Source organism: Lathyrus oleraceus, chromosome 7, assembly GCF_024323335.1.
Source record: "Lathyrus oleraceus cultivar Zhongwan6 chromosome 7, CAAS_Psat_ZW6_1.0, whole genome shotgun sequence".
In the NCBI taxonomy this organism is placed as follows: Eukaryota; Viridiplantae; Streptophyta; class Magnoliopsida; order Fabales; family Fabaceae; genus Lathyrus; species Lathyrus oleraceus.
Genome location: NC_066585.1, coordinates 131,185,833 through 131,257,921, shown reverse-complemented (window position 1 = coordinate 131,257,921; position 72,089 = coordinate 131,185,833). Strand labels below are relative to the sequence as shown.

At 36.4% G+C, this 72,089-nt stretch overlaps 2 protein-coding genes across 3 annotated transcripts; one reads left to right on the top strand and one right to left on the bottom strand.

Annotated features, from left to right (window-relative positions):
* Nucleotides 1–37,387: 37,387 nt before the first annotated feature.
* LOC127106392 (uncharacterized) lies at nt 37,388–40,567 on the bottom strand. Of its 2 annotated transcripts, none has more exons than XM_051043687.1 (2): nt 40,257–40,567; nt 37,388–38,913 (listed from the first exon to the last, which is right to left on the bottom strand). In XM_051043687.1, exon 2 carries the CDS (start codon nt 38,899–38,901, stop codon nt 37,609–37,611), a length of 1,293 nt encoding a protein of 430 aa, XP_050899644.1. In that variant the 5' UTR covers nt 38,902–38,913; nt 40,257–40,567; the 3' UTR covers nt 37,388–37,608. The 2 variants fall into 2 exon arrangements, with proteins under 2 accessions (XP_050899644.1, XP_050899645.1); XM_051043688.1 differs by lacking the exon at nt 40,257–40,567 and adding an exon at nt 39,083–40,210.
* A 15,970-nt stretch (nt 40,568–56,537) lies between these two features.
* LOC127101915 (protein TIC 22-like, chloroplastic) lies at nt 56,538–62,371 on the top strand. The gene is made up of 7 exons (XM_051039340.1): nt 56,538–56,978; nt 57,063–57,137; nt 59,490–59,546; nt 61,413–61,472; nt 61,567–61,647; nt 61,733–61,768; nt 61,920–62,371. Exons 1-7 carry the CDS (start codon nt 56,616–56,618, stop codon nt 62,004–62,006), a joined length of 759 nt encoding a protein of 252 aa, XP_050895297.1. The 5' UTR covers nt 56,538–56,615; the 3' UTR covers nt 62,007–62,371.
* The last annotated feature ends 9,718 nt before the right edge of the window (nt 62,372–72,089 follow it).

Sequence of the window (72,089 nt, the reverse complement as noted above, 5' to 3'; positions counted from 1 at the left end):
CAATTGTTCCCGTTGAATGTTTTATCTTAATTTCTTTTACTTTTGAGTTATCATTTTACGTTGTCTTTTACGCTGTCGACACTGATTCTATTAGGATAATAGAGTTCACCAAAAGTGTGTTCGTAGTATACATCTTTTGAATGTTATAACGCTGTCGGTCACGAGTCACCTGCAGGCGATAACATTGTCTAAAACCGTTCGTGTGGAAAAACCCTACGCTTGTTCAACACTTTGTTGGGAGCCGTTCCTCACAAAGTCATTCCGTCGAAGGTTGGACAAGTCTCACTTGCACTAGCACATGTCCTAGGATCAACTGGTCGATCCTGCAAGTAACCCTTCGTTTTAAAGCCTAGGGAGGACCAGCGGTTGTTTACCAATTTCCACAGTAAACAAAATGGCATGCCCAATGGGACAATACTAGAGCAGTTGCGAAATTGCATGAAACTTAGAAGTGGCCAGCTATATAGTAAGCCACGAAGTAGTGCGAAAATGTCAGAAACTAACACTGATGAAGTTCCACGAGGGACTTTATCCAATATGGAAACAATAGTTTCACAGGTTGTCACTTTGCCGCCGATGTCAAGTGCAGCCCTAACCATGTCGACTACGGGTGCGGTTGGAACATCAATTCCTCAGCCTCAACCGGGGGGTTCAGGATCAACGATAACGACGTTCAGACCTTATGTGCCTCGCTTTGGCACCACATATCCACTTTATGGAATGTTGTATCCCTTAATGCCAGGATATCAGTCGACATCCAGTGCAACACTGTTTACAGATACAAATCCTCCCTTGCAAGGATCAGCACAAGGGGGCAACATAAGGAACACTACTCCGAACAGAACCATGTCGATGTCGAACACTTCAGTAGCGGTGTTGAGATAGCAAATGGACGATAGTAACCATGAATTGGTTAACATGTTGACCAACCAGATGGGCACAATCTTCAATCCACTAATACAAGAATCTGTTGAAACAAACACATAGGTGGCGAACCAATTGACGCGTTTATGCAATTTTCTGGGGGCACCGGCCCGACAGATGACGCCAATGATTAGACCGAATGTTCCTGTGCAGATAGAGATAGCGGAGGAGGAGACAGTCCACGAAGGAAAAATCATTAGACCCCTTCAACATCAAGGCATCGAATCAGGAGTTGCGGGACGTAACCAGATGGTAGTGGTTAACCGACACCAGGATGCTGATCAAATCGTCGACCAACACCGACAAGAAGACTTGGCGGTGGAAAATAATTTGACAACTATTGTCGAAAGGATTATGGCTAGAAATGGCATGGGTGCTACATTACAAAGGCCATTATACGCTTCCCCGTTAGCTGAATTTATTCTCCAAGCCGAGGCACCTAGGGGGATAAAAGTGCCTAAGTACACTAAATTTGGGGGAGAGTCTGGTGAATCGACAATAGAGCACGTCGCCAGATACTTAACAGAGTCAGGGGATCTAGCTCATAATGAATGTTTAAGAGTAAAAAACTTCCCCTCCTCTCTGACCAAGGCTGCCTTCACATGGTTTACTTCGTTGGCCCCAGGTTCAATCGACTCGTGGGCCAAATTAAAAAAGAAGTTCCATGAACAGTTTTACGAAGGGCACTCCAAAATTAGTTTGGCAGAATTGTCTAGCATTAAGAGAAGGTTTTCTGAAAGTATAGATGACTATCTGAATCGTTTCAGGGCCTTAAAAGCTAGGTGTTTTACGCAAGTGCCAGAACACGAACTAGTTCAAATGGCCGCAGGAGGTTTAGATTATTCCATTAGGAAGAAGATAGATCCGACTTTTGTGAAAAACATGTCACAACTGGCTGACAGAGTCCGACATCTAGAACGATTAAGGCTAGAAAAAGTTAGGCACAATAAGTCTAAGAAAGAAAAGGTAGCGTTTGTCGAGTACGACGCGGCAGACCTAATACGTGAGGCCGATTATGCTTCATCGACCGAATTAGAAATCGATGTGGCTGAACTAAATTCAGGGTCCGCCTATGAGTGTTGCTCATTGATGCCTGCGCAAGGAAAGAATCCTGTCGAAAACAACCCAAAATTCCCTTCGAAAACTTATACTTTCGACGTGTCGAAGTGTGAGGAAATTTTTGACTTATTGGTCAAAGATGGGCAGATGGTGGTACCTCCTAGTACTAAAATACCACTGTTGGAACAAAGACAGAAAAGAGGGTTTTGTAAATATCACAACTATCTTGGTCATAACACCTCTAATTGTTACCTTTTTAGGGATTTGGTTCAGAAAGCGATTCAAGAAGGCAGGCTGAAATTTGTTGGTCGCAGGATGAAGATCGACACCGATCCTCTTCACCAGGAGGAAGCCCTGTTCGTAGAGCCAGTCGAGATCAATATGGTCGAGATCAACATGGTCGAGATCAGCGAATATGATGAGGCTAACATGCTGGAGCAAACTGGGGAAAGCCCAGATGTTGATATAGCTGAAGTTTACCCAAAGGCTGATGAAGACTTGGTGGATTTTCTGTATCGCTGCAAAAACAAGGGTTCACAGGTGTGTCTGTGCCCAAGGTGTGGAGTTGTCACCGACAAAATAGCAGCAGAGAATTTCCAGAAGCTGGAACTGGGTAAAAGCAAAAGGAATGTGCCAACCAGGGGTTACCAGAATGAAAGAGGCTCAAAAAGGTTGTGGGGAATAACTCAACAAGGCCCACAAGCTTCGTGTCGTCGGCAAGTACTCCTCGAGGTACTTGGATCAAACCTCAGGGAAGACAAGACACCCCACAAGGGGTTGCTGCTGATGCTAGAGGAGGTCTAGTAGTCAACTACAAGCATGAATTTAAGTCTGAAAAGAGGACTCATATCTCTGAAAACTATTTGGGAAAGAATCCCATGACGAGGACTCAATGGAGACGTTTTCAGAGACGAAAACAAGCAGAAAGAGACGCTGCAAGAGGCATGACCAGTGAGGCGAATACTGGGAAGAAAATGGTTGTGAAAGTCGACACAGCGGCGAAGGAACGAATAAGAGAGTACGTCCGTCGACCAGCTGAAAAATGTTCTGATGAAGTGACTGATGACTTCAATTCAGAATCTAAAGCAAGCCTCGACATCCTGGTCAACGTGGTGTCAATCCTACCACAAGAATACAAGTGCGTGACTGAAGTCGAAGGGTCAGTGGACAATGTTGACGCTGAAGAAATGACTTTGCACCAACCAAGATGCTATTTTATGCTGAACGATGGTTCTGCTGAAAGCCAAGAGGCAGTGTTCGAAAGACCAACGATGAGCATGAAAAACCATTTGAAACCACTGCTGATCAGGGCAAAAGTGGAAGGAGTGACTGTCAACAAAATTTTGGTCGATTGTGGTGCCACAGTCAACATCATGCCACACCATATTCTGAGGAAGATTGGCAAATATGATACCGATATCAGGTCTAATAACGTGGTCTTGTCGGACTATAGAGGAAAGACGAAGAGCACCATGAGAGTGATTATGGTGAGTGTCACAGTAGGTTCAGTGACCAGGTCGACACTATTCATGGTGATAGACGCTAAGCCAAGTTACAACTTGCTACTTGGAAGAGAGTGGTTACATGGCGTCGGAGTTGTACCATCTTCAGCACACCAAAGGCTGGTGATTTTGAGAGACGATGGGGTGGCCGAAAATATCGAGGCCGACCAAGGATATTTTATGGCCGATGTGAATAATGTTGGCAAGAAGGAGTTTGAAAGAAAGCTGGCCAACATCTCTCCTTGCTTCCCAGCTGAGGATGTATATGCGAATCTAAGTGAAGCTTTCGTCTCTCTAACTCTACATGAGACTCACGGCTTCATTTGGGACGTGGAACGCCTAGATGATCCATCATACACAGGTATCCGGACGACAGGCTGGAGGGACGTCAGTGATGATGTCTGAGTTAGAAGCTCTAAGAAAGATTTTGGCCTACGTTGCCGAGAACAAAATAAAGTTAGCTTTAGAGGCTGAAGAAAACATGGTTGCTGAAGCTTGTATGTTGAATAAAGAGGGGCATATGGCTATTGGGCCAAAAACCCCAGACAAACCAACTTTGGACAAAAGGAAGGTCGACATGCAGCGTCTGGACTACATTTACGACAGTGAACCTTTAGGGTTCGAAAAAGACCCAAAGGCACCAGAGAAGATTCGACCAAAAGACCCCTTGGAAGAAGTCGACCTTGGCGAGAACGGCGAGAAAAGGCCAACATATATAAGCGCCAACATCGACAATGAACTAAAATCTGAGGTAATATCCATACTTAAAGAATTTAAAGATTGTTTTTCCTGGGATTATAATGAAATGCCTGGTTTAAGTAGAGATTTGGTCGAGTTAAAGTTGCCCATAAAAGCTGGAAGAAAGGCAGTGAAGCAGACGCCCAGGCGTTTCGCCCCAGAGATTATGGCAAAGATCAAAGCAGAAGTAGAAAGACTCCTGAAAAGCAAGTTTATTCAAATGGCAAGGTATGTCGAATGGTTGGCTAATATTGTGCCATACATAAAGAAAAATGGGTCTTTGAGAGTATGCATTGATTTTAGAGATCTAAATGCTGCCACCCCAAAAGATGAATATGTCATGCTCGTGGCTGAGATATTACCAAATTTTTATTGCAGAAGAAGATGTGCCGAAGACGGCGTTTCGATGTCCAGGAGCCTTAGGGACATATGAGTGGGTTGTCATGCCATTCGGTCTGAAAAATGTCAGAGCAATGTACCAGAGGGTAATGAACTCAATGTTCCACGACTTCATTGAAGATTTCATGCAAGTCTACATTGATGACATTGTGATAAAATCCAATGGTCAGCATACTCACGTCGACCATCTCCGAAAAGCCTTCCTGAGAATGAGGAAATGTGGATTAAAAATGAATCCATTAAAATGCGCTTTTTGTGTGCAGGCAGGCGACTTCCTTGGTTTTGTGGTGCATAAAAAGGGTATTGAAGTAAACCAAAGCAAAACAAAATCCATTATGGACGTCAAGCCTCCGTCGACCAAAAAGGAGCTGCAATCTTTTTTGGGAAAAATAAATTTTCTTAGAAGATTCATATCAAATCTAAGTGGCAAAACAAAAGCGTTCTCCCCACTACTGCGACTGAAGAACAAAAATTTCAAATGGCAAGATGAACACTAAGAGACTTTCGACAAAATCAAAGAGTATTTGACTAGACCTCCAGTATTGGCCTCTCACGTTAGGCAAAGGCCAATGAGAATGTATATTGCAGCCTCTGAATCGACTATAGGAAGTTGTAAGAACAAAAATGTTCTACAACAGATTCCTTGATTTTGATGATAACAAAGGATGAAACCAAAAATGGCACCCTAACGAAAAGTTTCTAAGTGTGCAGGGTTCTAAAGAAAGAAGTAATAAATCTGATGATGTCATCAGATGCACAACAAGATCAGATACAAATTCTCAAGTATCAGAAGCATCTGAAGTGGAATCTCGTTCAAGAAAGTCTGACTCTGGACAAAACTACAAAGTTTCAGAAGCATCTGAACATGAAGTAAAGTCTAGAAGCTCTGACTCTGAACAACGCCCTCTGAAGAATCTATTTAGATCAACATCAGAAGCAAGATTCCTAGTTTCTCCAGAAACACAAATACTCTGATTATGGATTTGCTAATCATGAAAGAGTAACGTTGAAGACAAGTAAAGATTTTCAATTGGATTTCCTTATTAAGAAAGAGACGTTAATCTCCACTTCCAAGAGAAAAGATACTACTTGTGGTAAGTAGTCACTTCAAAGATAAAAAGTTAAACTGCAGAAGCTATTTAAGTGATGGAGTAAACTCAGTTTAATATCCACCAGATTCAACTCTACTCCAACTCTTATATAAATAGAGATGCAATCAACATTCAGTAAGCAAGAAATCAACTAGCCAAAACTATACTGAATTATTTCACGCTCAAGAAAATCATCTTTGCTCTCAAAGAATTTCACTAAGCTTTTGCTTATTAAGTGAAAAATCTGTTCTTAAGTTTGTAATACTTGCTTTCTTAGAAGCACTCTAGATTACATATCTTGTATCTTTTATTTGTTTGATTTCCTCAAGTGACTCTGTGTAGTCTGTAGACTTGAGAAGACTAAGAGATTTTCTTCTCTCTTAGGTGTTGTTTGTAATCTTTCAAGATTAGTGGATTAAGTCCTTGTTGAAGGCGAAATCACCTTGGCCGGGTGGACTGGAGTAGCTTTGTGTTATAAGCGAACCAGTATAAAATCCTGTGTGATTTTCATTTTGGAAAAGCGCTTATTTTTAAAACAATTCAAACCCCCCCTTTCTTGTTTTTCTCACCTTCAATTGGTATCAGAGCTCCGGCTCTGTTATTGATTTTCAAATCAAACACTTAACCGTGTAGAGAGATCCAGTGCGAGAAAAACAAATGGCTCACTCAAATGAAAGAGATTCTTACAATGCTAAACCTCCTGTTTTTGATGGAGAAAAGTTTGATTACTGGAAAGACAGAATCGAAAGTTTCTTTCTGGGTTATGATGCTGACCTCTGGGACATTGTCACAGATGGATATACTCCTCCAGTCTTAAATGGAGCTGAAGTTCCCAGAAATAAAATGACAGAAGATCAGAAGCGGATTTTCAAGAATCACCACAAGGCCAGAACAATACTTCTAAATGCTATATCATACAACGAATACGAAAAGATCACCAACAGAGAGACGGCTAAAGATATACTTGACTCTCTGAAGATGACCCATGAAGGAAACTCCCAAGTCAAGGAGACGAAGGCTCTGGCGCTGATCCAGAAATATGAAGCCTTCAAGATGGAAGATGACGAAGCTATAGAAGCTATGTTTTCCAGATTCCAAACTCTTATTGCAGGTCTTAAAGTGCTAGACAAAGGATACACGACTGCAGATCATGTTAAGAAGATTGTCAGAAGTCTGCCAAAGAAATGGAGACCAATGGTTACTGCTCTGAAGTTATCAAAGGATCTGAACAATATCAGCCTTGAAGAACTTGTTAGTTCTCTCAGAAGCCATGAGATAGAACTAGAGGAGGATGAGCCTCAGAAAAAGAACAAGTCAGTGGCGCTGAAGTCCAGACCTGAAAGACGGAAGTCAGACAGAACCAAAGCCCTTCAAGCAGAAACTGCAGACACTGATGATTCTGAACCTGAAGACTCTGATGATGAAGAAGAACTGTCCCTACTAACCAGAAGAGTTAAGCAACTCTGGAAAAAGAGGAACAACAACAACTTCAGAAGATCAAGACCCAGAGGGGATCGATCAGAGTCAACTTCAAAAGGTAAACCTAACAAAGATATTACCTGTTTTGAATGTAAAGAAACAGGTCATTACAGAAATGAATGCCCCAAGCTGAAGAAAGATAACTCTAAGAAAGAAATCTTCAAGAAAAATACCTTCAGAACAAAGAAGGGATTAATGGCCACCTGGGACGATAGTGAATCCGAATCATCAGAATCGGACTCTGATGAACAGGCCAACGTAGCTCTTATGGCTACCACATCCAGCAGCTCAGATGAAGAATCTGAAGAGGTATTTTCTGAACTTTCTAGATCTGACTTAGAATCATGTTTATCAGAAACTCTTACCTCTCTTCAGAAATTAAAACAAAAAGTTAAAGACCTTAAAGGCCTTCTTAAAGCAAAATCTGAAGTATGTAGTAGACTTGAGACAACAATTCTAGCACGAGATGATACTATCAGATCTCTAACGATAGAAAGAGATGGAGCTAAAACAAAAAGCTTAGAATTAGAAGAAATGTTGTCTCAAGCACCACAAACTTCAAATAAAATTATTTATAAATATGAAGAAGCCTTTCAACAATTTCTGAAGAATGGGATAGATAGGAGTATTATGGCATCCATGATTTATGGAGTAAGTCAGAATAATAAAAGGGGAATTGGGTATGATTCTGAGGAAAATAAAACCTCTACCAGTAACCAGCTTAAATCTCCGTTTTCATATCATTACACACACACACAAGAACAAAAATTCAAGAATGCTAGAAGACCCAAAGTTATAAGAAACTCTGGGAAGACTAATCTAAAAGGACCCAAGAGATTCTGGGTACCGAAAGATAAGATTATCTATGTTGCAGATATCCTATGCAGCAAAGTTCAGACACCAGTCATGGTACCTGGACTCTGGATGCTCGCGACATATGACGGGAAGAAAGTCTATGTTCCAAAGCCTGGAACTTAAAGACGCTGGATTTGTAGGCTTCGGAGGAGATCAAAAAGGAAGGATCAGAGGCTCCGGAACTATTGGTAATGGTACTCTTCCCTCTATATCTGATGTTCTTTATGTAGAAGGATTAATGCATAACTTGTTATCCATAAGTCAATTAAGTGATAACGGTTATGATGTAATCTTTAATCAAAAAACATGTAAAGCCATAAATCAGAACGATGGCTCTGTCCTTTTTACAGGCAAGAGGAAAAACAACATTTATAAAATAAATCTTTCTGATTTAAAAGATCAAAATGTTAAATGTTTAATGTCAGTTCACGAAGAGCAATGGGTATGGCATAGACGCTTAGGCCACATTAGCATGAGAAAACTTTCTCAGCTAACTAAACTTGAGTTAGTCAGAGGCTTACCTAAATTGAAGTTTTCTTCAGATGCTCTGTGTGAAGCTTGTCAGAAAGGAAAGTTTTCAAAAACATCTTTTAAAAAGAAAAATGTTGTTTCTACCTCTAAGCCTCTGGAGCTTCTTCACATTGACTTATTTGGCCCTGTGAAAACAGCATCAGTCAATGGAAAGAAGTATGGACTAGTAATCGTTGATGATTACAGCCGCTGGACATGGGTAAAATTCCTAAAGCACAAGAGTGAGTCTCACTCTGTATTCACCAGTTTCTGTTCTAAAGTGCAAAAAGAATTTGACTCTAAAATTGTTAGAGTCAGAAGTGATCATGGTGGAGAATTTGAAAATAAAGATTTTGAAGAATTATTTGACTCTAATGGAATATCCCATGATTTCTCCTGCCCTAGAACTCCACAACAAAATGGAGTTGTAGAGAGGAAGAATAGGACACTCCAAGAGATGGCCAGAACCATGATCAATGAAACCAATGTAGCAAAGCACTTTTGGGCAGAAGCTGTAAATACAGCGTGTTACATTCAGAATAGAATCTCTATTAGACCTATTCTGGAAAAGACTCCCTATGAACTGTGTGAGGGAAGAAAACCCAACATTTCATATTTTCATCCTTTTGGATGCATTTGTTTTATATTAAATACTAAAGAACATCTGAACAAGTTTGATTCCAAAGCACAGAAAGGTATTATGTTAGGATACTCAGAACGCTCTAAAGGCTACAGAGTATACAACACAGAAACCAAAATTGTGGAGGAATCAATTCATGTTAGATTTGATGATAAGCTTGACCCTGAAAAGTCAAAGCTAGTTGAAAAGTTTCCAGATTTAGAGATCACTCTGGTAGAATCTGAGAAAACTCCAGAAGCAACTGTCACTCAAGACTCTGAAGAAATTAAATCTCCAGAAATTCCGAGGAAAGTCAAAAGTCGCATTAACGTATCTGAAGATTTGATTTTGGGAAACAAAGACGAACCTGTTAGAACCAGATCTACTTTCAGAACTTCTGAAGATATTCCTCTGGGACTAGTGTCTCTGATTGAGCCTACGTCATGTGATGAAGCTCTTCAAGATAACGATTGGGTGGCAGCTATGCAAGAAGAGTTAGATCAATTCTCCAAGAATGATGTCTGGGATCTCGTTCCTAAACCCAGAGGCACTCATGTCATTGGAACCAGATGGGTTTTCAGAAACAAGCTAAACGAGAAAGGAGAAGTTGTCAGAAACAAGGCTCGACTGGTAGCTCAAGGTTATAGTCAACAAGAAGGTATTGATTATAATGAAACTTTTGCTCCAGTCGCGAGGTTAGAATCTATTCGTCTTCTTGTATCTTTTGCTATTAATCATTCTATCAAATTATACCAAATGGATGTCAAGAGTGCATTTCTTAATGGTTATATTTCAGAAGAAGTGTATGTCAATCAACCTCCAGGTTTTGAAAATTCAAACTTTCCAGAACATGTTTTTAAACTTAAGAAATCCTTATATGGACTTAAACAAGCTCCCAGAGCTTGGTATGAACGCTTAAGCAATTTTCTTCTGGAACAAAATTTTATCAGAGGGAAAGTTGATTCTACACTCTTCTGTAAAAACCTTAATAATAATCTCATGATATGCCAAATTTATGTTGATGATATTATTTTTGGTTCTGCTAATATCTCTGTTTGCCAAGAATTTTCTAAGTTAATGCAGGCAGAATTTGAAATGAGTCTAATGCAAGAACTAAAGTTCTTTCTGGGAATTCAAATCAATCAAACTCCAGAAGTCACGTACATTCATCAAAGCAAGTACATTAAAGATGTTCTGAAGAAGTTTGACATGACTGAATGCAACTCTGCAAAAACTCCTATGCACCCAACTTGCATTCTGGAAAAGGAAGAGGTAAGCAACAAGGTTTGTCAGAAGCTCTATCGAGGTATGATAGGCTCTCTTCTCTATCTGACTGCTACTCGTCCTGATATTCTCTTTAGCGTATGTCTCTGTGCCAGATTCCAATCAGATCCTAGAGAATCTCATTTAACAGCTGTTAAGAGAATTCTTAAGTATCTGAAAGGAACTCCTAACCTGGGCCTGATGTATGAGAAAACATCAGAGTATAGGCTTTCTGGTTATTGTGATGCAGATTATGCAGGAGATAGAATAGAACGAAAAAGCACTTCTGGAAATTGCCAGCTTCTGGGAAACAATCTAATCTCCTGGGCTAGCAAAAGACAGTCAACAATTGCTCTATCAACTGCAGAAGCAGAATATATCTCAGCATCACTGTGCACAACTCAGATGCTCTAGATGAAGCATCAGCTAGAAGATCTTCAGATATCTGAGAGTAACATTCCTATCTTTTGTGATAATACTGCTGCTATTTGTTTAAGTAAGAATCCTATTCTACATTCCAGAGCCAAACACATAGAAATAAAACATCATTTTATCAGAGACTATGTTCAGAAAGGAATAGTAACATTAAAGTTCATTGATACAGAACATCAATGGGCAGATATCTTTACTAAGCCTCTAGCTGAAGATAGATTTCTTTTTATATTAGAAAATCTGAACATTAAAAATTGCCCTGAATAATTTGGCTCTGAACATGTAAAATGAGACTCTGATAAAAACAAATACACTTCTGCCTCTGACTCTGATACTTCTACAAGTTAAGAAGATATCTGAGTTAGAAATCTTCAGAAACCAATCCTTTGGTATTCCTGAAGATCAGATACATCAACACGTGGAGCATTAAACGTCTAACCCTAGAACTTCTAGACAGCTGTCAATAGAAATCAAAGGTCAGAACGTTTGAAATCTCCTAGAGCAGTGTGCGTACTGTTGGGATTAGACATTCATTTATTAGCTGTAATCATTTTTCCCCCCAAGCGTGCTTTTTGAGTGTTGTGTCTAACGCTGGAATGTGTGTCGTTTTTGCATGTGTTTTACTTAAAGTATATAAACACTTTCTCTCACTTTTCACACTTATCACTCTCACTCACTCTAAAACCCTAAACCCTCTCTCAAAGCATTCTCTGCAAGTTCTTCAATCTTCATCTTTTTCTTCTTCATGGATGCTCAACAACAAGCAGTTTTTAACTTCTCCCAACAGATGGAATCCAGTTCTAATCCCCAAACCTCAAACACTCAAACTCCTACTGTTACCGGCGTCACCATAACCCCTGTTTATCAAGAACCCCACATTCTTGACCGAGAACGCCACATAAACCTTTCAACTCCCTTTGAAGGTTTGGATGTTTTGTGTGAATCTTTGGTTGATTTTGACAACCTAAAAAGAAATGACGTTGATCTAACTGGAGAACTACGTCAACAAGGGTGGGAGAACTATTTTCAAAGGTTGTATGGTCCAATCTACCCTCTTTTGGTCAAAGAATTCTGGAGACATGCTGATGCAGATGACCAATTCATTGTCTCATTTGTTCTGGGAGTGAAGATAGTTATCACAGAAGCGTCTATTGCTTCCCTGTTGAATATGGAGCAAACAGGAGGAAAAAGGATTTACAACATCCCTCCTAGGTCTAAACGCATCACTGAAGTTATCAACCCAACAATTTTCAAACCAAATGTTGAAGGAAACCCCTCTAAGAACAAAGAGCTACACCAGAACCTCCGAGTGTGGCTAAAAATCATTCTGGGTACTATTCACCATCGCCCAGCCTCCAACTCCTCTGATTACATAAATGCTGATCAGAAATGCATTTTATACTGTATTCAGAAGGGTATCCAGATCAACCTCCCTGTTCTCCTCTTCAGATATCTGAGGGATTCTGTCAAAGAAACCAGAAACAATATGAAGCCAAGGTCTTACATCCCTCTGGGAAGGTTGCTTTCTGATGTCTTCATTGAGCATGGTTTGGTTGACCAACTGGAGAAGGCGAAGCTGATGAATGATCTGGCTATAGAAACTGGGAAGCCTTTAAATGCCAGAAACCTCAAAAGCATGGGAATCATCAAAGAGATTAGAGTCAAGCCCACTCTGGATACATCCTGGGAGTCTCTAAAAGATCAGAGGAAGATGCCTCATGGTCTTGCCAGGTTCTTCAAGAATGAACCCAAGAGTGCCATTGCTATCTACCTTCAGGATCGTCTGGATGAGGGTGTTGATATTTCTGATTTCAGTCTCGACGACTGTCTGGATTCAGTAGAAGATCTAGTCAGATACAAGAGAGGTGTCTCTGAGAAACAGATAGCTGCTGAGGCAAGGAAAGCAAAGAAAGCCAGACTTGGAGAATCTTCTGGAACCAAATCTCCTGCTCCTTTGCAAACTTCTTCTTCTGGTATGTCTATTCCTCTTGCTACTTCTGTACCTATGATGGCTTCTTCTCATCCTCTCACAACAACTCCCTTATATACTACCTCTGAAATCCCACCCTCAATTACCAAAACCTCCAAACCTACACCAGTTCTAAACATAGCCAGAACCTTCATTCCTCCCTCTATACCTGCACAAACTCACCAAAGCAAAAAGACTAGAGGAAGAAAGACTGGCAAAAGAAGCAGAAATCCTAAGACAACAAGAAGCTGAAGCTAAGGCTCTGGCAGATGCAGAAGCTCAAGCTGCTGCAGAAGTTGAAGCCCAGCAGGCTCTGACTCAGGGGGAGTCTTCAACTGCTGTTCCCATGATCCTTCAGACTCTGAAGGACCTTAAGGAAGATCAGAACATCCTCCGAGACAGAATGGACAAGCAAGATACGGTCAATGAGAATATCCAGAAGATGCTTGCCATGATCTTGCAGAAATTGCCTCAGAACCCTTAGGCACTTAGGCTTTTATGTTTTGCTTGCCTTCTTGTTTTTGCTTTCTTGTTTTGCTGACTCTGATGTCTGTGTTCTCTTGTTTTTCGTTTTTGCTATATTTTAATACAATGTTTTGTTTTTTCTCTTCAATTATTTATTTTCTATGTCTTTTTGATTCTGACAAAAAGGGGGAGAAATCATTAAATAGCTCTGATGAAAATTGTCTAAAAACCTTAAGCACTCTGCAACAATTGTAGAAATAGCTCTGATAAAAATAACTCTGGTTAAATAGCTCTAACATTAAAATTAAGAAATTGCAGAAAGTTTTCAGAAATCTCATTACTTGGAAAGCTCTGGTAAGAACTTCTGAACTCCCTAGCACTAACTCAGGGGGAGCTTCTGTCTATCTGATCTTATTTTATTCATGTTTCATCTGCTATTTTAAGTTGTTTTGTCATCATCAAAAAGGGGGAGATTGTAAGAACAAAAATGTTCTACAACAGATTCCTTGATTTTGATGATAACAAAGGATGAAACCAAAAATGGCACCCTAACGAAAAGTTTCTAAGTGTGCAGGGTTCTAAAGAAAGAAGTAATAAATCTGATGATGTCATCAGATGCACAACAAGATCAGATACAAATTCTCAAGTATCAGAAGCATCTGAAGTGGAATCTCGTTCAAGAAAGTCTGACTCTGGACAAAACTACAAAGTTTCAAAAGCATCTGAACATGAAGTAAAGTCTAGAAGCTCTGACTCTGAACAACGCCCTCTGAAGAATCTATTTAGATCAACATCAGAAGCAAGATTCCTAGTTTCTCCAGAAACACAAATACTCTGATTATGGATTTGCTAATCATGAAAGAGTAACGTTGAAGACAAGTAAAGATTTTCAATTGGATTTCCTTATTAAGAAAGAGACGTTAATCTCCACTTCCAAGAGAAAAGATACTACTTGTGGTAAGTAGTCACTTCAAAGATAAAAAGTTAAACTGCAGAAGCTATTTAAGTGATGGAGTAAACTCAGTTTAATATCCACCAGATTCAACTCTACTCCAACTCTTATATAAATAGAGATGCAATCAACATTCAGTAAGCAAGAAATCAACTAGCCAAAACTATACTGAATTATTTCACGCTCAAGAAAATCATCTTTGCTCTCAAAGAATTTCACTAAGCTTTTGCTTATTAAGTGAAAAATCTGTTCTTAAGTTTGTAATACTTGCTTTCTTAGAAGCACTCTAGATTACATATCTTGTATCTTTTATTTGTTTGATTTCCTCAAGTGACTCTGTGTAGTCTGTAGACTTGAGAAGACTAAGAGATTTTCTTCTCTCTTAGGTGTTGTTTGTAATCTTTCAAGATTAGTGGATTAAGTCCTTGTTGAAGGCGAAATCACCTTGGCCGGGTGGACTGGAGTAGCTTTGTGTTATAAGCGAACCAGTATAAAATCCTGTGTGATTTTCATTTTGGAAAAGCGCTTATTTTTAAAACAATTCAAACCCCCCCCCCCCCCCTTTCTTGTTTTTCTCACCTTCAGAAGTATGTTAGTCCAAGAGGACGAAAAGTGTGTCGAAAGACCTGTGTATTACCTTAGTCGAATGCTTAATGATCCTGAAACTAGGTATAGTAATATACAAAAACTATGTTTATGCCTGTATTTCTCTTGTACGAAATTAAAACAACATATCAAGCCTGTTGATGTGTACGTATCTTCCCATTTTGATATTATTAAACACATGTTATCTAAACCGATTTTGCATAGTCGAATTGGAAAATGGGCTTTGGCATTAACATAATACTCCCTGACATACGTACCCTTGAAAGCGATGAAAGGGCAGGTAGTAGCGGACTTTCTTGTCGACCATTCGATGGTCGAAATGGCGCAGAATTACGTAGACTTAGCACCATGGAGGCTATACTTCAATGGGTCAAGACATAAGCATGGATCTGGGATAGGAGGAGTCATAATTTCTCCAGATGGAATTCCAGCAGAGTTCAAATACAAAATCGACGGGGTATGCACCAATAATGAAGCAGAATACGAGTCACTGATCACCGGACTTGAACTACTGCTGGAATTGGGGGCAAGGAATGTCGAAATTATGGGAGATTAGGAGTTAGTGATTAAGCAAGTATCAAAAGAGTATAGGTGTGTTAAAGAAAATCTGATCATGTACTTCGTAGTTATCATCAGATTGCTCAAGAGGTTTGAGCAAGTCAATCTCTAACACATACCACGGCAAGAAAATCAAAGAGCAAATGACTTGGCGCAGGAGGCTTCAGGGTATAAAACGTCGAAAGACCAGGACGAAGAGATACAAGTAAGAGAGAAAGTACAAGCGACAGTGTTGTCACCATCTGATCTGGCGATCGTGAAGTTAGGGGCAGTAGATAAAAATCATTTTGAAATTCTGGCTGTCGACGACGAAGGGAGAAGTGATTGGCATAAACCGCTAGTCGATTACCTACGTAATCCCGTGGGGTCGACAGATCGAAAGATAAAGTATAAGGCCCTTACGCCTTGGTAAATGACGAATTATTCAAAAAGACAATCGAAGGAGTGTTATTAAAATTCCTGGGAGAAAGTGAGGCGTACGTGGCTGTGTCGAGCACACACATCGGGGCGTGTGGGGCACATCAAGCAGGTCTGAAGATGAAGTGGATCTTGATGCGTTCAGGAGTTTATTGGCCTTCAATGCTGAAAGATTGCATTGAATTTGCTAAAGGTTGTCAAGAATGCCAATTGCATGGGGGCATACAGCATGTGCCTGCAAGCGAGCTACACGCAATTGTGAAACCCTGGCCATTTCGAGGCTGGGCTTTGGACGTTATAGGAGAAATAAAGCCAGCCTCGTCGAAACAACAAAGGTATGTGTTAGTCGGTATCGACTATTTCACAAAATGGGTTGAAGCCGTTGCATTAACAAATGTGGACCAAGAGGCTGTGATAAACTTTGTCCAGAGTTACATCATTTGCAGATTTGGCATCCCAGAAACTATCACAACCGACCAGGGGTCAGTTTTCACTAGTCGAAAAGTGCAAGAATTTGCAAAAGAAACGGGAATCAAGTTACTGACATCTACTCCCTATTACGCACAGGCGAATGGCCAAGTCGAAGCTGCTAATAAGGTGATCATCAGCCTAATAAAGAAACATATAGGAAAGAAGCCAAGGAATTGGTATAAGACGTTAGACCAAGCCTTGTGGGCATGTCGAACGTCACCAAAAGAAGCTACTCGAACAACCCCATTTCGACTGGCTTATGGGCATGACGCAGTATTGCCAGTAGAAATTTAGGTCCAGGCGGTCAGGACCCAAACGCAGTATGAAATACCTTCTGAAGATTACTGGAGCATGATGACAGACGAATTAGTCGACATAGACGAAGAAAGAATGCTAGCATTAGACTCTCTACAAAGACAGAAAGAGAAAGTCGCCCGAGCCTACAACAAAAGGGTGAAAGGGAAAGTGTTTGCTGTCGACGACCTGGTTTGGAGGGAGATCCTGCCTATGGACAGAAATGATAGAGTTTTGGGTAAGTGGTCCCCAAATTGGGAAGGACCATTTAAGGTGCTGCAGGTTTTTTCTAATAACGCCTACGAGGTCGAAGAGTTGTGATCGGTCACCATTTCCATTGAATTCCCACCGTTAATCCGACATATTTTCATCACTTTGGTAAGATTTATGGTTGTTTATAGTTGTTTCAGAGTCATTTATCATGTTTTGTTGGTTTGGTATCGCATTGCATTTGATTACAAGTTTATGTCAAAAAGGTCTCTTTTACGCCTCGTTTTGGTAGTGTTATTGTTACAGGCCATTGCACAGGTTTAAAAGCATTAATAGTGAAGTTATGGATACTCAGAAAGGCAAAAATATGAAGAGACAGCAGGTCAACACGGGCACCCGTGTGCTACAACACTGCCCGTGTTGTTGGTCAGGCAAAGCAAAATCGGAGAAGAAAAACAGAGAGCAACACGGGCACCCGTGTGGTGACACACGACCGTGTTGTTTAAAATAGTGCATTAACACGGGCACCCGTGTGGAGGAACACGGCCCATGTTGTTGCCTCTGTAGCTTGATTTGAAGATGCTCATTTTGGAGAGCACACACGGGCACACGTGTGTACACACACGGCCCGTGTTGTTGGGCGCGACTTGGAAACCTCAACTTTTGCTTTGTGAACCTATTCTGCTCATTAAGGGTAGTTTGGACCTTTTGCTTGGAAGAGATTCATCTGAAGCTATTAGAAGGCTTGGAAGAGAAAGTAGAGAGGACTTTTTGACGTACGAAAGAAAACACTGCATTGAGAAGATAGCTACGACGGAGGATTCGAAGACGGCGAGATTCAAGGGTTTCAACCATTGAAGATCAAAATCTCCTAATTCTTTGTAATGTTTAATTTCTATACTATGATTTCTTTGAATACTATGAGAGGCTAAACCCCCAATGCTAGGGGGGTGGTCCTGATTTGATCTGATGTTATGAATTCTAACTATGGATTTCCTATTTACTATGTTACGAATTTCAATTCAATTGTGTGATGTGCTTATGCTTTTGTATCGGACAAATACAATCAGATCTATGACTATCAATAACAGGACTGTGATTGTTAGGATTTTCACACAATTGGGTTTATAATTGTATCACCTAGGACTAGGAACTTTTGTAAATCACCATAAACCTTGATATTGTTTATGATTAAAACCAATGATTAATTGAATGGACATTTGAGTAAGAATTGGTAGTTTAATAGTTTCTTCCTTAAGGACTTAGGGAAGAACATTCTGAGGTTAGGTAATTGAATGTTTCATATGTATTAAGGAAATCTTGACTGAATTCATAACTGGTTAAATCAACCACTCACCCTAGCATATTTTATCTTAATCAATTATTTTTACTATCTTTTTGTGTTTACTATTATAAATTCACCAACCCAACCAAACCCTTGTCTTTTTGTTCAAATAGAATCAGAAGTAAAATAAGTATTTCCTACGCAATCCCTGAGATCGATACTTGGAAATAAAACTCCTTATTACTACATCGGTAAAAATAGTACACTTGCTATTTTTCCGATCAAGTTGGCACCAGACAGGCGGATTTAAAGAGTGAATGGAAAGTACTTGAAAAAATATAGGCCTCTCCTCCAAGAGGTCAAAATTTTGGCAAACTAAATTAAATGTTGAAAAATAAAGTTGGAGATAATTATGTTAGATACCAACTGCAAAGGCACAGAAAATAAGTATACAGTGCTAAAGGCAAGAAAGATAACATTAATGTGGCAAGAAGCCATTGTTTAAATATTACAAAAAATAAACTGGTACAATCGATAAAAAACGGTCAAAGCTGGCCGAATTTGGATTGGAAAGATTTAAGTTCAAAATTATAGTGCAAAGACACAGGCTCCAAGGTGTCGGCATGGGCTTTGAGCTCTTCAAGCTTCCCTTCGACGGTCATAAGCTCGTCAGCAACCTCTAAAGCATCACTGGTGGTCTGCTCCACGGTGGCCTGGGCAGGTTTTAACACTTCATCGACAAAACGTAACTCCTCCTGGGTAATGGACTCCAACTCACTGTCCAAAGTGGCAATTTGCCGCCGAAGGGCATCAATTTGTTGACGTATCTCAGCGGCCCGTGTTTTTTTGGAAGTCAATTTTGTCTTCCGCTCCTCTATAACCCTCAACATACTGGCGACTTCCGCGTCGGCATGCGTCACCAACTCCCATTTCTCCTTCACAGAGGCCTCAGTATCAGTAATTTGGCGCTTAGTGTCCCGAACGCTGTCAATATGGCGCAACATAGGCACCAAAAGTTGTTCTAGAGCCTCCATTGCACGTTTGGTGTAATCAGAGAGTTGGAGATCCTTTAGCTGAGCAAGTGTGCTCAAAATCTCTAGACCGACAGCAGGTTCATGCATGAGCATGAAAGGAAGGTCAGAGTTCAAGGCGTGAACGCGGATTTTGTCCATGAGAGCCTTAGTTTTCGTCGCCTCAGGGCCCATTTTGCCATAATGGAATTGCTCAGAGTTTGACGAATCATCACGCGATTTCACCAGATTGCGGAGTCTGGAAATTGCCTCTAAAGCAGAAGGCTTGATCGCCAGCCCCGGGAAGGTCAAAGGAGAGGCTGCTGACGAAGAAGTAACTTGAGGAGAAGCAGTCGACAACGGAGTAGCCTAGGAGGATTGTTGTTTGTTGGTGTCGACTGGCTCCCGTGGATCCTGCAAGGAAGTTGAAGAGAGACTCGAGTCAGAACTAGTCGAACTAGAGTCCAGATGCGTCGCAGGACTAGTGACCGAATCAGAGTCACTGTCACTAATCTGGAGAGGAAATTCAATGGACTCACCAGTGGTGTCGACAGATTGAAAGGGGCGAGCTGGAGAAGAAACCGGCGACGCGGGAGTATAGTCAGCGACAGGTTGAGTCGGCTCAGTAGAAGCGTCAACCTGTAGAAAGGAAAATGTGTAAGAGAAGCATAATAAAAAATCCAAAGGAATAAATAGGAAAATGGGTAAATACCTGTATCGATGCAGGAGAGACTGCATCCTGATTTGTGTTCCCCAAGACAGTAGCGGGGGAGGGACCAATCGACGGTGAAGCTCTCACGGTTGGAGCAGGGACCGCATCAAGGGTGGAAGCGTCGACCACAGGAGTGTCGGCATCTTCGACAGGAACCTCTGAAGGATGCGTCGTATGATGCCTCTTCTTTTTATTTTCGTCACTCTTGGAAGGAGAGTAATGTTTCTTCCTCTTGTGGCCATGATGACTTTTGGATTTATGTTGGGAGGTGTGCTGGAGACACGAAGAGAGGTTATAAGCAAATAGTCTAGCCAAAAGAGCAGACGAGCCGACAAGAAATACCTCAGTGCCCGCGGGAGCAGAGCGTTTATGTTTTTGGATTTTTTGGAGGCAGAAAAGACAGTAGGTTCTGTCGAAGGTGGTTGACCCTGCACATAAGTGAAACATTAGCAACCACGTAATGTTCCCCTTTAGAAGACAAAGGCGAATAGAGATGCTTCAGAGAGGAGCATACAAAAGAGCTGGGTTTATTTAAGACTTGAGATATGGGGCGCCCATCATCGTCAGAAGATTGCTCAGGAGCAGCCTGCAAGAAGAGAAAGACGGCTAAGGATAAAAGTTAGGGTCAAAGGAAATAGTATTTCAGCCAGAGTCGAACCTGAGCCTTTTGTGTCGAAGGAGTAGGCTGGTCAGCAGATGCAGAACCTGCAGGATTTAGAGGGAGCGCTGCAAATAAATAAAAGAAAGCAAGTGAGCAATGAAGTCCAGTTAGAAGGGAGTGTTCAAATTTCCAGGAAAGTGTTACCAAGTTGCGTGGTTTCGAACACGCTAACATATCGAGGATCGATATGGAGCAGCCCTGAGTAGTCAGGCAGATAATACTTCATTGGGACCACTCTGTCGGCCTTCTTTCTCTTAGAGGTGTTTTGTACGTATGAAATGGGACAATAGAACCACACTGGAACCAAATGACCAAAGGCCAAAGCCAAAGGGCTAGATGGCAAGGGAGAGAACTTAAGTTTTCCAAAGTGAAGGGCGTAAAAATATTTGTCTTTCACGTGATTAGGGATTTTGATTTTTGGAAGTTGGTCGGTTATTTTCGTTTTTAGTTCGACCGCAACCTCCCAGATGGTCCCACGAAGATTATCTGATCGATACACAACTTGGAAGTAACTCTGGAAAACACGAATCTGTTTGACATGGAGAGCCTTACACTTGGTCGACTTCGCCTGCAAACAAACAAAAGCCTCAGTTAATTCAGAAAGTTTGGCATCAGGATTGCCAACATAAAGGGTAAAATAGGACTGCCACCAATCATGGAATTCTTTGGTACAACAGTAGGCTGGTCGAAAAGAAAGGGAAGGAAGACGGGGTCGGTTTTTCCAAATATTTTCAAGTTCTTCTTTGACCTCACTCCAAGGTTGGTCGCAGAGGATATTGGCAAGAAACTCTTGAGAGGAAAACAAAGATCTGGGGATGAATTGGCAAAGGCCAAATTGCCTGGCCACAAGGTTAGGCTGGTAAGCCACTAGGCCAGGATTGCTGCTGGCAGTCTCCGTCGACAAGAAGCGAGGGACTAAAAAACGCCTCTAAATGAGGAAGGATTCAGTCCTATGTTCCCCGTCGACCGGAGGGAAAGGTCTAGTGAGCCACTCAGGACCCTCAGTTCGACGGCTAAAAGGAGCCATGGAGGGTAGGAAATCGACACGAGTCAACATGATGCTGAAGATGAGGCGAAACACTCGAAGGTCTGGAAAGTTCTTATCGATGGGTGTCAAGGGGATCAACCGTTTACAGATAACATGTCGTTCCTCTAGGGGGAACGCAACCCTCCTCATCCCATAGGGGGCTACATCTTTGGAGAAAGTGGCATTGAGCCACAATTGTAGAAACCAGAAAGGGCCATGGACCAATACGTTCTTCTTTCTGGAGTTCTCAGGGTCGAAGAGTCTGACCTGGCAGACAACCTCAGACAGAGACTCGTAGAGAGAGGCTAATATCAGTTGGCCCAAAGCAACGTCACGTTCTTGGTGCAATTGGGTTGCCAGGATAGCAAAATGCTTGGCTACCTGCATAGACCTTGAGCAGAAAACAAAGCGGGACAGCCAAAGGGTCAAGAAAGCCACATGCTCCTCGTCGGTCACAGGGCCTGCAAAAGTGGCGTGATGATCAATGAAATTGTTGTATGTTGGTTTGCGGGAGTCACCAACGTCGAACCTCAAGGAGACTGGCGCTACAACTTCGCAGTCGAAGACTTCGCCAGTCGGCCTCAAGCCAGTGATGGCAGCAATATCTAGAAGTGTCGGCGTGATCATGCCACACTTAGTATGGAAGGAGTTGGTCGAAATCTCCCAGAATTGAAGAGCGGCTAATAACATGCCACAAGACTGGGGAGGGCCACAGCGGGCAATCTATAAGAGGGTATAAATGCTTGTCCTTTTCCAATGGTCGATTTTCTCTGTTTCCAGCCGGTCCATCCAAGCACAAAACTTAGGACAATTCCTAGGGGTAGCGGTCCTAAAGTTCCTATCGACGTATCAAAGGGAGAAGGGTTGTTGAGCGGAAATCACAGGTTCAGAAATGTGACTGGCGGGAAAAAGGGAAGAGTCGTTTTTGGTAACCTCTGGGTGTCGGTTTTCTGGGAGAGGACCTAGGAACGCTAAGGGTTCATTAGCCAGAGAGAGAGGAATTAATACCTGAGAACGCCATATCTTCTCCTTTTCTTCTGCCAATGGAGGTTCAGGAACATACTCCCTACCATCAATGTTGATGGGACGTGTGAGGGTAGCAGCTGAAGGTTTGTTAGAGTTGGCCATGGAAAGAACAGAAGGTTTCTTCGTTATGGAGTGGAAGAGTTTTCACAAATGCAGAAAAATAAGTGAATGCTGAATCAAGAAAGCAAAAAGAGAAGAAAAAGAAGGAATGAGGGTTTTATAGAGCTTAAACCCTGAGCAGAGAAGTGGGAGCGGTTGAACTTCCAGGGCCTACACGTATACTCACGTTCCCACGCCTACAAACACGTGGAGGAGAGAGGGCAAGCGAAAAGACAAACACGTTCAGTTTTGGAGACGTGAAATGACGTAGACTTGATTTTGTGCGTCTCGAGGAGAAGAAGAAACGTTCGTCATGATTGTCTGACGTCACCCACGTGGGGTAAACAGAGGCCCCACTAAGTAGAAGCAAAAACAATGAGGGGTAAATCGACAGTTTCAGGGATGCCATCATCTCATCAACGTCGACAGTCGAAAATGGCATCTTTGGGGGGCATTTTATTACCAGGAAATATTTCTAAGGCATGTTGAAAGCATAATTAGTGAAAGAGTCCTGTGAATGTGGGGGTCATACCTTACCAAAAGATAAAGATATGTTTGAAGCAAGCAAGAAGTAGAAAATCAAATCAAAGGACGAAGCCGACGGGGAAAATTGGCCTCGTCGACATACCATTTTGTCGACCAACGCAAGGTTTGAGACTTAGAGAATTGGCGTCAATATGTAGAAGACAACATCGCCCTAACGTCCGGGCGGGAGAAATTTGAAATTTAAAATAAACAACAGTTTCAAAAGAAATAAAAGCGCCATAGTGTGGAGCAGTTAGCAAGACATGGGTGCAGCAGTTGTGCAGATCGTGTGACATAACATCTGCTAGTTTCTAGGAGTTTAGCTTATGAGTAGTTTCCTCTAGTTTAGTATAAATAGGAGTATCCCACAAGGGGCTCGAGGTGTTCACTTTGTACTACGAAATCACTTGTAAGAAAACTTCCCATTCCCAGCGCGAGGAAGCAAGAGTTTCTCTGAGAGTGCTATGTATGTGAATCACCACACTTATTTCAATGCAACTTCCCTATTTTTCAATTGTTCCCGTTGAACATTTTATCTTAATTTCTTTTACTTTTGAGTTATCATTTTACGTTGTCGTTTACGCTGTCGACACTGATTCTATTACGATAATAGAGTTCACCAAAAGCGTGTTCGTAGTATATATCTTTTGAATGTTATAACGTTGTTGGTCACGAGTCACCTGCAGGCGATAACATTGTCTAAAACCGTTCGTGTGGAAAAACCCTACGCTTGTTCGACACTTTGTTGGGAGTCGTTCCTCACAAAGTCATTCCGTCGAAGGTTGGACAAGTCTCACTTGCACTAGCACATGTCCTAGGATCAACTGGTCGATCCTGCAAGTAACCCTTCGTTTTAAAGCCTAGGGAGGACCAGCGGTTGTTTACCAATTTCCACAGTAAACACCTGCTCCTACGTATCTTCAGGTGCTATGAAGAACTCAAGGCATACATAGTTCTGCCCAAAGAGAACTACTGGATGGATTGCTTTTAAAGAGAGTGATGCTTGGATCACATTTGAGCAATTAAACCTTTACTTGTTACTCGCTCTTGGAGGCTGAAGTCTTTGTTTGTTTCGCATCAAAATAGATGTTGCATACTCTTTTCTGAAAATGTTTTCGGGGTCGCACAAGGGCGGAAAACAAGTTTGATGAGTTTAAGTTGATTTTAAGCGGAGACAAACATCCAAGCAGGGAGCTCTACTGCGGTACTCAGATGCTCGAAAAGGAAGAGGCCTAAGCTCAATCACTCTCTTTTCATCCAAAAGTTTGTTATGAAAATGTGTGGCAAATTAGGTCAAAGTTCATTAACGGAAGACGATTAATCAGATAGAGAGCTCTACATCAGTGTCCAAATAATCGGGAAAGAGAAGGTCGATACCCAATCAATCTTTTTCTTCTATAAGAGAAATGACCTAATTCTGGTAATTACTGTATATTAATATGGAAGACGAATGTTTGAACATTGAGCTCTACACCAGTATCCTAACATTCGAAACAGACAAAGTCTAAACTTAATCAGTTTCTTCCATTTTTATTGTGAAAAGCTTTTAAAAACGAGGTACTACTTGACGTTGGATCAAGCGTCAGAAGTTAACTTATGAAAATAATTTGGATGTGGCGGGGGTTAGAAGTTTTTAAACATATGACAATTGCTCGAATGGCCGAGTAAGGCTACTCGTATCCAAGTAATTGAGGAGAGGAATCGAAGGCTCGAGACCATCTCCCTTTTCACCCTTTTTTGGAACAGTGTTTAAGTATAATTAGGTATTTTGGATTTTGATTAGGGAAAAGGCATTCGACGTTTTTAATATTTTGCGTTTGAACTGAAAATCAAATAGCATGATTGAAGGGTTTTGAAAATGATACAGAAGTGTATAGTGTAAACGGTTCTAATTTTCTGAAAATTGTTCGACGTTGGATCGAGTATTTGTTTTTGTTCTTTTCTAAAAATGATTGATTTTAATCTTTGAATTAACAATCAACTAATACAATAAAGTAAATAAAAGCGGTAAATTTATTACAAATTTTCGGGAATGGGGATACAGTTTACTGAATGAGGATACAGCATAATAATTAAAACAGTACAAGATTAAAAGACAATTGTAAAAATAAAAGAATCTCGTTGTAAGAAGGCTCAAGAGAAAGCCAAGGAACTTGAAGCAACAAAAAAAATCAGAAACTAAACTAAAAGAAATTTAGCGATATGTTAAGCAATCATAAAGTGATTAATATAGGAATCATCCTATTTGAGATCGATCAATAAGATTATACGCGTGTAAGCAATTTCCGAAGTTAAATTAAAAAAAAATTAACTTCAAAAATTGCTACGCATCTGTAAAAAATTAATCGAACAAATAAATCAAATTTTTATTTAGCAATTAAAATAAACAATCTAATTAGTGAATAATAAAAAAACAATAATAACCAATAATATTTGATAATAACAATGATAATTAATAATCATACTTAGAATAATAATCAACAAACATAAATAATAAAATTAAAATAATAATAACAATAAATTTAATTAACAAATATTAATTGTCAATAATAATAATAAACAATTTCTATTAATAATAATAACAATAATAATGAAATAATAATAATAGTTATAATAATAATTAATAAAAATCATAATAGTAATTATTATTATAATAATAGTAATAATAATAATAATAAATATGTACAAATTTTGAAATTTCAAATGATTCTATGCTATTATATGAAAATGGTAGTCTTATTAGGACTAGTTGGTGTCCATCATTTAGTGTAAATTATATGTACTACTAATAACTAGAATAATTGTATGATAACATGCATGTGGTGACACTGTGTACCTTTAATGTATAACATGAGTCTCTTCAAATATTAGTCAAATCTTTTTATCTTTCATTAGGTATATCACGTCAAATTGAATGCTTATGCAACGAAAAAAATATATTTATGACATGAATAAGTTAAACTATCATAAAGAAATAAATAATCATATTAAAATTCAAATTCCACCCGTCCTCTTGTGACATGTGGCAAACAAAACAGTTTAAAATTCAAATTCCACCCGTCTCTCTCTCACAGTTTAACACTTATTCATTCTTCCTCTCTCACTCTTCCATTAAAACAAACGCATTTTTTTAAAGAAATAAATCAAACACAAGTCCAAACTTTTCTAGTTCAAAACAAAACCAAAATGTAAATAATGGATGGAAACAAAAACAAAGTCAAAATAAAAGGTTACCGAAAATAAGGCTATGAAAATGTCCCGGTGACTGCGGTGTGTCTTGGTTATTGTTGGACGTAACTGCTTGCCGGAAACGTGAATGGAGGTTTGCCTTCTTGTAATGGTTATTCAACTATAGCGGATCTGGTTGATGCAATGGCTTAAACAAAGATGTTGGTGTTATTTTGGTATGAAGAAAAAAAGTCTTATTTTTGTGTGTGAGAGATGGTTAGGGAAGATGATGAGTAGATGAAGGTAATAATGAGTGAAGATATGGCGATGTTGGAATCTGCGGCGGAAGGAGTGTGTTGATGGTGAAGGTTGATTTTGTTTGAAGATGAAAATATGTTTTGGTGATGAGTTATGGAGGTTTGGTTTTTAGTGTGGTATTGTGTTTTTTCTCTAGTTATGTATGTTCTGAAAGTATATGAAAGAAAAACTGAAAAAATATCTCAACTTGCAAGGCCACGTTTGGATCTTGGTGACAATGAAAAACTGTTTTTTTCTTCTTCTTTTTCTTCCATGGACAGCAAGCGGCCACGTGACTTGTTTCTTGTGGTTTAGAGAAAGGAAGATATTATAGAAAGCAAAATATATATATATTTAATTTAAAAAAGAAAGGTGTACTAAAAAAGAAGAAAGGGAATTGGATTTTGATTGAGTGCTTTCCAAGCAAACTATACACACATGTGAGCTCCAAAGCTCTTGGATATTCCACTAAATTTCCCCTTTGATAATATTTAGCAATAAAAGAGAAATTCAAAAACTAAGTCAAAATAAAATAAAATAAATCTAAATAACCGAAATCGGATCGAAACAAAAGCGTAGAAAATTCTAATTAATTATTACGAATATTTTGGTAAAAAAATAAAAATAATCGGATAAAAAATGAATAAAAAACGGGCGAAAAAAATGTTCGAAAAAATAAATTAACTGCACCAAAATTATCAGTGCAAAATACATTTCTCGAAAATATACAGGTTTTGATCAAATTTTGAAATAAAAATCAACCGATTAAAAGGCTCAGATGGACAAAATACGATCGAAAAAGTAATCGAAAAATTAAAACGAGCACACCGGGTTAAACTATACGAATTGTAGATTAAGAATATTGATGTTTGCAAGCTCGATTTTGAAAAAAAAAAAAGTATCCGTTAATTTGAAGCACAGTGGAGAAACCCGACCTGTCTGTAGATCTGAAAAATTATTTTAAGTATATTTCAAACACTACGTGAAACAAAATGCATGTTATGACAAGTAGAAAATACAAACATCTTGTAATTGAACTGAATTGCTGACTGAATAGCCGTGAACAAACAATCAGATGTAATTGAATCACCCTTAGACCATTTACTTATGATTCTCTATCACAGTTAAAACCTACAAAATTCAGATGACGACAATACTCTTGATTGTCACCCTCTGAACCTCTCAAACATGATGTAATGGAAATAAACGATTCATCGAGACTTTAGAAATCAAGTCTTTTGACTTCTCAATCAACAGATGATTGAATGAATGTCCTCAAGATTAGATAAAATGCTAGAACTCCTGATTTTTCATCTAAACCCTGATAAATGCTTTCAACTAATGAAACACACGACAAAATGGACCGATTTATGTCATGTTGGTGCGAGTGAAAACTCAGGGTAAAATTTAGGGTATGACAGGTGTCATACGTGTATGGGGGCGTATGGGAGGCGTATGGGTAGAAACACACACTTTTTTAGATCTAATACGTGTATGAGCAAGTTGATACACGTATGGGCAGACAATTCCCAATTAACCTTTTGTGTCTTCATGAAAGTTGTAGCCCTTGATGTTTTTCATTTGTCTCTGGTCCCACATCATTCCTTCTTATGACGCTCTAGATATGGTCAAAATACCACACGTCTATCATGATGTGCAACTTGCTGAAAAATAGACTTTGTGAATCTTTCTTAAAATTAGTCTCGTTCCTTTTCTGGCCATTTCTTTGACTTCCTCCAAACTACAAAACACTTTAACCTTCCCCAAAAAGATAAAAAAAATACCATAAATAATTAAAATACATAAGAATACGAAAAATTAAAGAAACTGAAATATAAATCACTCAATCTTTATGGAAAATACAAATAACACGCATACTTTCACCTGTTAAAATGATAATAACTATAGCAGAAATGGTGATTGATCAACACCATTGAACCAATTAATCGTATACTCATCAAACCTAATGGTGAGCGGTTATATGCTACATTACTTCATTGCATACATTCTCATGCTAAAGCATTCAAATAATTCACAAATTAATGATACGAAAATGCAACTTATCTTTATTGTGAAGAATATGTTGAAGGTTAATTTGGATGACGTGATCATGCATCATATGATACATCAAAAGGGTCTCTCGTGTGGACTACCATATTTTATGTTTATCATAAAAATTCTAAAATTTCATCAAGTGGATTTAGAGGGATAAGCTAAAGTGAAAATGACTTCAAAGGAACATGAAATCACAGTTGTGGCTGCCAACAAGAATATGGAAATTTTTAAGGATGAAGATGGGATCTATAAGCATCAGGAAACCACTTCATCAACGACTCCAATACCATAACACGGCATTTCAAATTAAGTAATCTAGAATAATATATGCTCCATTTATAACCTTGTCACAGCCAGTTTTCTTGATATGTAACTTGAAGACAACTTTTATGTTATGAACTATGTGGTTGGATTATGTTATATGGTTTTGTTATGTTTAAAATTCCGTATTGTTTAAAATTTTGTTTCACATTTCAATACTTTACTATTCTATTTTTCCTCTTCCTTTTGATAATGACAAAAGGGGACAAGATATGTGTGCTTGTATCCTCTAGCATATGCAGAAACAAAGTCTTCAAATTCGCTATTGATCAAGGGGGAGTTTGATCAAAGGGGGTTATCAAAGTTAGGGGGAGAACTTGCTAAAGAGCTTTTCAATGTTCTAAAAGATTCAATCAATTAAAATTTTCAATGGTTATCATCATCAAAAAGAGAGAGATTGTAAAGAGAAGTTTATCCAACATTGTGTTTTGATGAAGATGAGTATATATCTCAATATCATGTGCATTATCAAAGGATGAGAAAAATATCCATATTCAAAAGCTTTATGGTATCAAGACTTGTATCACAAGCAACAATGTCAAGATGATCTTGGACCTTAGAATATTGATCACATTATTAAGGTACAAGTTACAATTTAATCATGTGTTTTACCATAGTGCTCAGAAACATCATAATCATTTCACCTTGATGTATACAACTCATTTTGATAACTTATGTTTTTGCATTGTCACTTTACTTAAAGTATTTTTCAATTTCTCGTCAGGTGTAACCGGTTACACAATATTGTTAACTTGTTACCATAACAAAAATTGAAGTATTTTTCAAAAATGTATCAAGTGTAACCAATTAACCAATACCTACAACCGATTACACCTTCAAATTTTTTTATAACACGCTTCAGATGTAACCGGTTACATTATGTGTTAACCAATTACCACTAAAGCAATGACACTTTTTGGCATAAAATCTTATTTCAACGAATTTTAAAACGCCTCTATCAATCTTTTAGCTACGATTCTCATCATGATCAAATCTCGACACAATAAGGAAAAAACTTGGGAAAAAGTTGGAAGATTGAAATGGCATTTCGACTCAGTTTTTCAGCTAAGGGGTCGAAGTCTCGAATGTGGGATAGAGATTGGGACTTAGTATTTTCTGAAAAGAGATTTCGTCCAAGATTTTGATGGCAGCATTGTTCAAGATTTCGACGTCAATAATCAGCAAAACACATCGATAAACTGCAGGTGGCGCGAAGAAACAAATTTAAAACAAGTAACTGTTTTTTAGTCTTCTCCAGAGGGACACATGGAAGACGTTTCAAAGGTGAAAAACGTGCAGTAATTACATATCAATTTCTGAAGAGAAGATTTTTATAAGCAGTTATTTTACATTAGTATAAATAAGAGTTCTAGTGTTTGAATTCACTACAAAAAGCTCACAAACTCAAAGTACCCGAGCGAAGCGAGAAACGAGTTATCTGAGCAAAATGTGTGATTCCAAACAGCATTTTATTTAATTCAAAGTCTTTTACTTCAATTTATTTCTTTTGCAATCTTGCTTTCATTTCATTGTTATTGCATTTCACTTTTACATTATCCTTTACAAAATTCGTGTCATTTTATCATTGTCGAAGTCAATTACCTTTCCAATAATTATACCTTAATTTGCACTATTTCTACATAAAGATTTCGACCACGTCGAAACCTTTCACATTATCACACGAAACTTAAAAATATTTTTAGCATTATGTTCTAGGATTATCTGGTCAATCATGCAAGCAACCTTTTACAAGAGACCATCACTTATTTACTAAATTTCACAGTAAACACAATCATGTCATTGTTTCATGAAATCATGCTTCTTCAAAAATGTATTATGCAAGTATAAATACTTGTGATATCATATTTTCATTCTTCACCTCTTTCATTATAATTCAAACTCAATCTTTCATTTTTAAACAAGTGTCTCGTGTCATAAGTTTTTGTGTGAAATTTTCTGCATTCAATTTCATTGCATCTTTAAAAAGTTTCATCAATTCAGTTCTGAGAACTTGTGTAACATCCTTGTGAATTGTCTACTTGAAAGGGAAGATCAATTCTAGAAATTGATATAAATATTACTTCAACCTCTTGTCAAAACTCAGATTTGTGAATATACCGTGTTGTCCATGATTGTTGGAAATAAGAAAGTGAAAAAGAGATAGTTGTTTTCTTTTTCTAATTTGTAATATTATAAGGAAGTGTGTCTTATTAATTTAGTTAGTAACTTGTGTATAGAGGTTAGGATTAGGCTTGTATAGGGTTCTAACAAATAGTGAAATCTCTTACATGTGGTAAGAGGACTAGACGTACCCTCGGACTATGAGAGAAACTAGTATAATCCCTTAATATTATTTACTTTTATACATTTTACAACTTTCATAAACACCATAAAACCATAAAGTTAAAGTAACATTTCACTAAAATCGAAAATTGATCAATGTACGTAATTCACCCCTCCCCTCTTAGGTGCACTTTACACTTACATAAGTAAATCAAACAAGTGTCACACAATTACTACAAGCAAACTTACAAGCAAGAAAAAAAACAAACAGAAAAGTTACGAAGATGCATCTCCGGTTTCGGTTCCTGGGAACCCAAACGTTGAAAAATTCTAGAGATGCGTCTCCGAAATTTTCTGCAACTTTCAGGTTCGTCAATGGCGGTAATGCAAACCATCAAACCCCCCAAAACAATGAATTGATTGTTATTTTTAATCATCAAACACGTTTTTCACTATGTATAGACTATCATTCATGCAAAAATCATCTATTTCTTAACCTAATCGTCAATTTCTACTCATCTATACAAAAATTAAATAAAAAATTACAAAAATAATTTTTTTATAAATTGAGAGTTTACTTCAGTGTTTAATGATATTTCTGGTGTACTTGATGTTGATGGAAGAAATTTTGAACTTGGTTGAATATTTTTGAGAGAATGTAAGTTGAGAGAGTTTTAAAAAAAAAAGAATATTTTTTTGAAAGTGAGAAAGGAGAAGGGTTCTGACGCGTTTTAGAACCAATATCGTTCAGAGATGCATCTCCGTAATATTTAACAAGATGCAATTTCGTATTTTTTTTCAACGTTAAGTCAGAATTCTTTTGACGCAAGGTGCATCGAAGATGTATCTTAAAAAACTGTGAATATTTTTATATTTTCACGAAGTATCATAATATTATATGCATTAAAAAAATCTCCTTATATAAAAAGCTTGTCCCTTACCTATTACCTATTGAGTTGCAATATAAAGCCATTTAAACCATAAAGAAGTTGAACTTTAATTTGCAAAAGCCGACAATGTTAGATTGATGCAACTCAACTCAATGAATTAGAAGAACACAACTCCAATTCAATAATCTTCAACTTCTTTCCCTGGGATCAGGTAAGTAAGTGGGCATCAACATCAACTTCAGTCCAATCTAATTAGTGGAAGGTCACAAGTTTTTATTTTATTTTTAAACAATGATTGTTAATTTTGTTTACAAATGTGAGTGTTTATTCTTATATTTTTCTTTTTTATCATATAATCTAAACCAGCAAGATTTTTTTGTTAGTATAAAAATTAATTTTATCAAAATTGATTTGGCTTGATTTGATGAAAAAACTAAAAGACCCAAATCAAATCAAATTAATGAGGTTTTTTTACCGAGATAACCCATTTTTTCGAAAAAAAATTCCCAAAATATCTCAGTTTTCATAAAATTTCCCAATCTACCCCACTTTTAGGATGAGGCGCCAATTGAATTGGGACTCCTCTTAAAAATTGCAAGGAGGCGCCAATTGGATTGGCTAGGGCACCTGCCCTAGCCAATCCAATTGGCGCCTATGTGTAATTTTTAAGATGAGGCGCCAATTCAATTGGCGACTCCCTTAAAAAAGCCTCAAATGGAAATACCTTCAACATGCAAGTTGTAGATCTTTTCAAGACAATGAATTTGGACATAAATTTTGCATCATTTGCATTTTTTATGAGAAAGTTATGGGCAGTTGAAGTTGGACTTCTGATTTTTTCAACTGTTATCTGACCTATAATGTTTTGTATTATTGCATGTGTTTCTGTTAGAGTTATGAAATTTTGTCCAACATAACAACTGAAGTAGACATCTTAAATTTTGCAATGCACTTGGTCCCACCTCAAAATAATTAAAAATGAGTGAGTTAGGTCCTTGCGAACTTGACCTAAAATTAGGGTTTCTGTCAAAATATGTGTATGTGAATTTTGCCAAAAGGGACCAACTTCAAGCCCTTCTGCTTGAATGATAAAAACCTCAAATGACAAAACCTTCAACATAAAAGTTGTAGATATTTTCAAGATAATGAATTTGGACTAAAATTTTGCATCATTTGCATTTTGTTTGAGAAAGGTATGGGCACCTGAACTTGGACTCTTTGACATTTCAACTATTATCTGACGTATAATGTTTTGCATTATCCCATGTGTTTCTTTTAGAATTATGAAATTTTGTCCAACATAACATTTGAAGTAGACATCACAAATTTTCCAATGCACTTGGTACCACCTCAAAATAATTAAAAATGAGTGAGTTAGGTCCTTGCGAACTTGACCCAAAATTAGGGTTTTTGTCAAAACATGTGTATGTGAATTTTGCCAAAAGGGACCAACTTCAAGCCCTTCTGTTTGAATGATAAAACCCTCAAATGACAAAAACTTCAACATAAAAGTTGTACATCTTTTCAAGACAATGAATTTGGACTAAAATTTTGCATCATTTGCATTTTTTTTAGAAAGGTATGGGCACCTGAACTTGGACTCTTTGACATTTCAATTGTTATGTGCCCTATAATGTTTTGTATTATGACATGTGTTTATTTTTGAATTATGAAATTTTGTCCAACATAAAAATTTAAGTAGACATCTCAAACTTTCCAATGCACTTTGTCCAACCTCAAAATAATTAAAAATGAGTGAGTTAGGTTCTTGGGTATGTGAATGTGTATGTGAATTTTGCCAAAATGGAGTTTAGACAAAGAAACCTAATGTTTGGAGTTTACACAAAGATAAATTTGATATAATACGACTTGATATTAATAAAAGTTGGAGTTTACACAAAGAATCCTAATGGTGATGACCGGGATCACCTAACCGACCTCCGGTCCCACATCCCCTAGCTACCCTAACCCTTGGCCCTAACCTACGTTGACGATTCTGCACCGGTGTTTGTTCATCTGATGGTCCAGGAGCGTCATTACCTCCTACAGGAGAAGATCCGTTGAGGTATTCAGCCAACTCAGCATAGTCTTCAGTATTCAATGATGGTGTACCGGCGTAGCTGAGCTCATTACCCATGCCAGAGAAGTTGGGGTGTGGTTGACTCATGGATGGGCGACCGGGACGGTTGAAGGGAGACATGGGTGTGAATGATGGGTCTAGGAAAGGTTGGAAAGGTTGTTGGGGTGTTTGGAAGAGATATGGTTGTGGGATATTTTGGTATTGTGATGTTTGGGGTTCTTGGCTACGGTAGGAGGAGGGGCGGTTAGTGTTTTGGCTAAGGCGACTTTGGTAGGGTGATGCTGTAGGTGCGAAACGATGTTCGGTCTGAGGTTGATGGTCCATTTGTTGGTGGTGGTATGGGGGATGTTCTTGGTATTGGGGTTGGGTGAATGGCATGTTTTGGTTGTATGTTTGTGTGTTTGTGGAACGGAAAGTTTGACGGATAGGTGGTTGTGAGTAACCGGGCTGAGAATGTTGTTGGGGGTTAGATGTTGATCCTTCTTGTGTGTAACTTGTCTGGCATGGGTCGTAGAGGTACATATCATCGGCGATGAATTGAAATCCAACTGATATGTACCAAGCCATATAAGTACGACTTGGTTTTACCTCATTTGGCATGACTGCGTCAGTTAAGACATGGTCATGACGGTGCTTCCACTTGCTACACTCCGATCTTGCGAAGGTTTGCCAAGGGTTGACGTTCCATTGGTCGTTCACTTTACGCATATGCCATTCTCCTAGGCTAGCTGGGGGATCTGGGATATTCTGGACCATATCGAACTGCAACTTCACACGATCGGTGTTGTGCATCTCCACTGTTGTGAACCGTATTATCGGTGTGCATGCTGTCCATACGGCTGCGTCTTCAGGGTTGACCTCATGCTCATGATCTAGATTAAGGTATGTACGCCAAATGAATTGAAATGTTAAAGAAGATGGGATTTAAATGAATGTAGAAAAAGTCAACATAATATGACGAATGAATGAAGTTATTTTGCTTACGTCTGTCGGTCGAAGGTGATCCAACAGGTTGCGATACTGAGTAATACAGTGTCTCGGACATCTGCTGTAACTCATACCACGTGCCGACCATCTACACCAAAAAGTTAAAATAAATTAGTTATAGGTACTAAACTGTAAGGAAGTAAGTAAAGATATAACAATTTAAACAACTTACTTTTTTGCATATGGAAAAGTGAAAGGGTTGTTATTGACCGGTGCTAGAGACGGTAGTCTTGACCATCCCCATGCTTGTAGCAAAACAGCACATCCAGAAAATGTAGATGTATCTTTGTGGGAGTTTTTGCACAACAAACTATAGAGATAGGCTAGACATGCGGATCCCCAACTGTAACTACCTATTCTATCTACATGTCTAAGTAGAGGTAAGTACATAATATGCATGCTAGAACCACTACCTTCGGGAAATAAAAAGGATCCTAGTAACAACATAATGTAACACCTAGTTTTTATTATTCGAGCATCTTCGGTAGAATGCTCATCTAAATATAAACTATTATAATATGACTTTAGGCGTGAGAGTAGTATACCTTGACCTCTAGCATTATCATCTAACAAATCAGTTTCTAAAAGCTCCATGCAAATTGAACTTGCATAGTTGGTCTTACCATTAACAGCTTTGCCTTCAATTCGTAGTCCTAAAAGCATGTAGACGTCTTTCAACGTCACGGTACACTCACCGGTTGGAAACCAAAAAGTGTGTGTCTCTGGCCTCCATCTTTCGCATAAGGCTAGAATGAACTTGTTATCTATAGACCAAGACATAATCTTGCTAATCTGACCAAAACCGACGAGTTCAACATAAGGTTGAATCATCGGGTCCATTGGGACAAATTCGTGGACTCGAGTTCGAAACCTTGATACATCTTATAATAGAAATAATATAACACTTGACTAAGTTGGTATTTCAAAATAAAATGGGGTTGGTGGAGATGAAACATAAAAAATTAGTATAAGAAAAAACTTACGTATGTTGCGATGTTTGCAACTGTTCCTCTGTGTGCTTCGCCCATTGTGAGTAAAGACATATTGTTGGGGAGTTGGTGTAGATGAAATTGGAAGATGTTGTTGAAGATGAAATTGTAAAAGAAGTATTGTAGATGAAGTAGTTAGAATGTTGGTGTGGAAGATGATGCTCAACCACCTCCAATACCTCCTAGTCATGCCTACAATCCTCCTCAACATATGACAAATATGGATCTTCACGACGATGAAACATCCGACAGTGTCTTCTATAATCCGTATCCAAGACCAGTATGCGAATTAAAGGTGGGAGACATGTTTCGTACCAAAGAAGAATGTGTCTTGGCAATTAAAAAATTCCACATGAACAACTTTGCTGACTTTACAGTGAAACGCACTGATTCTAGAATGTATGTTATCGAATGTCGTAACATGCTTTGTAAGTTTCGTTTGGCTGCATCTTACAAGAAGAAAAATGACTCTTGGGACCAAGTGCATTGGAAAATTTGAGATGTCTACTTCAAATGTTATGTTGGACAAATTTTCATATTCCTAAAAGAAACACATGCGATAATGCAAGACATTATAGGTCAGATAACAGTTGAAAAACTCAGAAGTCCAACTTCAACTGCCCATAACTTTCTCATAAAAACTCCAAATGATGCAAAATTTATGTCCAAATTCATTGTCTTGAAAAGATCTACAACTTTCATGTTGGAGGTTTTTCCATTTGAGGCTTTTTTAAGGGAGTCGCCAATTGAATTGGCGCCTCCTTGCAATTTTTAAGAGGAGTCGCCAATTCAATTGGCGCCTCCTCCTAAAAGTGGGGTAGATTGAGAATTTTGCTGAAAACTGGGGTATTTTGGGAATTTTTTCGAAAAAGTGGGTTATCTCGGTAAAAAAACCAATTAATGAAATATAATAAATTTAAAATTTTCTTTTATCCATTATTCAAACAAACCTGTTTGTGCTACTATGTCTCTGAAACCTAGGGAGCTTAAACAGTCCCGCGAAAGCTCAAAATGAAGTTCGCATGATAGAAGCCCAAGAAAACTAGTTATGATCAGTTGAACACCTCATAAACACAGTAACCAACACCTACGGCCAATTTTCCCTTCAAATTAAGAATTCAAAACTTTAAAGACAATTAAGTTCAAAAGTTACAATTGATAACAGAACTAAAAAAGTACCGGAATGGTATGGCTCAAGTGGTTGAGTTAATAACAAATAAATCCGTGTTTGGCAAGGAGGTTTAAGGATCAAATCTTAGCTACTAACAATTAAAACTCGAGTATAAAAACAATGGCGTCTCAAGAACTATGAGTATTTTCTTGCCACAATTTAGTATGTCTCAATAAAAAACATATTACACAGATATTCTGGTCAACAAACTAGTCAACAAGAAAAAGACCTCCTTTTATGTATTCCAAACATGAGAATGGCAAGTCCATAGCATGTTCCAGTTCAAGGGATTTGGATATGAGAGTGTTTAGAACCAAGTCCCGGTTAATATATTGATTATCTCTACCAAAACCTCTACATGCAACTAGAGACGTATTACAGGTCCAAGGAACTGCAACAGTAAAAGCAATGCCAGAACCTCTTTTCTCTCCACAAGAGCTTCCAGTTCCTAAAAGCACGTCCTTGTATGCTTTGCACACTTGAGACACATACTTTCCCATTGGTAAAACTTGCTCAAACTCTGAAGGAGTTGATCCATCATGGTTCCGTACATCAACGTCAGAATGCAGGTTCACCACAACAGTACCATGTTTGGGATGAAGCCGGGTTTTAAGAGATTTTAGGAAAGGCGAATCTGGGTCCCATAACTTGTGGGGAAAGACATCATCACCATCATAAGCATCAACAAAGATCATATCATATAGATTGGTATTATTAGTAATAAATTCCTCAGCATCTGTTTCATGAAGGCAAATCCTCTCATGGGTGCCTTTCCACATAACTTCATTAATGATATCGGGTTTTGCAAAAGTCCGGTGACCTGATTCTGTCATGAGTGAAAATGCTGGGAACCCCATAGCACGAATTGATGCCGAGATAACAAGTGGATCAATTTCAACTACATGGACAATAGCACCTTGGATTTTACTTGCCAAAAACAATGGTAGGCTTCCCCCACCATGACCAATGCATAAAATGTGCATACTTTTTTTTCCTTGTAATGTGCTAACTATATCAAAATTACATGAGGATATAGCACTCAACCCAGCAGATACCATACTCTTCACATATGGAACAGCCAAGCAATGTGGTTGTTGCATAAGATAGACAAGTTCTGGCTTGTTTTCGCGGTAAGTTAGTAATACTTTTGCCGTGCTCTGGCGAGTAACATCATTGAAACGCAGCACCCGCCATTGATATCCAAGCACCCTCAGATTCCCTTCACTACCATATCCAGGATGCACCTCCTCACACCTCTGCTGCAACCATCTTTCCATTTTTGACCAATGCATTCTATTGGGTCGGGAGGAGGGATGTGCGACTACTGAAACGACACCATTTCCCTTGGCAGAAGTTGATCGTAGAATGGTTTTTCCGTCGTCGTTGGTAGAACCCCACCACTCTGAGGCATAGAGCCAGTCACCTTCGTCTTCTGAGCGCCGTCGCACCGCCGTTGTGAACCGGCGAAGACGGCAGAAACCTTCCCTACCTCTGCGCCACATCAGGTTTAAACCCTGTAACCCAACAACTACATAAGTTAGTTTGTGCATAATTTAACCATTCATCAAAAAATTCTAAATATTTAGGGAAAGCTTTACCACTACAGTTCCATGGATTTTCAACTCAAGTTAACATTCAACCTCACAATTTACAAAAAATAAAGAGCAAGAATTTCAAACTTACAGCAGCACCTAATAGAAAGAAAGGGCGAGCTCATCCCTTTCACTATATCAAATAGAAAACCGGGGCTGCAAACTTCAGATTCAAATACTGAAGATTGTACCCAAAATACCCTACATATTAACTTTCAAATAGGACAAGTCTTTTATCAAATGGAATATGTACAAGTCAACTTATGCTTGAATGAGTGGATGTTGTCCAAACTGGAAATATTGAGAACTTACACGTCAATGTGTCTATCTCAAGCTATACAACCAAAGGAAAAAAGGCACCAACAGTAACAGATAGCATAAATATATTAAACCAAAAGCAATCAGAATGAATTATATAGAGTCGTGTATGTCTTAGTGATTATAATTGAAATGAAAGTGTCCAGCAGGAACTATGACATACTGATGTTGTAAGAAAAATTTTCAATGTATTTTCAGAAATGATTTTTATAAATGACACACGGCAGAAAGATTCTTCCAGATAAAGCAATTTGTACAAACCCAAAAAATTGAGACTACTTTAACTGATGCTAATCATCTTAATAATGAAGAGAGTCTATCTTTCTATCTATCTATTTCTAAGAAAATTCTTCCCGCTAAATGACACATGGTAGAATTTCACACATCTCTTTCCCAACAAGTTCACATTTCTAGAATATTGCATGGGTTCTTCACTACTTTCAACTAAATCTTGACATAACCTCTCGCATTGTAATGACAACAAGTACAAAAGTTCAATGTGTGTCATGTTAAGAATTGTAATAACTCGTGAACTAGCACAATCACATCCAACTATAACGTATAAACATTGATGATTTTATAACTAATACAATAAAAGGGATGATAGATAGAGTAGCCAAACTTTTTGGGCACATGAAATGAAAGAAACAATATTTACAGTGTAAAGGACCAACAGGAATGAGTTTCAAAGAAATGGAACTTTGACTAACCAACTTATAATAAACTCTAACTAACCAATCAAATAATTAACTAGTTTTTATGTTCTATTAATTCAGCTTAATAATGATCCACTTCGTTTCAGGGACATTACGTCGAACACTTTGTAAGCAGTATTTGGAACATGAAAAATATGTAGTGACAGAACGTAGTCGCTGAAGGTGAACATCAGAAAATGGGTCACTGATCCACCTTGCATTGTAACGTAATAACTAAGAAGAAAATTTTACCTTGTCCAGGATGATACTTGGTTGCTATAAGAATGGAAGAAGGATGAAGATCACTTTCAGTGAGTTCCGACACTGCTACTTCCTCATACAGTTAGTGCTCGAAACGAGAGAGGTTTTTATTCGATATTTTTTAAATGTTAATCTCTTGCTAATAGAAAATTTTAATTTAAATGTGTTTGGTTCGTGGTAAACGGAGTAGAAGTAAAGGGAGAAAATGTGTTTGATTTAAAATCTATGAGGGGAGGGGAGTAAATCTCTTTTAAAATATTTTTTTCACCCAAATTGAGGGATTTGGAGGAGAAGAAAGGAGACGTGTACTTTAATATTTAAAAAATTATTATATTTATTAAAATATTTTTAGTTTTATTTTAATATTTCAATGTTATTTCTTTTTGTTTATTGCTTCTCTTTTATGTGATTTTTTTTTGTTGCTTCTATAAATTTATCATAAATATTCTTCATTTTCAAATTATTTTTCATATTTTATTATTATAAATTTTTTATTGTGTTTTTACTTTTATATTTATTAAAATTTATTTTTTTCCTTCTAATTTTTCCTTATTATATTTTTTTATATCAAATTTTAAATCATTCATATTTTATATATATATATATATATATATATATATATATATATATATATATATATATATATATATATATATATATATATATATATATATATATATATATATATATATATATAATTTAGTAATAAGTGATTTTATGTATTTTTTTGTTAAATGGTTCATTACGATTTTAAGATTGTTATCAACACATAATTTAATTTGTATCAGAGAATTATATTGTGAATCAAGTGTACTCAAATTTTTTTAAACATTATGTAGTAAGTTATAACTTTTTTAATCATTCAAAAATATAAATTTTGTGTTTTATTATTTATGCATATGTTATTACCAAAAAACTACTTATAAATTTTTCACTTTTTAAATATCACATGATTTATATAAGTTCATAAAGATAAAAATGTAAATCATTAATAAAATATCTCTCCTATCCTTGTGAACCGAACATATTTTTAATTAAAATCTCTCAATTCCCCCTTCTCTCTTCTCTTTTGAATCAAACATATAAATAATTAAAAAGATTATCTCTCCTTCCCTTCTATTCCATTCATTAAAATCTCTCATTTTTCATCCCTCATTTTAACCGAGAGAGGTTTTTATTTGATATTTTTAAAATGTTAATCTCTTGCTAATAGTAGTATTTTTTTTCCTCTTCATGATATACTAATGATGAAATTTCAAATTTTAAAATGAATAATTTATATAGTATTCAAAGATTATTTAGTACATATATTGAGAGTATTTCATCCGAATATTTTATATATTTTTTAATTAGGCGGGCTTAAGCCCAAAAGAAAGAACAACTACTCAAAAATAAATGGAAGCCCCAACTACATAATTCGAAAAGAACACAAAAAGATCCTTAAGGCAATCGTCATACACCCTAAATCCTAATTCATGATAAAGGCTTTTGTTAGTCAGAGCATCCACACTATGATTGGCTTCACGATGCACATGAGAGACTCTAACCTCTCACTCCTCATTCCAATAGTTCTTGATTTGTTTGACATACAAGTACCTTCCTTGACTTTGTTGTGTCTTTTATTAATAACCTCCATTTTGTTATCTATTTGCAACTCAATCTTCGAGAAACCTTTCCCACTAGCAAAAGTTAGGCCTTCTCAAACACCTTATACATCTCTATGCGAAAAGACTACAAACTCCAATTTTCTTGGAGAAACCTCATATCCACCTGCCTAATGAATCGTGAAGTAAACCACCATAACCAACTTTCCCATTTTTCTTTACAACACCATCCACATTAATTGTAATCCAATTCGCCTACGTCAATCTCTGCCTAATGCAGATCAAGTTCTGGATCAGAAAATGCAATTTTCTCTGCAACTCGAAGCCCATTTTATAATCTTGAAATCTTCTCTTAATGTCATCATCCAACACAGTTGGAGTAATAAAATTTGCATCATGCATCTTTGTGTTACACCAATACCATAATGAATGACATGGGAGTGTTCCAGTCTTCAGTGTTTCCATAACCATAATTGTTATGCAAGTTCATTCGCATTTATTACTACAAACCTGTATTAAAAAAAGTGTTCCAGCATAACTCTCTAATAAACAAGATCCAAATTGGTTTTAGCAACAACACAATCTCGTATAGCATGTAGCACAGTTTCAATTTCCTTCATGCAATCCCGACAGAAGAGGTCTCTAATATTCATCCTACTCAGGTGAAAATTGGTGATTAAAGTGTCATGATTGACTTGTCAAATGAAGGCCCTGATTCTTTCAGGGGTCTTTAAGTTCCATATTATCTTCCACGCTACTTCATGATCATTGTCACTACTATTGGAGTTCGTCAATAAATGATGCACATCTAGGAAAATAATGATCACATCTCTAGATCCTTTCCATTGGCACACATCCTTCCCATTATAGGCTCAAGGAGGGTGGATGGCTAAGATTTCTTCCACTATATTATTAGGCATAAATCTTTGAAGATAATCAAGGTTCCACTATCCATTTTCAATCATTAGATCAACAAAATTAGTAATTTGAGTATTGTTCATATTTGCAATTCATTCATTGTTTCCTATAACTCCTAAAGGAATCCAAGAATTAATCCAGGCGTTAGTCATTTCTCCATTCCTAATATCCCAACTAATAAGAGACTTTATTGACTGCCCCTTACCAATATTCTTCCAAAAATTGGAGTCAAATGGCTTAATAATCACATTGTAAAAGTTCTCATAGCCTCAACCATATTTACCTCTGAGCACTTGGCACCAAGAGACCTTCGTCCCCATTCATAAGCTTCCATCCAAACTTTTACAGGCTAGCTCTATTGGTCACAACTAGGTTCCTCGGTCCTAGGTCACCCATCATTTTGGGGTTAGTGATGGTTCTCCAATTAACCGCATGAATATGCTTATCACTCTTAGTGTCACCCCAAATAAAATTCCTATGGAGAGCTTGAATTTCTTTAAGACTTTGTTTAGGAATGACAGTGGACATTATAGTATAGGTAGGCATCGCCTCCAGGGCATATTTTACTAAAGTTACTCTAGTTGCAAAAGACAGGTGCTTGACTTTACAGCTTGTGAGTTTTGCCTTGATATTCTCTAAAGGATAGGCAAAAAAATTGTGTCTAAGGGTTTTCCCTATTAAGGTCACACCAAGGTACTTACCCAAGTTTTTTGTCTCCTTAAAATCTGAAAAACTCAGCAACTCTCGCTTAAGTATTTTTTGAGAATAACACTCTTGTCTTAGCAACGCTAGCTCTTTGCCCTAATTGCTGACATAATTTATTGAGAACACTTTCCACGCAAAGCTTTTGATTTGTAGTTGCTTTTCCAAAGAGGAGTAAATCATCAACAAACATTAAACGAGAGATGACATGGCTTCCCTTGCCCGCCTTAGTTCCAATCTAATCTCCTTTCTCCACAACTTCACTAATCATATGCAAAAGTTTATCCATGCATAACACAACGAGGTAACGGGAGATTGGGTCACCTTACCTTAAGCCTTTATTGGATTGGAAGTAACTATAATTAATACCATTCCACCTAATGTTCATGCTCATATAAGATATATTAGCCATGATGACTTGGATTAGTTTATCTAGAAATCCAATCTCATAAAGCACATTGTTAACCAAATTCCAAGTTAGATTGTCATAGGCTTTAGCTAGATCCACCTTAACCACAAAATAACCTTATTTTTCCTTCATTATGTTCATGTTATGCAACATCTCTTCAGCAATAATAATATTTTATTGTATGTTTCTTCCCGGTATGAAGCTCGTTTGGCAAGCGGCAATAATGGTATCAATTATGTCCTTCATTCTATTCACTGTGACTTTCTCAAAACCTTATAAATCGTGTTGCATAAATAAATAGGTATGAGTTGCTTAACACATGTAGGATCAAGGACCTTAGGTATCTAACATATTCTATTTTGTTAACCTCCTCAATAGTCTCAAGATTACTCCACATATGGTTTATGTCTCTGACAATGTTGTCAATAATTGTAGGCTAGGATTTTTGCAAGAAACATGTCGAAAACCATCTGGCCCTAGAGCTTTCTAAGGGGGAATTTGTAATAAGGCATGCTTAACTTCATAATAGCTAATATCCTCTTGCAACTTAAGCTTATCATGCATGTTAATTATAGGGAAGGAAGTTCTAGTATGTTTTCGTTGACTAATTCTAGTCTCAGTAGTATAAAGATTGTGAAAGAAGTTTTTGAACATATTTTATAACTGCTTTTGGTCTTCTATCCACTCTCTCATCCTATCTTTAATCATCATAACTCAATTTTTTTCTCCTTATTTGAACCTCTTTAATATGGTAATAGTGATATTTATGTCACCATCGACCAACCAACTAGCTTTAGAGCTCTGAAACCACACAACTTCCTCTTGGTGGAGGATCTTCAACAACTCCTTTTGTAAGTTCCTTTCCAAACTATTTATCCTTTCATGTCTTCTTCCATCTTGGAAGATTCTTTTAATATCTTAGATTCTTTGTAACAGGTTATTCTTCTGGACTTGAACATTATGAATAGTAAGGTTACTCCAAGATGAAACCCAATTCTTGAATTTTACCAAATTCCTCGAAATGGTGTGACCCTCATTCTAAACCTCATTGAGCCAGTTTTCATAAGTATCTTCGAGAAGCCAAGAACTTTAAAAGCAAAGTATTTTTGTTCTCCTTCTATTGCCATCTTCCCAAAGAGAAACTAGGATATAATGATGATCTGAGAACTCTATTATAGTGAGCACTTTCACAAATGTATCAGTAAATTGAATCCTCCATATATCATTACATGTTAATTTGTCTAACCTTTCATAAATTAGAGTTCCACCTTGTAAAATGAGGCCCTCCAAGTATACATGTACCTAGTTAAACCCAGGTCCATCAGTCTACAAGATTCCATTTGATGCTTAAAACGATCACATTTCTCCATTGATGCTTTGACCCCTCCTTTTTTCCCAGCAACACTTAAGATATCATTGAAATCTCCCCCAAAAAGCTATCCCTTATTTATGAATTGCAAAAAACTTTTTAATTTCTTCCCTAACTCTTTACGCCCTTCTTCTAGGGCTAACATAGGCTGGGGGTGAATAAACACTCATCTCCAGTTGTGAACTTCACATTAACATGCAGGAACTAGAAATACTTTTCAAGAACCTCACCCCCCACCTTATCATAATTCCATGTTAAGGAAATTCCTTCTGAAAAACCCTTATCTCTATTGCTAGTAACTTGTCAAAACCCAGCCTCTTAAAAGAGTTAACCAAAGTGCTTAGGTCAACTCTCGTTTCCATGATAACTAGAATATTCAGACGCAACTCTAACAAGATCTTTACTCGTTGCACCTCTAAAATTCACTAACATAATTTTATGACTTGTATCAACCATAAACACAATTTATTGATGAAATTCAAGCCATTATCTTTGGCTTTGTATCTACTCCACAACAATCATATCAGAATTTCCTTCTTCCAAACTCGTATTTGTATGACTCTCTTCAAAAGATTTCCCATCATTGATGTCATCTCCCTCCTTCCTTTTTTACGAATGTTTTGATCTCCGGTTTCATTAACTGGTGTATACATGTCTTTTTCCACCGCCTCGTTAGCTCTCAGCGCTTTTGGGACTAACTACTTCAAAAGGTCCGTTGAGCCTGTATCAGGCCTAATAGTATTTTTGGATCAAATGAGGGCCTATAATTGAGACTTATTTGTTAAGCATATCCCTGCAACAATATTCAGTAGTTTTTGTTTTTCAAACAACTTTTCATATGTTTCCTAATTCTTTCCATAAGGTTCCACATGTCTCCTTTCCTTTTTAATGCCTAGAAAACCTTTTTTAAACTTTGTTTTTTCCTTTGTTTGATTTGCTCAGTATTTTCATTTCCCTTTTTCCTTTCCATTTGAACGTTAGAGGTGCTCCTTTTATCACCTTTTTCAAACTTTTCCTTAATTGATGTGTTATCATTGCTTTTAATGGCTTATTCTTGGGAATTTACTATTTCCTAATATATAGCATCATCATTAAGAGTAATAAACCTTGAGCCCTTCTCATTCATTCTAGGTTTATTACCATTAAATGTTGTCAAAGCTCCGGTTATGTGGTTTGTCGATCCTGCATTTGCACCATTTTTGTGTTCCACTTCCTTTCATTTCCTTGTACTTATGGCTTTATGCATTATGGTCCAAGGCCCATCCTTTTTATCTCCATGAATCAATGTAGTAGCCCCTCCATCAACAAGTACATTATTTCTTCCCATTACCACATCTTTACTGATATGATCTACCTGATCAACACAACCTTCTTTGAAATGGCCAAAACAACCATAACTTAAGCACAAAAGGTGCAAACCTTCATATTCAATCTTATATAGACTTTTTGTAACTGCAAACATTGCCAACAAAGGTTTTGTTAGGTCAACCTGCACACAAAGTCTAACATACTTTCCTCTTTCCTTGCTCATAGTGTTCTTGTCCACTTTAACGGTAACACCAATATGGTTTCTAATGAAAGTAAGTACTCTAGCATCATAGTACTCAATTGGTAACCTTGAAACACGCACCTAAACAACAACTTGCTTTATAGCATCACTCATCAGAAAATCATGATACTCCATTAATTGGTGAATTTGTTTAACCAAGGAATATTCATATATTGTCATTGTCGATCTGTTCTCTAGAATTTCAATAACCAACATAGAATCCATGTTCATTTCCACATATCATAAACCTAACCTTTTCATGAGCTTCAACCCTTCAAAAACGCCTCATAATTCAGCCCTAATCACATACACATCCCAACGGGCTTTGAAAAACCATCCTTACATTCACCTTGACAGTCTCAAATAATGCCTCCACAACTATCAACCTTATTCTCCTTACACGCCACACCCATATTTAACTTAACCCAATTGTTCAAAGGGGTTTCCAACCTACCAATAATGTTGATTTTTCTCCACCCAAGGCCACTCTGTTGTTGATAATAGCAACCTCATAGTCATTTAACTTATGTAACACGTAACTACCTGGATTCTTAGGTCGCATATACGAGTTATCATGATTCTCCTTATTATGCCATGTTCATATGCTATGATACCTGATGACCTAAAACCTCTTCAAATCACTTCTCCCATTGTCCCTTGCATTAATGTTCAAACTAACCCAATCTGTTAACTCTAGATTGAAGAAATCATAGGCTATGTTACCAGGAACCCTATTCATTCATAATTTCATGGCATTAAGACAACCCCTAATCACATGCATGGTATGTTCACACAAAATCCCACAAAGATTACAACCTATTCTCACATTCCTTTCATGCTCTTTTGGAAGTTTCTTAGTAATCTATCATGACCAAACATCCACACAAAACTTTTGACTCTTTCCTGAACCTTGAGTTGCCAATTTTTTTCCAAACATCATTTATATCTTCTTTGTCATGCAACACCATCATGTTGTACAATTCTCAGACTTTTTTTTTGGGTCTTTTGTAGTTGTATGTATAATTTATATATTCAAAGATTATTAGTCCAGGATGTTGAAATGTTAAACTTGATTTGAGCCTAATTTTATTATTTGATTTTGGACTTAATTTATTTTGGGTAATGTTTCTAGAAAAGTCTTGTAGTATTTGGAGTATCTATATATTTCTTAAGATTGTAATATTTTCTAGAATACTCTTTGAATATCTAGAGTTGAGAACTCTCTAGAATTAGTGTGTCTAGAGTTCTCCTTAGAGTACTATAAATAGAGATGTAATCTTACACTTTTGCATCAAGCAAAAATACAAAGTTCTCTTTTCCATAAATAATTCTCCTACCTACCAAGTTTCTATTCAAGTCTCTAATATTCCCACACACTTTTCCTAAACACAAAAAGGGTTTCTTTCCAACAAAGTGGCATCACAGCTTCAAGGTCCTAAAAAAAATGGCGAATGGAGGTTTCCCTTTTCAAATGCCGATGCTCACAAAGAACAATTATGACAATTGGAGTATCAAGATGAAGGCGCTACTAGGAGCTCAAGATGTGTGGGATATCGTCGAGAAAGGCTTCAATGAGCAAGATGAAGCATCGCTAAGCCAAGGTGTAAAGGAGACATTGAGGGAGTCAAGAAAGAGAGACAAGAAAGCACTCTTCCTCATTTATCAATTGGTGGATAAAAATACATTTGAGAAGATCTCCAACGTAACGACAACCAAAGAAGCATGGGACAAACTTCAAACTTGCAACAAAGGAGTGGAACAGGTGAAAAAGATTCGTCTTCAAACTCTTAGAGGTGATTTTGAACATTTATTTATGGAAGAGTCCGAGTCAATTTCTGATTATTTTTCTCGAGTATTGGCCGTAGTCAATCAACTTAAAAGAAATGGCGAAGATGTTGATGAGGTAAAAGTCATGGATAAAATACTTCGCACTTTAAATCCAAGTTTTGACTTCATTGTTACCAGCATTTAAGAAAACAAGGATTTAAAGAACATGACTATTGAGAAACTTATGGGTTCCTTACAAGCATACGAAGAAAAACAAAAGAGAAAAGTTAAACAAAAGGAGGCTATGGAGCAACTACTACAACTCAACATAAAGGAAGAAAATTATGTGAATTACAAGAGCCAAAGAGGACGAGGTCGTGGCCAAGATCGTGGGCGTGGACGAGGACATGGAGGAGAAGGAAGAGGCAGTTATAACAACTACTCTAATAATGGAGAAAGGAGTTGGAATCCACAAGCAACAAGAGGTCGTGGAAGAGAAAATTCATGGTCGAGGTGTGACAAATCACAAATCAAGTGCTTCAACTGCAACAAGATCGGTCACTATGCATCTGAGTGTAGATTCTCGAAGAACGTTGTGGAGAAAGTTAACTTTGTAGAAGAAAAAGGTGGAGAAGAAGAAAATTTGTTGCTCGCGTGCCAAAACCAAGTTGAAGAGAAAAGAAACAAATGGTACCTCGACACCGACGCAAGCAATTACATGTGCGACGATCAAAGCATGTTTGTAGAGATCAATGAAGCGACAACTGGAAATATCTCATTTGGAGATGACTCAAAGATACCGGTCAAAGGCAAAGGTAAAATTCTTATACACTTAAAGAATGGGAGTCATCAATTCATATCCAATGTCTATTATGTTCCTAACATGAAGAATAATATTTTGAGCTTGGGACAATTATTAGAGAAAGGCTATGACATCCACTTGAAAGAACATAGTATTTTCTTAAGAGATTGTAGACATAACTTGATTGCTAAGGTGCCTATGTCAAATAATAGAATGTTCCTCTTTAACATTCAAAATGATGTTGCAAAGTGTCTCAAGACTTGCTATACCGACTCTTCGTGGCTATGGCATCTACGATTTAGACATCTCAACTTCGACAATCTAAAATGTTTATCAAATAAGGAAATAGTGAGAGGCTTGCCTAGTATAAACCACCCAGATCAACTATGTGAAGGATGTCTAGTTGGGAAGCAATTCCGGAAAAACTTTCCAAAGGAATCAACGTCAAGAGCGACAAAACCGCTAGACCTCATACACACTGATGTCTATGGACCAATCAATCCAAACTCTTTTGGTAAGAGTAAATACTTTCTCCTCTTTATTGATAATTATTCTAGAAAAAAATTGGTTTATTTCTTGAAGGAGAAGTCAGAAGTGTTTGAAAATTTTAAGAAGTTCAAATCCCTTGTGGAGAAAGAAAGTGGTCTTTCCATTAAGGCCATGAGATTTGACCAAGGAGGAGAGTTCATTTCAAACGAGTTCCACAAATATTGTGAAGATCATGGAATCCACCGCTCACTAGCAATGCCAAGATCACCACAACAAAATGGAGTAGCAGAGAGAAAGAATCGGACCATACTTAACATGGTGCGAAGCATGCTTAAGAGCAAGAAGATGCTGAGAGAGTTTTGGGTCGAAGCAGTGGTATGTGCGGTTTATCTGACAAACAGTTCCCCAACAAGAAGTGTGCATGAGAAGATACCACAAGAAGCATGGAGTGGAAGAAAGACCGGGATCTCTCACCTCAAAGTGTTTAGAAGCATTGCCTATACTCACGTTCTTGATGAAAGGAGAACAAAGCTCGATGATAAAAGTGAAAAGTATGTATTCATCGGTTACGACTCAAGCTCCAAAGGGTACAAGCTCTATAATCCAAATAGTGGAAAGATCGTCATAAGTCGTGACATGGAATTCGGAGAAGAAGATTATTGGGATTGGAGTGTTCAAGAAGACAGGTATGATTTTCTTCCTTACTTTGAAGAAGAAGACGAAATGGAACAACCAATGATAGAGGAAAATATTACACCACCGGCTTCACCGACACCAAGGTTGGATGAAACAAGCTCAAGTGAGAGGACACCACGACTAAGGAGTATTGAAGAGCTTTATGAGGTAACCGAAAACATAAATGACATTAACCTTTTTTGCCTTTTGGGTAATTGTGAGCCTCTAAGCTATCAAGAAGCAGTTGAAAACGTAAAGTGGAGATACGCCAAGGAAGAAGAAATCAAGTCAATCACGAAGAATGATACATGGGAACTTACTACACTTCCACAAGGACACAAAGAAATCGGAGTAAGATGGGTGTACAAGGCGAAGAAGAATGCAAAAGGAGACGTGGAGAGATACAAAGCAAGATTGGTGGCAAAAGGCTATAGTCAAAGACAAGGAATTGACTATGATGAGGTATTTGCTCCCGTTGCTCATCTTGAAACTATTAGACTGATCATTTCTTTGGCAGCCCAAAATGAATGTAAGATCTATCAAATGGATGTGAAGTCAGCCTTCTTGAATGGTTTTCTCGAAGAAGAAGTTTATATCGAGCAACCATATGGCTATAAAGTAAAAGGGCGAGAAGAAAAAGTCTTGAAGTTGAAGAAGGCATTGTATGGACTCAAGCAAGCACCGAGAGCTTGGAATGTTCGAATCGACAAGTACTTTCAAGACAAGAACTTCATCAAGTGTCCATATGAGCATGCACTCTATATTAAAGCGCAAAGTGGAGATATTTTGATTGCGTGCTTATATGTTGATGACTTGATCTTCACAGGGAACAATTTAAGCATGTTCGAAAAAGTTTAAGAAAGACATGTCAAATGAATTTGAGATGACAGATATGGGTCTCATGGCATATTATCTCGGCATAGAAGTAAAGCAAGAAGACAAAGGAATTTTTATCACCCAAGAAGGTTATGCCAAAGAAGTACTTAAGAAGTTCAAGATGGATGATGCCAATCCAGTTGACACCCCGATGGAATGTGGCAGCAAGTTGAGTAAGCATGAAAATGGAGAGATTGTTGATCTAACTCTTTACAAAAGTTTGGTTGGAAGCCTGCGTTACTTGACAAGTACAAGATCGGATATTCTCTATGCAGTAGGAGTCGTAAGTCGCTACATGGAAGCTCCACCAACAACCCACTTCAAGGCGGCAAAAAGAATCCTTCGATACATCAAAGGTACAACAAACTTTGGCTTGCACTATTACTCTTTTAACAATTATGAGATTATTGGCTATAGTGATAATGACTGGAGTGGAGACTTGGATGATAGAAATAGAACTACTGGTTTTATGTTCTTTATGGGAGATACTGCTTTCACTTGGATGTCAAAGAAGCAACCTATCGTCACACTGTCAACTTGTGAAGATGAGTATGTTGCCGCCACATCATGTGTTTGTCATGCAGTTTGGAAAAGGAATTTGTTGAAGGAATTAAAAATGCCACAAGAAGATCCTGTCGAAATATGTGTTGACAATAAATCAGCACTTGCTTTGGCAAAGAATCCTGTGAAAGAAGTAAGCACATCGACACTCGTTACCCCTTCATAAGAGAATGCATAGAGAAGAAGAAGGTGAAATTGAAGTATGTGATGTCTAGAGATCAAGTTGCCGACATTTTCACCAAGCCACTCAAACTGGAAACTTTCGTGAAGCTAAGGAATATGCTTGGAGTCACAAATCAAGTTTAAGAGTGGATGTTGAATTGTTAAACTTGATTTGGGCCTAATTTTATTATTTGATTTTGGACTTAGTTTATTTTGGGTAATGTTTCTAGAAAAGTTGTTGGAAACGTTTTGAGTTTTCAGGTACACAATAGGAGTATTGAGGTGGAAAAGAATATAAGACCATGGTGGATGTGATGACACTCCACACCAAGAAAGAGTTGTAGAGTGTCTTGAGAATGATCGCTTTTATGAGAAGATTCATATTCAATCCAGCGGGAATGGTGAAGTAATTTTCATCACTACTTTTAAATGACTCATATGAGATGATATGAGGAGCCGATCAATAATTTTTTTTTATCAAATCAAAGAACCATTCGCCAATCCACCAATACTTGTACAATTTGTACTGATATAACCACTTAAGTTGTACATTGAAGTTGAAGATGAGTCAATTGGTTGGTTGCTAGCACATGATGTCGATGATGGAACAAAAAAAATGGTGTGTTATCTCAATTGAATCTTACGGGGTGCAAAGACTAGATACACTTGTATTGAAAAACTATGCTTGTCTTTATACCACACATACACCAAGCTCAAATATTTTCTAGAGAAATGTTGGTTTTGTGTACAATCACATAATTAGGTATTTACTCAATAGACTCGTGATGCAAGGCCGACTAATGAAGTGTGCCACAAAGCTTAATGTGTTTTTATTGAAGTACCTACCTTTAAAGGGAAGTGTAAAATTCCAGTAGACTTTTTAGCACAACATCCGCGTATAGAAGTCTCAAACACGATAGTCAAATTGAACCTTTCTATCACTATTAAGCCTAAGAGATTATGTTCAATAGATTTAGGACCCTGAATGAAGCTAAAATTTGTCTAATTAACATTAACCTAACAAGGAAGGTGTGGAAATTCAGATTCTTCTTAAATCCTAATTTCTGTAATACTTAAGTTAAATATTAGGTGGTGATTATGTGACTAAAGATAATGGAAATCATGATCTTTGAATACAACCATATTTATGTGCCTGGTGATTCTTGGTTGGTAATTAAGCAAGTCATTCGTGAGTATAAATCCTTGAACCCAAATATCCAAATAAATTGCAAAGCGGATATAAGATTACTACAAATATTTGTTGACATAATAATTCTACATGTACCCTCTTGGGAGAATGATGAAGGTAACGACTTAGCATATTAGGCTTCCAAGTATAAAGAAATACATCACAAATTAGTTCACAATAAATATCCTATGGAATAATGTATACACCAATTGATGCATGGATCAAAAGGTTAGTCAACTACTCCGAAAATCCATCCAACAATGTTCTACTTAGATGTGTATGAAAGACAAATACCCTCAAAGTCATGGAAGAGGTTAATGAAGGACTTTGTGGATTCTACGAGGCTGGTCTCATGATGAAGTGGTTAACCCCTCTTCATGGACACTATTAGCCAACCATCACAAATGATTTTTCCTATATGTTAAAGGATGTGAATCACGCCAGTTACACAACCCAATAGAAAAAGTGTCACCCGAGTTAATGCATCATGATATCAAACCTTGGCCATTCAGGGGTGGACTATGGATGTCATCAATAAAATATACCATGTTTCATCAAAGAGGCAAGAATTTATCATCGTATCCACTAACTATCTCACAAAATGGATTAAGGATTATGAGTTCGGGAAATGGTTTATAAAATGGGAATGCCCCTTTGTGATCAGTGACTATGCAAGGCAAATAGTTTAGTACAATCATCAATGTAACGTATTTAAGAAGTATTACCCTACCATGTGAGAAAGTATTGAAAGTAAGAACAAAAATTTCATTTATATTTTAGAAGATTGGTAGCCATAGATGCTAACTACCTAATCAATCCAATGAGAATAAAAAAAGGAAAAAATTATTTAAAAAAATATGGGATGCGGAAGCCTCATTCGTTCCTTACATAAGAAGCCATGCACTGCCTTTATTTATGAATCATATGGTCCACCTCAGCCTATTCATAAAAGAAATTGTTACCGAAATGACTTCTACCATAATAAGAGGTGCATTATGATTACAAATATTTTTAAAACTTACAGAATTTTGTTCAATTTTAAGAAAGGACCATAAGAAGATAATTAAAGTGTAAAACTAATTAAAAGTAAAGTCAAATATAATGGAAATGAAGGAACACACCGAAGATTATACTAGTTCGGTCCAAAATCACGATGCCTACTCTGATCTCAAAGGATCACTCACTCCTTGATGACAAACTTTAATATTTGATTCTTTTGAGCCAATCATCATAAACTTGTCACCTTTTGATTTGAATCAAACTTTTTAGAAGAGGAAATGACATGTTGGGGCTCATATTAAAGGTATTCACCATCAGTTGGATATCTCTTCATTATCTAATATCATCTATTTGAAAAGAGAGCTTCAAAAAAAATTCCTAGCTATTTTAGATGAAGAACAACTTTTATGGTTTCAAATATCTAGAGAAAATTGGATCAAAGTTGGAAATAAAAATATCAAATTCAATCATACTCAAAATGTGACTCTAAGGAGAATGAACAAGATTACTGGTCTCAAAATTCACGAAATTTGGTGTTCTGATGACAAGATTTTAAAGAGGGAAATGTCTAATTTTTTCAAGCAGTTCTTCCAGTCTAATGCTCAATGTGACCCACATAGCCTCTTGCTTCATAACATTCCTCAAATTCCACAAGTTCTTCATTGATAAAATAAATTCTCGTTTAGCTTGATGGAAAGATAAGCTTCTTAGTAGGCATGATCTCTTGACAAGTCTGCTCTTATTTCTATACTTATTTATATCTTGCATAATTTATGATTTCTATAAGATTTTTGTAGTAAGATTGATTCTTGTATAAGATAATTCATTTGGGGAGAAAATTTTTGTCACTGGATTAAATGAGATACCATAACTTAACCTTTTACTAGAGGTGATCTTGGTATCAAGACTCTCAATCTTGATTTTATCACTAAAGTATGGAGAGGGAACATTTTCATTTGGTATGATAAATGACTTTCAAATGGTATAATTTGTTATAAAATTTCTTCATTGGAAGAGAAGGATACACACATATACGTCATGTATGCATTTATAGTACTTGAAATTTTGGCATCATTTCCACCCATCTTCCTCAGGATATAAAAACGGAGATGGCCAATGTCTTTACTAATGACGACTCCGACGATATTCTTATTTGGAAACCTTCTGTATCAACTACTTATTCTACCAAATCAATTTATTCTTGGTTAACTTTGGTGTCCAATCCACCTCAAATTCAGACAATGGCTTGGTCTTGGATTTGGAACCTTAAGTTACTTGAAAATATTTTTCATTTTGTTTGGATCATCATGCATGAGAAATTACCTGCCAATTGTACACAGACCACTCATCAAATTTGTACAAATGCCTCTTGTTATAGACACGGTGCAACTAATGATACCATCTCACACACTCTTAGAGATTGCCCAAGGCCATGCAAGTTTGAAACAATTTTAATTTTCTATTTCACATTCATTTTTACGAGGATGATATGTATAATTAAATGAGAATCAATGCATTTTTCAATCACGACTCTTTGTTTCTCATTTGTTGTTAGATGATTTAGAAATCTCGTAATAAAGAACCTTTCAAAGATAACAACCATTCTCTAGAATATTCTTAGTCAAATAACTAATATTCTACACTCTACCGATAAGGCTTTTGGTGGTTCTAATAAGGTATTAACCCATATACTTGTTTCTTGGCACCCTTCCCCAAAGAATGTGATAAACATCAATGCAGATGGCAGATCCATTAGTAATCCAGAACCATCAAACTTTGATGGTTTGAGAAACAATTTTAGAGGTTATATCACAACTTTTGCAGGAAGTTGTGGTTTCACCTCTAAAATTAATGCCGAGCTTCAAGCCATTTCTCATGGTCTTGATATTGCTCAAAATCATAATTTCACAAATGCGATTTGCATGTCAGATTCTCAAACAACTCAAAAATTTATTCAAAAGAATGTGTCTTCTACTCATCCTTATGCGTCTTTGGTGGATTATATTCAATCTCTTACTTATAAATTAAAAAATATTAATAATGATTGCCTTGCTAAATTGTGAGTATGTCATATTCAAAAATTAAGAGTATATCTTATTCAAAAATTGAAAGTATTTTTTATTTATTATTCTAGAAAGAATTGATAAAAAAATATTAAAATAATTATTTCAACTGGAAACGATCTCAACCGTTTATCCATTCGAATTAAACCCTCTTACACACTTTCGATATCCCCTATTTCTTCGCAACAAACGCAAAGTAACAATCAAACAGAGAAAATGAACTTCGAAAATTTCCAGAAAGCAGTATCGGAATTCCAAAGCCGGTGCAATGGCTTGGTTCAAAACCTAACCACCAACCTTAACCGTTTCCCAAAATCTCCTCCGTGGGCCCGGATAGCCCCGAACGGCATCAGGCCATTGACGGCGGAGACAATCGAGCAGCGTCTGGAAGGCGTTCCCGTCTACGCTCTCAGCAACGCCGCAGACGAGTTCATGTTGGTATCTGGCACTTCCACTGGTAGAAATTTAGGTCTCTTTTGCTTCAATAAAGAAGACGCTGAAGCATTACTTCACCAAGTAACCGCTATTGACCCTCTCCTGCCTCAAGGTTCCAAAGTCGTTCCTGTTGCTCTCAACAAGGTTCGTTCATACACTCTCTCTTTCAATTACAATTATTTGTTTATTTAATTTTGATGTTTGAAACTTGTTTGTCACTGTTTTTAGGTATTTCAACTCAAAGTAAATGGTGTTGCGTTCAGATTGATACCTGAATTCTCTCAAGTGAAGAATGCGCTGCAAGTGAGTATTCCTCTCATTTCATTTCAGTCTCTGGGATTACTATGCTTCCTTTGTGCAATTCATTCGTTTTACCTTCTAATTTTGTGTGGTTTTGAAACAATGGGGGATGCAAATTGCTTTGCTAGTGTAAATTAATTTTACATGGAAACTCAACAACTCATCATATTGTCGTGTATATCTACTTTATAACCACATTTTATAAATAACTGCAAAATACTGGATTTTCGTCGGACATCAATGTGTAAAAGTAGTTTACACTAACAATGCTAGTGTTCTGTAAACCAGAACCTTGAAAATACTAATCATTGTTATTTAGAAGTTTATATAACTAAACTGAAATGTTTTACAGTCCAAATCCTTATTTGGAGCAAGGTTGTCAAGATCGGAAGCTTGCATAAAATTGGGAAGGGATAGTAAGATCTTAAAACATAAGATCGGAAGCTTGCATAAAATTGGGAAGGGATAATAAGATCTTAAAACATAAGATCGGAAGCTTACATAAAATTGGGAAGGGATAGTAAGATCTTAAAACATAAGATCGGAAGATTCTATCCAATTATTTTTGTAGGATCGGGAGGGAGTCGCAAGATCGTAAAACATAAGATCCAAACAAAAATTGCAAGATATTACTAAAAAGGAAAATAATACTCCACTGAACTGGAATTGTTGTACCTCAGCATTTTGTCATCCTTCTCGGCTTGTAATGGTGGTGACAGGAAAACTGTCGATCGTGTCCGGAAATGGCCAAGATTGCACGTAATTAATGGTTTTACGATTTTTTTCAACACATCCTTTTAAGATTGAGATTGTTGAGGGTGAGTGGAATCACCAATTCGAAAAGATTTTAAGATCTAGATGATGATTTTGACAACTTTGATTTGGAGGTTACAAATGGGGTTTCAGTTTCATCCTAAAATCTACATGTTTGGTGAAATTTAGTTGGATAGTTGTTAAACATGTTTTTTGTCTTAAACCCTTATTGGCAAAGAACACTTAAAGCCCAAAGCGTGCTACCATTAAATCCAATATCCAAACCAAGCCAAATTATTAAAATTCTTTAATGGTTTTTATTTTCCGTCAAAGTTATATGTAAGATTGAACAAAACATATGCTGCTACTACTCGTTTAAGTACAACATATTTTTCAGAATGGAAGCAGTAAGGATATGAATGTCAACCATTTGTCTAGAGTGCTTTGGATGCTATGGCTAAGAGCCTCTCAAACTTAGTACTTACATTATTGACACAACAACTTGAAACCTTCCATATGTATTTTTTATCCCCACACGTCTAAGTGATAAATAAGTCTTCTTATTGGGAAAAATCTAAGTCTCACGTTGAAAAGAGATAAGGCCTAAACATAGTTTATAAAGAGTGAAATCCCTCACCTTACAAGTCAGTTTTATAAAGATAAGTTAGACTCAATATTTAAAACCTAATACTACCTCCATTTTTATTAAGTGGTTTTGACACTTTCACATGTATTAAGAGATGTAACCATTGTTGTATGAAAAAGAGAAATTACGAAGGATTTTACAAAATTGTTCTTCATTAATGGTATGGGAAAGATAAATTTAAAGTATTGAAAGAAGAGAGAATAATAAATACATAAGAGTATAATAGGAAAAATAACATTAATAATTAATTGGAATTGTAAAGCGACTCAAATTTAGGACACTTTCCCCAAAGTCACATATAATAAAAAACAAGAGAGTATAGTATTAAAGCCTATCTATTCAGGCCAGGCCGCCCACCAAATTATCCACTTACTAAGCCCAATAGTGGTGAGGTGAGGTGTGATAGGGTGTATTGAAAAAAACCTGTCACATATTGAAATGAGATGAGACTTGAAAATAGTTTATAAAGTGAGACACCTTCACCTTACAAGTCGGTTTTATAAGGATGAGTTTGACTCAATATAAAAACCTAATTTTTCTTCACGCTTTAATCTTTATGTTATCTTCTAGGCTAGATCCAATGATATTCTTGGAATTTTGATTGATTCTGATGCCACCTTATGGTGGAAGAGGGTAAAAGAAGTGTCTCTTTGAACTAGTTTCTTGTTAATACTATATACGTAATTCATGGTGGCAAATGTTTCTTTAGGGAAAACATTAGTTTGTAGATAGAAAACTTCTTAGCAAGAAATTCACTAAGACTTTTGATTTGTTCTCACAAATACCCCGAGTTGAGCTTGATTTTTCTGGTATTCTAGTGATTCTATTTGCAGCAGTTTTGTGTGATGTTTGAAAATTGGTCATGCATACTTAAAAGTTTTGCCTGTATCTACTTAGATTGTGTTGCTTGTCATTTGAGCTATACAGTAATGTTTGCTTATGCTTGTGCTTTGCAGGAGAGGGAAAAATCTGGTATTCCTTCCGGTGATTTTTTTGGTGTTCCAGTTTTCCAGGTTCTTCTCTCATCATGTATTTAACTCTGGATATGTCATTTGTGTCTTAGTTCCTGAATTGCAAGCAACCTAATTATAGGGGATTCAAGGAATGTTTGCAACATGTTAATACTATATAGAATATTAATGTGGGAAAAAAGACAGAATAAATGACTGATTTATTTGGGGTTCCGGTCCTTGTCTCAACCCTCAACAATGACAGCCTTGTCCGGTTTTTTGCGACAGGGAATCTAGAGCTTCTATACTGCTTATCTGTTTTTAGGTAGAAGCAAAATCATGCAAAGTTGAGTGAAAGATTAAGGACATGCGTACATGCATATAAATAAATCATAAGGAATTGTTTTAAAAAAAAGAAGAAAAATGATCTTGTATCTTAAAAGCACATGATTATAATTATGAAAAGCCATTAGTTTTAAAACTTGTGGGGTTGACTTGATCTTCGCTTGAGAAGCATTAGTAAACGGATAATGCTCTGACTGGTCGTTTGTGAAGTTGTCTAAGTAGTATGTGTATTTTTTTCTTGTGTATACAAATTGTGCAATTGATTTTGTTTAAATTGAACAGGGGAAATAATCAACTTATTAGAAAAAGTGAGTGAGATATACACTGATCTTTTATTTTGGCATTGGTATCAATTTTATATAATTTCACAAGGGAATTCCTGCTTTTGTGAAATACAATAGTTCTCATAACCCCATTAATTTCCAGTTCCTATCATATGCTTTCTGTTATATTGTGGTGGTCTTAATTGTCATGAGTCATATTTTTTGTTACTCTTACATATGATTTATATTTCTGTAGTTGGGAGAGGATATCCACATTCAAAGCCGGGGTTGCAACCATCCTTCCCTGGCTGAGGATAAGTGTGAAAGTTACATATAGCTCATAAATAAAGTAGCTTAATCTGCCCTCAAGGGACATATTATTAGCACCCCCTCCTAAAGAGAAAAGCTGTGTTCCTCTTACTGACACACAAGGCCTGGTCATCAATAAAAACAAGATATTTGTTGAAATATTTTTAAAATATAAATTTATGAAAACTTATATTTCTGAAGTCTATTCTTTTGGTAACCATTTTTTTCCATCCACAATTTTAGACCTTGCTTAAGAGATCCTAGTCCAATTTGACTGATTAATGTTGGTTTTATTTCTCAAGTTTATCAGTTTTTTTTCTTTAACTTTAAAAGCTATAAAGTTACAAGAAATTCTGTGTTGACTTGACTCCTTTTCACACCATTATGTTTGCATGGATTTTTTTTTTGCATGCTGGCGACTGAAGCAAGTACTCAAATCTCTCTTTAAAAGAATTGTTTTATTTTTCCTAGTGTTTTTATCCATGATCAGTATATAGACCATCAAATTTTTTTTTAATTCATTGCTAGCCAGAAATTCCTGCCGGCACATACCATCAGCTTCTACCGTTCACAAATTCATAAACCATGGTTCATTTCTTCTATCCGAGACTTTACAACTGCAAATGCCTGACACCAAATACTAACCATCAGTAGGCAACTCTTCTAATTCTGTCCTGCATCTTTGCTTTCACTTATTATGATATGTACCAAAACTATAGCAATTTTTTTGAAATCCATAAGTTGCATACAGACCTAGGGTGACCTAAAAAACTCTTTTTCCTTTAGATATTTGAAGGTCTTGACTTGGATCTGAAATGTAGTATATGTTTAATGATTTATGAGATTTGTGGTATGAAGAAAATAAATGTCTGGTACTCTTTAACGATACTCTGAATTGGTTTTGTTTAAATGTAGCAATATATTAGGGTCCATAATTTGTGCTTGCACTTCATTTGTTTTCTTGCTGGAATCCGTGAACTAGTATTTTGAATTCTATATTGGTTTGTTACAGTCCAGAAGTTTGATATTGAAGAACCAGACAAAGAGATATCGTCCACTCTTCTTCAGAAAGGTGTGGTTAATGTGCCTACATTGAGTTACCTGAGTTTAGGTAGTTATAAACGAAGCTAAATTTTTATGCTCCTCGCATTTTGAATTTCTTACAGGAGGATTTAGAAAATTCAATTGAAAAGGCGTCTGGGCAGCTGAATAGAATAAAATTGTCTTCCAGACAAGGGGACATAGAGGTACAGATTTCAATAGGCCCCCTCAAAGCATGACCGTTTTGTTTTGTTTGGTTCAATAGACTTTACTCATAATCTATTTTTTCAGGTTGCTTCTCTAGAGGATGTAATAAAGGAAATGAAGGTGAGTGTCATGTTACTGCTGAAGATGAAATACAAGGGAATAGATTCATTAAACCCATTGTGTTGTTATTCCCTCTTTTTTGGGGAGTTTTTTTTTTCTATGTAAGGAATTTATTTTGAAAATTGAAACTAACAATAGAACGATTTTGCAGGAAAATTCTACATCTAAATGGGATGATGTTATTTTTATACCTCCTGGATTTGATGTTTCAAGTGCAACTGACCCCAATCCGCTATAATGCGAGATGAGTTAAACATAAAATTGATCCTGTGTTACCTTTTGTAATTCTAGTATTAAGTTTTGAATTTTAATATTGAATATATGACAAACTTTGGACTGCAAATGCATACTCCCAAATAGTAACTTCCATATGAAATGTTAAATGGAGAGTTTGGAACTTTCATTTTCTTTTTCAGTTTTCATTATCAAACAGGCTTGGGTGGACTTCATAATCTCAGTTGGTTCATGTTGACTGTTGAGATGTTCACTGTCTTGTGTGAGAGTGTGAGGGCACCAACTGAATGTTCTGTAGTTCTTGGAGATGCATCAAATTGGTGGTGATATTGCTAATGATAATAATAATGATTGAATTTGAAGTTGTAATATCTCACATATATCTCTGACCTGGTTTATTTATTTTATTTTGTTTATCACTAAAGCTTTCTTTTTGGTTAGAAAAAGAAAATGATGATAAAGAAAAATGAAGAGAGTGAATAGATTTATTTAGATATTGTATAGACAGGAAAGAAAGAATTGAAATCTCAACTTGTTTGCCCGTGTAATAGACTTTAGACTAGTGAATGGCTGGAATTGAAAAGATTGAAATGGCCTCTTGAATTTAGTTTCTTTCTACTTAAAAGAGAAATTTCGATGTACGTCTCATCAATTTTACTTATTCCTTCATTTGTTCTACGAGAAAATAGTTTAATCTTATCAATTTTCTAGCAATTTAGTTTTTTCTTATCCCAACCGAACACATTGTTGAGTATGAACTTAAGAGGTCTTGTTGCAAACTCCAAAGAAATTGTTCCTTACATTACATATTACATGGGTTACTCACACTATGAAATGTAAAAATAATTTTTAAAATGCAGATTTTAAAATCCTGAGCACACCAATAATAAACTATCTCATAAACATGCCAAAATAAAAGAAAGAAGTTTGGATTTCAAAATCTGGGTTGATAACTTACTAATATTGAAATTCGGACGCACTTCGAAATATTTGTCCAAATTTTAAAATTTGTATTCTACTATGTTATAAAAAAAAATAGAAGCAATTTGAAAAAAAAAACATAATTTATCATAAATTATCATAATCACAAAAAAAAACATAATATAGATCTTTGTTAACCTAATTTAATATGACATTTCATCGCCAGGATGTTTCAATATTTTTAAAATATTATTCGTCAATCTTATAAGTGTTTTATCCACCTCGGTTGGATCATTGATTGTATAATTCACATAGTTCTTATTTTGAAGTGGAAAAAATATTTTCGAGAAATTATATATTGTCAGATCGATACATACTCTCTTATATTCACTTTCTATAAGATGACTGACCCATTTTAGGGAAATACATTTATTTTTTCACCGATGCTAAACCGTTAAGACAAGGAATAAACTCATCGTGAATTTCATCATATTGTTCTTTTTTTTCTTCGTATAACCTTGTGTATGATCTCTTCCATGCCTTCATATCTTTGATGAGATTTTGGCGGACAAATGTATGAATCCCCCCTTACCTAACAAAGTTGAAACAACACAATAATCACAATTATCATCGTCTTTAACATCTACAATTCGGTAATCATCAGAATCCTTTCAATATGTATCATTTATGGTAAATGCAATGAATGTGGTAAGGTGGTGAAAGTGATGGTTTTCTCATGCGAGCACCTTTAATAGAACTACTTTTGGATTGTGATATTGGAGAGTCCGAAAAAAGTGAGTCGACATGCTCGAAATAGGATGGAGACCGCTTCGTTGAATTGTCACTCGATGCTGATTTGATCTTCTTAGGAGTACCATTTATTTTTACCGGTTGTGTGAGTGGTTTCATATATGTGGTTTTAGGATAAGACATCTTTTGCAGTTGTTCTTTGATGTGAAGTTTCATGTTATAATCAACTATCAAAAATATCTCTTGAATCACCTATCATTATGTCATAATAGGTATATTTGATGGACCCTCCTTAATCACACCATCATAATCAAACCAGAGCTTTTTCCGGTGCGTGTGTACTTCACCCATATGTATAGGTCAATCAAGTTTCATCTTCTTCGAAATTAAACATGCACATGGAAGACCATATATTTTTTTAAGTGTGTTCAACATAGTTCAACACACTTCCAAAGTCCATGTAACATTATCCTCTTTTCATTTTCCAAAAACACAAAACCAACTGAATAAGTCATCTATGCAGAAGTAACAACAACAATTTCCATAAGTGAAAGTTGATGACAGTTCATCATCATGATATTTTATTAATAGTTTATTGTGTTTTTAGTAGTATTTAGAGGACAATTACATAGTTAAAAGATGATTTTTGACTGTATATGAGACAAATGAGAAAGTTATGCTAAATTTTTAGCATATTTTATATCATAATGTTTATCCAGTAATTTGATCATATGTAGAGCTTCGTAACTCCGATTGAGGTGGGATCATCGACAAATAAAAGCTAACAAAAAGTGCTAGTGACTGAAAAAACTAACTCCACAATAAAAAGAAACCGTGACACGATTTTGACGAGTTTTTCTGTTGCGCCCAAGTTTCTTTAAAATACAGTTTTTATCAGAATTTTCGGGGTAGAAGATTTTTTTAGAGCAATTTGATGGATGGAAGGATATTATGAGCAACGATTGAAGGTTTTTCTCCATTGAAGAACAATTTCAATTTTTAAATTCATATATCTTTCTTCTAAACTTGTTGCTATGAATAATTTTATTATGAGTAGCTAAGTTTTCTTAGATTAGGCATTTTGAGATAAATTTGTTTTGATATGTTTAAACCATGTAATTGGCTGAATATTGTTTTATTAATTTGAAATTCTAATGTTATTCAATTATATTTGTTCTTAATTATTTTTGTATGTTTACGAATATATGAATTGATCTAGGTTTTGAATAATTGCAGATCCTAATTTTTGAAACTTGACTTAATCTAAATGTTCAAAATTAGCAATTACTTTATGAATAGAGAGTTACAATCTTGTGATATAGGAAATAACGTGTGATAAAACCTGTTTTCATTTTGAATTCACCTAAGAGATTAAGATGTTGTTATTAAAAGAGAAGGTTATACACCAAGAAATTATATATATATATATATATATATATATATATATATATATATATATATATATATATATATATATATATATATATATATATATATATTTGGTTAATTCATCATAATATTAGAAGATCACTTTAAGGGAATCGATCAATTATCGAGCCGTGGCAAATAAAAATTTCGAGAAAGACCTAGCCGATTTTAATCTCATATGACTTTCATTTATTATTTTTTTCGGTTAAAAACTAAACTTTTATGAAAATCCCCTAATTTATGGTCGGCTTGTTTTAACTTTAAAAAAATAGAGAAACTACTTGACGTTGGATCGAGTTTTTAATTTTATTTTTTTTGAAAAAATGTTGACTTTATTCTTATGTTAGAAACTACCTGAACAAAGCAAATAAAAATAAAGCGATAAAATTATTACATATTACGAGAGTATGGGTACATTTTATCAAATGGAGATATGAGATAGTGAAACGATTAAACACAAAACCCAATCAAACAAACACAAACAAGTGAGTCTCCGTGCACAAAAAGAGGAAAATTTTACCTTATATCCCTACATTTATTGTTATACCCCTACATTTTATAAAAAATATCAATTTTATCCTTATATATTTTTAAATTTATTATTATTTTATTATTTAAATATTTTTTAAATTTTATTTACATACCGGAAGACTTTGTAAAAGAATTCCGGTAGTCATTTTCACGTATTTTTTAAACTTTTTTATGTACCGGAAGACTTTACAAAAGAGTTCCGGTACACAAAAATTGACTACCGAAACTCTTTTACAAAGTCTTCCGGTATACAAAAAAAAAAGTCAAAAAATGTTTGAAAAATGAGTACCGGAACTCTTTTGCAAAGTCTTCCGATTCACAAAAATTGACTACCGGAACTCTTTTGCAAAGTCTTCCGGTACACAAAAAAATGATAAAAAAATATTTGAAAATGACTACCGGAAGTCTTTTGTAAAGTCTTCCGGTACATAAAATTTGACTATCGGAACTCTTTTACAAAGTCTTCTGGTACACACAAAAAAATGTTAAAAAAATATTTGAAAAATGACAACCGGAACTCTTTTGCAAAGTCTTCCGGTACACAAAAATTGACTACCGGAACTCTTTTGCAAAGTCTTCCGGTACATAAAAAAATATTTAAAAAATACTTGACAAAATGATTACCGGAACTCTTTTGCAAAGTCTTCTGGTACACAAAAATAAAATTTTAAAAATATTTAAAAAATAAAATAAAATAATTAAAAATATATAAGGATAAAATTGGTATTTTTTTATAAAATGTAGGGGTGGAAGGATAAATGTAAAGATATAAGATAAAACTTTTCAAAAAGAGTCTCATTGTAAGAAGGCCCAAGAGTAAGCCAAAAGATAGTATATAACAACACACACCTCAAAGGCACAACATGTTCATAATAGTTAAATCGAAATAAGTAAAATAAGAATGAAACATGCACATATCAAGATCATGATACGGGGATGTGAATCAATGTCACATAACGCAAGGATGTGCAAAACAACTGGAAATTGAGTTTAAATTCAATTTAAATAAACAACGATGTTGGACCATTGTTTGTTATCATTAATCGAAGGAAATGCTAACGTGAAGCGTATCATTGCAAAATGGAATGGAATGGGAATGAACTCAAGCACTCAATCGAATGAAGTCATAAAGTGATGTTTAATTCATATGACAAAGCAAACAGTATCAAAATCAATATTAAGTAAACCTCACAATCAACAATGAAATAAGAAAGAAATCGAGAAGTGCAAACAAATCGCTAGTTAATGTGCTTAAAGCCGGTTTGTGCATATCGACAATAAATGAGACGTCGTATGCAAAGGTCATAACGCGGCGAAATACAATCAATATATCGATAAAAATCTGGTGGCATAACGACAAAGCCTTTGAAATATCAATTTTTAGAGCCACATTCCCAGCATAGGCTTTCTTATTTAGAAGATTTGTAGCTTCAGAAGCAAGAAATATATAATCACTTATCCTTCTGCCATTTATGAAGACATTTTGTTCAGTGGAGATTATCTTGGGGAGCAAGTAAGTCAAACTATCAACCATAATTTTAGTTATGATCTTGTGTTTAAAGTTGGCAAGGGCTATTTGCCTATAGTGATCCACACTGCTAGCTACTCTAATATTAAGGATGAAGACTATGGTGTTGGAGTTGTAATGAGGCAATACCGAATCCTCTTTGAAGAATTGAGTAACAACTTTTCACATCTTGACCAATAATGTCCCAGTATAAATGAAAGAAATTTACTCAAAAACCACCAGGACCATTGACATTGTTTCTTTTGAGGTTCATAAATGCATCTTTGATTTCCAAATGAGTGGGAATGAGAGCGAGGAGTCTATTGGATTTATCAAAGACCAAGTTAGAGATTGTCTCATCCATTAGCCCATTGTCCTGTAAAACATAAATTTTGTTAAAAAGATTTGTGTAATGATTAAGAATATGATTTTCAATATTGTCCATGTCAGTTGTTACAACATCATTAATGATCAAAGAATTAATCAAATTAGTAACCCTTTTGATATATATATATATATATATATATATATATATATATATATATATATATATATATATATATATATATATATATATATATATATATATATATATATATATATATTTGTGGAAGAACTTTGTTTTCCTGTCACCATTAATACACCAGTTGACTCTAACATTATCCTTCAAAAAATCTTCTTCAAGAATAAGAACCTCATCTAGTTTAAGTTGGACTTCCTTTTATTGCAGTTGAAGGTAGTCAAAGTTACCATAAACCTTAATGGAATTTTGGATGCTGATCAAATTCTCCTCATTTTTTTTCACATATTCCTGGACATTATCAAAATAACTATTGGTCCATCTTTCAGTCTTTCCTTGAGAATCTTTAACTTTTTGTCTAGGATGAACATGAGGCAACCATTAACTTTGGTATTTTGGACTTGAGAAATGATATCTTGACAATCTTTGTCCAAGGTCCACATGTGCATGAACTTGAACTGAGAGACATACTTGATGTCATTAAACATGAAGTTTAAAAGGAAGTGTAATGGTCAAATTTATTTTTTATAAGAGTATGGCAAGAGGTTGAAGAGCAAGTGTCAATATAGTTGAAATTACAAATGGCTTTATCTAGTCTTTTTCAGTTAGGGTCTTGTCCCTTCTACTCATGGTCGGTCCTGGGTCCGGGCAAGAAGCCCCACAACCCAGGGCCTCAAAAATATGGGGTCTAAATTTTTTTTAGAGGTATAGTTGAGAAATTATAATACTAAAATATTAAAATAAAAAAATAAAAAATATATATATTATTTGTGAAATTAATAAATGATTTGTAGTGTGCAACCCAACGGTTCAATCTTTGGTTTTTATGTTGAATGTCAACGGTTCGAAACTCAATTTGTCCAAGGTCCACATGTGCATGAACTTGAACTGAGAGACATACTTGATGTCATTAAACATGAAGTTTAAAAGGAAGTGTAATGGTCATATTTATTTTTTATAAGAGTATGGCAAGAGGTTGAAGAGCAAGTGTCAATCTAGTTGAAATTACAAATGGCTTTACCTAAGCCTCCCTCATACCCCTACATTTAGACTCATACCCCAACAATTTTTTAAAAATACCAATTTTACCTTTAACTGATTTTAACCAATTTACCATTCAGTTGATACTTCCGAAAATTACACATTCCACCCTCGTACTGGAACTCCTGGAAAAAGACTTCCGGTATGTATTTTTTTTAAACCGGAAGATTTTGAAAAAGACATCCGGAACACTGCAAACAGTAAACCGGAAGACTTGTTGAAAGAGTTCCGGTTCTTTTTAAAAAAAATGTTCCGGAACACTTATTGAAAGAGTTCCGATTAACAAAGTGACACATACCAGAACTCTTTGTTGAAGTCTTCCGGTATTATTTTTGTGTATTCCGGAACTCTTCTTTGAAGACTTCCGGTTTGCAATTTTTTTTTTACTTTTTTTTATTGTGCAGGAATGAAAAATCTTCCCCAAATATGTGTAGATACTTCTGATGTGTTTTTAACGACTGAAAGATTTGGTACACAAGAAGAGGTGATCAGATGGATTAAAGAGGTTGGAATCGATAATAAAGTAACTGTTATTATCACTCGTTCAGATACTGAAATAGGAAAGAGAGGGAGAAGTAACAAATTAATAATTGGTTGTGATAAAGGTGGGAAACATAAGGATACTGATAGTGGAACCCAAAGTGCGTCCAATAAATGTGGATGCCCATTTAAAATCAGGTCGACCCAGGCGAAAGATGGATCTGGTTGGAAGATTGATGAAAAATGTGGGTTCTATAATCATGGTTTACCTGATAGATTAGAAGGTCATTCCTTTGTTGGTAGGTTGACCACATATGAGAAGCAACATGTCGTTGATTTGACAAAGAGACATGTACCACCTAGACACATATTGCTTTCCTTGCAAGACCGAGATCCAGAGAATGTCACTCGGATTACGCAAGTATACAAGCATAAGAGTGTGATACAAAAAGAGATAAGAGGTCCTAGAAGTGAGATACAACATTTGCTTAAGCTTATTGAGGATGCAGGCTATGTGTATTGGAGTAGAAAAAAGGATGACTCAGAAGTTGTGAGAGATATATTTTGGGCCCATCCTGATTCAGTTAAGTTGTTGAATATATTTCATATTGTTAGACGGTGTGGCTAGTGATCGAGAGGGGGGGTGAATAGATCACCTCTTTAAAATAAACGGATTTAAAAATCTTATCAGAGTTATTGAAACTTAGCGGAAAATTACAGTCCCGAATCGACTTCCGTCTATTCTGAACCGCTACTAGAAAACCGGACACGCGAATTTATTGTTGGATTTGAATTAGAACGATAGAGATTATTAACACCAGAATCTTATCAAATTGAATGCACTTATCACTAGATCCTAATTCCAATGAATAAAACTCAGCAGACAGTTTTGTTAAACAATTGGTGTGTATGTGATCAATGATGAACAATGGTGGACTTTAGTTAAAGAAGTTTTCTTGCCACTATTGTATCGTGAAAAATACAGCCACAACACACTAACTAAAATTACAAAACTGTTGAAAATGTAAAGAGAGATAAGGAAAGAATACGATACGCAGAGATTTGGTAAGGAAGTTCCCCACTGTCGTCCTCGCGTGTGGGTACGTCTCCCTCTCAATTTCAAATGAAATTAAGAACTGTAATTATCAATAATGCCGAATTCGTTGATACAAGGTTACAATACAACGACAGAATTCTAACTCCCAAGAACTTCTTCTTGTATCAAACCTCCACTTGATCTGAGCTCGATCAAGAATTTCCTGCAAGAAATTGCAAACAATTCACCGGTTCCACGACCTGTTTGCGAAATCACCCAATTTCCAAACCCTACGCTACGGCTGAATCTGTTATGCAAACGTGACTAACAAACCCGCAAGAACACTCCAGTTCTTGAAGGACAAACCAGTTGGTTTTTCCTCGAAACCCCCTTCACCTTCAACTCAGCTAGATCCTCGATCGTTCCACTGAACACCTCAGCTAGATCCTTGATCGTTCTACTGAACGTTATCTCGTTGATCCTTTAATCCAAAGAACAAGAATGATTATGTGTTGATGTTCTTGAAGAAAAGAGATTGAGAAGATGAAGAAGATGAAGTCTCTTTCAGGTTTCTAACTGCTCAAACAATTGCTGCTACACACTCCTTTGATTTGTGTTCAACTGTTTTTCTCTTCTGAATTCGTATGTTTTTCTTTGCTGTCAAATTGCTTCTTATATGTGAAAGACAGAAGCTGTTAGTAGACAAAACAGACTTATGTATTGATACAAAAGGTTATGCATCGATACATACTGTAACTTTGATTAATTTTTGAGAATTAATGTAAGCATGTATCGATGCAAAGCTCGTATGTATCGATACATGGAGCATTTTAACTAAGCATGTATCGATACAAGACTCGTATGGATCGATACATAGAGCATTTTAACTGACCATGTATCGATACAAGACTCGTATGGATCGATACATACTGAAGCAAAAATATTTTGTGATTTACAACAAATTTATGGATCGATGCATAAGAACATGTATTGATACATACTGACACAAAATAGTTTTTATGAGTTCTTTTAAGAGATGTATCAATGTGGATCTTTATGTATAGACATGAAACAATAATATAGGCTAAAAACACAAATGAATCATGTAAAATAATGCACAACCAACAATTAGACAATGATCACACAATTTGCTATCATTCAAAACTTATTCAAAGTAAAGAATTTGCTCACAAACTCCCCCTTTTTGATGATGGCAAATTTTTAGCAAGATGTGTGATTCTCCCCCTGAGTTTGTGCATATCTATCAACATCTGCATTTCTCCCCCTTTGTCTACATCAAAAAGAAAAAAACAGTTTTATCAAGGCAACATGTTGTAGCAGGGTGTAACACCTCAAAATTTGCCCTCCTCTCTTGGGACTAGCTTAGCATATTGCATTTCATTTTGTAGGTCATTAGTCATTGCATCTTTGCATACCATGTGGAGACAATAAGCAAGTCATCCTCCTAAGTCTTGTTCAAAAGATAAAGAGTTTAAAAGATTGAAGCTTGAGGGTCTCATGAATTGATCACTAATCATCTGAGGGTTTGTGCTTCAATTAGGGTTTCTTGGTTCCTCAAGGAGATTGGGTATCATCTTGGTTGGAATGGTACATCACCATCATGGTCTCATCATCACCAAGAGGTTCATTGTGCCTGATCATGTTCCTTGGGATTAGGGTTTTGACCTCTGGTCAACCCTAATCAGTTGAATTGTGCCAATCAGGGCTTGTCAAGGAGATGAGGTCTTTCATGAGATGGGGATCATCACAAGGTTTTATTGAGCTTGTATAAGCTAGGGTTTCATTTTGGAGCCATTTCATCAGGAGATTGAGGCTCAAATTCATCTGTGCATGACCAAGTCATCTGTCAACT

Coding starts and splice junctions, on each gene's coding strand:
- LOC127106392 (XM_051043687.1), bottom strand. CDS start 38,901: ATGTGGCGCAGAGGTAGGGAAGGTTTCTGCCGTCTTCGCCGGTTCACA.
- LOC127101915 (XM_051039340.1), top strand. CDS start 56,616: ATGAACTTCGAAAATTTCCAGAAAGCAGTATCGGAATTCCAAAGCCGG. Junction 57,138..59,489: donor AAGTGAAGAATGCGCTGCAA/GTGAGTATTCCT, acceptor TGTGCTTTGCAG/GAGAGGGAAAAATCTGGTAT. Junction 59,547..61,412: donor TTGGTGTTCCAGTTTTCCAG/GTTCTTCTCTCA, acceptor GGTTTGTTACAG/TCCAGAAGTTTGATATTGAA.